Here is a 72,089-nt window from a genome sequence, read left to right as displayed (position 1 = left end):
AAAACTGTCCAACGTGCGGCACGATGTTGCGTCGCGCGCCCCACTCCCCCCTGCGAAACCGCTGCACCACCGATCCGTTCCGACCGTTGCGAGCCGAAACCCAGCTCGTGTGGCTACTAATGGCCCTTTATTGCATCCCGACCACCCAAGGGTAGCTCAGCTGCAACGTTCTCTCCCCCAAAAACCCAGTATTCCCCAAGCGCCCCCGCCCGTGAAGGATTAGCTTTCGGGTAGCGTAAGATAGACGTACCGGGAAATACCAACCGGGAAAGCAATGGGTGAAACAACGAACCTGCCCACGAGCTCCGAAATAGAGCCAAGCCCGCGTTGATCGACTTTTCGGCGAGCCAATGGACCCTGCCATCGGTGTCGGTTAGTGGTATCGTAAAAATTAATTTAATTATCTTCCCAAGCTTACGGCCCAGTGCACCCGTGCCGCCCCTCCGACAGTCCTCCCCCCCCCCCCCCCCCCGTTCATACACAGCTTTCGGTGTCGCCAGTTAATCGAACACAGCACAACACCCGTTGGGTGTAGCCCCCGTCCCCGTTGGGCCGACCGATACGCAGCACCCGAGTCGCAGGGTGACATTAAACCGTATTACCGTGTCAGGCGGCGGCTCGGCACCGTTTCGGAACGGCTTTTTCCTTTGCCCAAGCTCCCGTCCCAAGCCAAAGTACGGCCCAAACTCCCGGCTCCCTTTAATGGTACGCGCCGCCGTTGCGATGAATGTTTACTGCTTTCCAATAAATGAGTTAAAATGGACCATTCTCTCAAACACCACGGACCGCTTGCCGGGGGTCGGGAAAGCGGGAAACGAAGCAATAAGAAGTCAAAGAGCTAACCTTTGGGGCGGTTTGGCTTCGAATTCATAATTTTTTTATCACGTCTACGTCACACCAGGCGGCACGATGATGGAATTGAGGCGTAAAGGGAGATAAAACGAACGCTTCTTCAAAGACTGCGGTTACGGTGAGTTCTTTCTCTCAAGTTTTGAACAGCTTACCCCGTTTCCCTTAACGGTCCAGCTTAAATTTTATACACCTCAAACAAAAAAATACGGTACGCTCTTGTACCATTCAGCCCCATTAAAATGATTGCGGACACATGCAACGGTGCATGCGGTATGCAGGGTATGCAAAGCAGCAAATGAACACGCTAAACAACCAGCCACGCCACGCTTGCTTCAGCTTGGGAAGGGCCGAAAGTGGCGTCTCAAGCAGCATCCTTGAGCGTGTTAACTGGCTTGCGTTATGTGTAGGTTTTGTTCTTTAAACCGTTTCCTTCACACACACACACTTATTACCGGAGCTACCAAAAGATGAAACGTGTTTGCTGCTTTCGTCTCAACCGTGCTGCAATTATGTTAATAAATATGGCAGCATAATGAGCGGTAGCGATTTTAAAACGGCCGCTTCTGAACTTCCCGCTGAAAGCAGCGCTCCTGCATATTCAGCACCTAGGGAGATAATTTTCGCACCTTCACACTTTAAAATTTCATTCCCATTTTGTGTGTGTGCCGGTGCGGGGCTCGACGTTTTTTTTTTCTTGTTTCAACCAACCAACACACTTAACTCCCATCCGGAGGGGTAACATGTGCCCGGTAAGACTCATTGTTGGAGAATTTAAATGTTCGTTAAAACCGCCACATTCAACATCAAATATACACTAGGAGGATATAAATGTAATCAATTTATAATTTATAATTATTATTGATTTTCCAAATATATGCTCAAAAACCACTGCAACTGATACCGATACCGAGCAATCGTCCGGTGAGCAATTCAACCGGAACGGATTTGCTTTGATATTCCAAGCGAATCCAATGCTCGCTGCCTTCGCAACGCTTCCCGAGCCAGGCCGGAAAAACTAATTATCATCGATATTGATTTCCCAGGTAATTGGACCGGCAGGTTGGACCAACGAAGGCTTGGCTTTAAATGTGTTGTCCGGTTTTTGGGCAAACAAGTCAATCGGACACACCACCAGCAGGCATGTATGTACATTGGCATACATTGTACAAATCCTATGCCACCACGCAAACACACACACACGGTTCAGGATCGCAACGCAAACACGCAAGACGAAAGAGAGCAGAAAGTGGGAGAAAATTGATTAGCCCGTGCTGATGGGAATGTGATTAATTAACTTGTCCAACTGTGTTGCCCAGTTTGCGGGTATGCTCGTTTACCTAACCTGTGGCCTGGCAGGCGATCGAATGTTTAAATATTGCTATTTGAATTGCATTATCGATGCATTGAAATTAAGACCACCAGAGTGTGCATGTTCTTTGAATGCATTAAACGTATTCACTGCAGAATCGTTCTATAGCTCGTTTCAATCCAACTTTATTGTAGCTGAATGTAGCTATTTGCTTATTTGCTGCATACTATTAACCACGCTTGTTTATCACATTCTTCTACTTTCTCTTTCCCGCTTTTTCTAACATCATCTACTAGTTAGCAGTCCCAACATCACCTCCAACAATGCCTCGATGCGAAAGGAACAAAACCCCACGCGCGGGTTCCATTCTGTGCAGTAACAAATTTGTTTCGGAAGCGACGGCCACCATGTGGCACCATGGTGTATAGTTTGGAAAAATACGATCATTTCGTGCTGGGCACGTCGCCGGCTAGTTTTTGCGGAAGCTTGTTCATCCACCTCCCATCTCTAACCGACCTACGTAAACGTACCTAATCACGTCCTTGTGGTTGTCGCTTTCGTTTGTGGTCGCTTTCACGCCCCTTTAGTGTTTTCCGGTGGAAGATTGTTTTTCTTTATTTTTTCTACTATTTTTTCCTTTTTTTCTCTCTGGCCTAGAGCACACTACCCCCAAAACGATAGTGAAAGGAGCTTAGTGTTCTCGTGGCTTATATTTACGGGCTCGCCAGCTTGAGCTGGTGGAGGGAAATGAGAACCTGTGAGCACTTCTGGGCTGCCACCAAGTGGCATTAATATTTTACAAAAGCCAATCGATATCATGAGGCATTCTGGACCGTGGTGGAGCAAAAAAAAGGAAGCATAAAAGAAAGAAAATAAAATAAACAGAACAGCACGTTCGTGCAGTCCAGGCGTTTGAACTTTCACTCTCAGCAGTGCGCAGCGGAAGGGAAACAGAAAGCTTCCAGCCTGACAGTTTCGTTTGAATAGTAAACTGACACATTGATTAGGGAAAAAGCTTCAAGATGCAGCTGCCGAATTAATCATCCACCACAGAATGTAAGCAATTTAAGTTATTTTGTATCAAAAAATACAATTTATTGGAGCTTATTTGGTGATCCAAAGTATTTTAAGCATAAACAAAAGCTCTATTTATATCGGTCCTTCTCATACTCGCTAACAGTCAAGTCCTAAACTATGTACCTAATTATATTATGCCACAATGTTATTACTGATGTCATAGAACATTCTCGATAGATTCTAAAAACAGCCATTTCATTGCAAACGATGTACTACCAGTGCAAGCTAAACATTACTGTGACGTTGATGGATATATAATCAGCTGCAAAGTACTGGCTTAATTTTATTTCATTCCTTACCTCGTTAACAGTCACTCTGAATCATATATTTCTGGCAAATCCGGCCGTGAAAGTGTTTCAGTGTTCCAGTGACAGAGAGTACCAGAGAGTCAGAATGGATCAGAATAAATCATAATAATTGAGTGACCGCAACCGAAAAAGCGAACATATTTGGATAAACATTTTGATAGATTGACATGGAAGGATGCCTTTCCGGGGGGTGGACGAGAATGATACGGCGTTCAGCACGGTAACCCTCGGAAAAGCCCAGAAAACCACTTGAAGTATGTGCACGACCGTCGTCGCCTGTTTGGATCGTGTTTAAATAGGGCGAATGTAAACGGAAGACCGATTGACCTAGGAGGCTCGATGATACTGCACTTTACCTTAACACCGACTGCGGTGCATTTGTGGCGTATCTGCACTTTATCCATCGGCATCTCGCTTTACACTATCGTTTGGTGATTTGTTATCTTAGCCTTTCCGTTTCTTTCCTCTGATGTTTGAAGTGCCTGGATGAGGGTAAGGTAGATCTTTGTCCTGCACAAGCTCTTTCGCTTTCGCCGCAAAGGTAAGGTAAGGCTGGTCGATGAGCTCCAGCAGATCCTTGTCAGTCACCGCGGTGAATCGAAGAATGGGGAATAATCGTCAATCAAAGTCGCGTACGTTAAAAACGATAAGGGCGCGGGTGTTGAAAATCACGCCTTCTTCACGTACTTATCGACCGACCGACCACACTCTCTTACCGCTTGATTTGAGCCAATTGTTCCATTTCTTCGGCCACTTCGCGCAAAGCGGATGAGAAACGCGTTGAAACGAGAGCACCCTGTGGTTTCGTTCGGACGGGGCTTGAAACGTTTCACGCACTACCATCCGTTTGGAGGGTTTGGAAGATGTTGGTTGGTATGCCGCTAGAATGGTTGTGCTGTGATTAATGCATTTGTTGTGCCAAGCGTCGAACGTTCAATGGTTCTAGCATTTACGCTGTCTCGTGCTCAACTGTAGAATTCTGTAGCACTATTCAGCTATCCTGTGTAAGCACACGCCACTGGCTTGCTAGCCGGTAGAAAGTTTCGAGAACTTTCAGCCGTCACTCTGCTGCGCTTCAAATTGAACTATAGACATCCCACCGATTTCACCGTTCGAGTTCTCGGGAGTTCCAAAAGCGAGCGTCGAGAGAGCTTCCGCAAATGAAGAATGATGATGCACAATGGTTTCGAAATTATATTTTACGGTCAATCTTTTCCATTTCTTTCTGTCGGTGGCATATAAATTAAAAGCGACATTCAGCTCCTTAGCTTTCTCGTAGGTTAGCTTTAGCTCCTTTTGGCTCCCCACACAACGTCCTAGATCAATCCGGTCGAAACTGTTGACCCCTTTTAGCTTGACGGCGTACTGTTTTATCCCGACCCACGAAGCCCTCGCCTGTGCGGGATGATTTTGCGGTGAAATTTGACCGTCAATTAATCATCATCCCTTTTTACTCGGCTGCTTCTCGGTCGACCATCCTTCTAGTGCATCGCATCAAGAAGCTTTGTGTTTAATGCGCTGGTAATGCTTGGGTTGCCGTTTAAGCGTTCTAGATCGATGGTTAAAGATAGATTGCACCGTTCTTATCTCGAGCGAACAGCACACAGAAGCAACGCTGAAGGCAGCGCGTTCGTTCGACGTCCGGAGGCTCTAAACGTTCCAAGTGCATTGTATCTAGCGCACAACAAAATCCCATCCATTCCGGGACCACATGCTCTCGGTTTGGGGTCATGTTTTGCGTTTGCTCTGTAATTTATAACGATACCTGTGGGGCGGTGAAGTACTCACCAGGTCGTCCCGAGTGAAGGTAGCACAATGGTTGCACTGGCATGGCAGCGAGTGGGTTCTGGGGCTTCCAGCATTTTTTTTTTCTTCTTCTTTCCCCAAACCTCTACAGTCTATGCATTCACTATGCCATCGAGTGAGCCGCATTTTTCGCACCGGGTGGTCCGACCGTCGATTGGATCGTTAGTAGTGTCGAGTATTAAGGGCCAGCGAAATAAAAACAAGAGCAGAGGAGCAGAGGGGAGCGGCGAAAGAATGTCATTTGTATGGGTGGCGTCCCCTTCACCGGGGACTCCTCGTGCTCGTCAGCGGGTCACTTCAAAAGTGACTAATAACACAGAATTAATGATTAATTTTGACACCGCACGATACATTCGTTTGACATCGAGTTAAAGGCTTCCTACACTTTACACCCAAACTGGGCTGACGTCAGTTGGGTCGTTCTTGGGTCGCTGTGGATGGTCAGAAGGGTCAGGGAGCTGTAGTGTTGGATGAGCGGGAGACGGCCTCCATAGGGTGGCGTTCGGGGAGCGACGGCTTCAAATGCACTCGAAGGCACACTGGGCATATTTTGTTAGAGGCAAGGGAGGAAAGCTTTAAAACAGAATGTAATTACATTTATTATATTTTTTGTACTACCATTTCTCGCAGCAATAATACTGGCGAGCCGGGCAGAGGCGTTAACCACAGTCGCTTTACCGCGTGGAGCGTTAAATTAATCACACCGTCGTGGAAATTAAGAGTGCAAAAGAAATAAATGAGCGTAACAGCAGCGTTAAATGGCAGCCGGGCGGCACCGGGCCAGTACGAAACGGCGTAACGCAGCAGCGTTAAGTAGTGGTATTTAGCTAGAATTGTGATAATTGGCACTTTCTGTTTAAATTGCATTAAAATGTTGGAGTAAAAGTATGTGCTTGTGAAGAAGATATTCGTGCGGCGAAATAGTTCAAGGTATTCCGAGTTTGTAGCACCCTACAATCGATTTTTCTTTTGCTTCTAATAATAAACAATATTTTTATATGCTTTTGAAGGCTGCAGAAAATAACTGCACCATCCTTCTTCAATACCAGGAACACTTCGTTTGATTATTGGTTTGCAGCTATTTGTTCAATAATCGGATCTAAATTTATACCATTCCCTGGTAAAGTTTGCCTTTTTCAGTCCTATGTCTCCCGTTAGCCATTCTTCAAAACGCATAACATTCAAATGAAACCAAACCATCGATTGTGGTTGACTGTTACCTTCAAACAGAGCATCAGAAACATTCAGGACAAGGTCATTACAAAGGCTCCCTAGCCATTAGCTTACAGAAGTTCTACCTACTCCTGACTTCTCCCGGCTAACGAGCCCAGGAGCAGTTATTTGTTTGTTTTCTAATAAACCATTCCTTGCCATGACATCCCTGATTTATTGAAAACAATCTACAATCAGGGGTGTAATGGGGCATTCAAATGGGGTCCGTGTTCCTGGTCGAACAAAGTTGGACCTGTGGGTGATGGAAATAATGTAATTGTGGGTATGTTGGTGTGGTAAATGTCCTGTGGTAGCAACGCTCAACAGAACCCACGACACAACAGGTGTGATACCAACAACAAATAAAACCAAGGAATGATGCATCTTTTCAAAACTTATTATTTGAATTTTAAATAAACCAAAGCTCGATGCTATCACGGTAAATCAGTACATCATTAACCCATTAGTCGGTCGGCACGTTGCGAACGGGCTGTCGGTTGACGAATGTTTCAAGTGTCTACAGTTATGCACTAATTGAAATTTGAACAGTCATTACGGCCATCCGGCTCGTACATACCGAATCTACGTCCGGGTGTGATCGAGCTTCACTGATTGCGCAAACAATACACTTCCTTCGTTGCGCTGATCAATCCACCAATTAAGATGCATCCACAGTATCGCCAGTGCGGTCGTAGGTAGGGAGTAGAAAGCAAATGGCACGATGCATAATTGATATGCATTTCAGCATTATATCGACCTCGAGTGGCACTGTTGTTCTGTGGGAAATTGGCCACATTTCGGTGGGCATGTCAACAGCAAACACAACCACACACAACACACGCATTTACCTATACGGACGTTTGAGTGAACACAGGGATTGGTTTGATGCGTTCAGTTCCTGCGGTAACCGCTCCGCCTGCTGCCCCAAAAGTCAGTGTGCGAGTGGAGTGTGTGCGTTGAGTGGTGGCTTCTGGGTATCCCCCCGGGTTGGTACAGCTGACAGGAGTTAACCGCTACAAGAATTGCCTCCCCACTCCTTACCAATCACTCGTACGGGGTTCGAATTCCAAATAATCAAACCTCTGCCTCTGTGGATAGGTTCGACGAATTTCCGGCTTGACCATTGTTGAAGATGAAGAGTTGGTAGGTACTATCGTGCTCAGACCTGTACCGAATTTCGATGCCAAAAGTGCTTCCTTGTACGTTCTCGAGAGGACCGTAGACCGCATGGTAGGCGGAATGGTTTCAAGCCAACCTCAACCAGCTAAGGCGGTGGTTTTGTGTCCTTGCGCGCTGTAAGTGCCACACGATTCCTCTTAACACACACACAAACGTCTTTACAGGGGCTAGCAGTGCGGGTCGATTGAGGTTGAACCAACGACTCGTAGCTACAATCCATGGAAATGACATAATGAACCGAACGTGGGCGGCTGGTGCGTAATACAAGCCCTTGTCAAATAGTCCATCGACCGATTGGGGATGGAATGTGTGTTACTGGGGAAAAAAACTAACCAGGGCGTATCTACATGACGTACGCTAAATTTTGATTACAAAGAATTGTGATTTAAATATTTTATCAAGCTTATTCAGTGCCGCAACTTGAAAATCAATCATATTAGGGCATATTTTATTGACCCATAGCAAAGACAGCAGTAAGTAATTCGTTATTGCGTTCTTATTGTACAGTGTTGTGCCGTCTATCTCCAAAGCAAATGCGCAGGATTGCGACCAGCTCCAAAAAATAAAACATCTTCCCACCATAAAAATAATTTCTTCCACTCGCCGGCACGATAAAACCTCCGCCTGCGGTGTCCACCGCAAAGAGCCATTCGAGATGATGGCTCCACACGGGATGCGGACGTCAGGGATGGACGATAAACATCTTCGCCCCAAAACGCCCCCGACCCGTAGAAAGTCCGCACTATCAAATCATCACGCAACTCATTCTCGTTAATGAGCAATTGACGTTTAAGTGCCAGAAAGGGGCGACGACAAGCGAGCTAAACGCGGGCTCACCATGGCTTATGGGCGGAGTCGATGGCGAGCAACTTGTGCAATTCATCGCATCTTTGGCGTAATTGGACCCACTTGTATGGTCTTGCATTTGATGCTATGATTCCGTGTCTGGACAGTATGTTTTGAAGCCTTCTCGAGCCCATATGGCTACACCAGGAATGCGTTCTAACTGGTTGTGCATGCAAAATTATGTCTAACTAACTAAAGAAATCTGAAGCTGGAGCCCATAAAAACCGCGACTGTACTGTACTTTTATGACCTCACTACAGCGGACAGTGACACATCGTTCCATTTTATGACCCTACTAGAGCCTGAGCTTGAGTTTGAGAAGTTGCCCGAGGGAACTGAGGTGCATGGCGTAGTCGCGCACTACGGATAACCATCATTTGCAAGCCATAGAATCAGCAATGAATTTACGACAACGAACACAAAAACCCACCCCATCCCAGGTCCGTAGTGATTGTCACGTACTGCATCAACCTGGTTTCACATCTGCTTCGGTCATAACCTCCAAACGGGTGCAAGACAGGCTCCCAACAGGACGAGGTGTCCCTCATGCCGAAGCCAATCGCCCTGTGGCCAATATCAAGCAGCCGGTCGTTGAACCGGTGATGCCTCTGGCCGGTTCAGGCTGAATGTAGCTGCAAACAATGGAACCGCTACGAATATGGAGCGTACAACGAACCGCAGCAAACAAACTACTACTACAAAAAAAACTAGACGAATATATGCCTCTGTGATAACTTTTCCGTGTAATGACGCGAGACCTGCCTCCCGAAAACTGAATAATGCCTCCCTGCACCCTACCGGCTGCCTACGGTCGCTGTGTTTGCCCTACATACACTCTGCGGTGATGAAAAAGCTAAGAACAAAAGCTCCCGGTGGAGACAAACGAACGACCAAACAATGGTCATTGTGCTGGAAACATATCCTGTCGACCGCACACACACAAACCCGCACGTCCCGGGCGCTTTTCTTGCGCCCAACCTTGCATGGCTCTTGCTTGTACAGTGCTGGGACAGTTCTGTTTCAGACAAATAATGTCCGGTAGAGCAAATGGCCCCAACTGTTAGGGTACGGAAGGAGGCGGAGGGGTGAAATTTGAAGGTATTGTCCGCTGTTCACCCCAACCACAATCCGTCATTACAGGGCCCACGCACCTCCCGCAACCGTCTTTGGACGGGTCGTTTTAGGACAACTATTGAAATGCGGTAATGCACGATAAAATGGCCGTTGTTAATAATGGCAGGAAGCTTTCCGGCAGGAAGGATAACGTGGTAGCCAGGGCAGGGCAAACAATGGACCGATAGCTAGCACCGATTTTGACACTGCCATTGGCTCAATCGCAAATTCGTTTCCGGTTCATCTGACAAACCAAACGAAATGACGTTTGACACGCACCAGAAAAGCCAAGCCAACGGTTTGAGACCTAATGAAGATGGTTCCAAAAATAGGACTAGATATTTTTAGTTCCCAACAGGATGTTTCTGTCACTGGCGTTCTACGGGAGATATCTTAGCGGATGCTTTTGAAAATGATGAGAATTCCCGCTAAGATTGAGACTGGAATTAACCTTTCGAAACAATGCGCTCAACATCTTCTCCGTTCCGTCAGCAAGGAGCAGAGTGCAATTTGAACGCTAGTCTGCTTGTCGAGTTCGTTTCCCTTTGATATGCAGCCCCGTACAATAGCAAACAGTGACAAAACAACAACATTGCCTAAGGTGATCCGTTCCATCCACCTGCAACCGGGCCACAGACCGGGCAGTCAATGAAGCAATGTTCCCGAGCGATGCTTTGATGGAAGTACACTTTTGACAGACTGATGCACCTTCCGGGCAGGAGCAGAGCAAACCCGTTGACTGTATCATCTCCCCCTCTCCGATGCATTTGTGCAACCCGAACAATGACCTCGCTGGCGAAAACCGCCGCGGGGTGGTGGTATACCGGCGAGAGCACTGAGTACGTTGATTACAATGGTACTAATTTGAAAAAGAAGCTTCATTTGTTTCAGCTCACACGGTGCGAACGTCCTGGGCACTGTGGCCAACGGCATCTTGCTCCTTCTGCGAGCAACACATGCGGAATGTGTGAAAGCCAGGCGAGCAACAGGAGCAACTGTGGTAATATTTGCTTTACCCTCGAACATGATTGTTTGAATGATTTTGAAAGCTGCAGCTGAAGTTGCACATCGCTTAAGTTTATGTTTTTGTTTGAACAGAAAATCATAACGAAATTATTGTAAACCCAACATTTTCTTTGTTATTATTTTGAATAGCAGCTGCAAGGATGAACCAGAGACGTTACGAAGACTACATAAAAGGAAAGGGCAAAAGTTCTACATCTGCAAGACATGTTAGGACGCTAAACCGAACAAACGTTGTGTACTATACTTGACTAATAGTAGTTCTTTCATTACTTCTTCATACCCCTTTTCTTCTGCTCCAGTTATGGCAATCCTTCCACTATACTGTTAGCTCCTCATCCTGAGGGTGAGTCTGTACAAAACCAACTAACTAACCCAAAATTCAGTGAAGTTCCATAGAAAATATAAAATGAAAATATCGATTCTCTCGTTACCAGAATCAACCGTTGTGCACTGAACGTTGCACTGAAATCCTTGTCAAAATACAATTGAATATTTCAGTTAATTTAATTTTACAGTTTTTCTGCCCTACTAGCAACATCGGTGCATTTTTTATCCTCAACATTTAGATCAACGTAAAACTTCCAGTAGAAAGAATTAATGATAACATATCCTTAATTGCTTAAGCCTCTAATGCTATCGTCGTCAGCAGTACAATCATTCGTAACCTGATGGTTTGACATTTACAGTTTAACTTGCAATTAGCATGCCTACATCCAATTAAGTGAGTCTGCAAAAGAGATGCATAATGTATGCTACATGTTGCAGTACAGTGGAAACAGCAATGTAATTTCGCTTGAATGTCTTAGACTTGACTAATGAGGATGACTCTCTGTGACTTTTGCTTTGCTATATCGAGTAATTATCATTAGTTCACAGAGAGACATTTTCGATAGCTATAAAACAACCGGTCCCGTTAACCTTTTCATTTGTTAGAAGATCATTGGATCTTATCAAAGCTATTATGAAGGTTTGCATTCAGACAAACTCCACTCATTCCCAATTTACTTATATGAGCCGGGAACAAGTAATAATACCATCTAATTGATTCAAATGATAAAAGCATCCGAAACCAAGCCCCTAAACCGCGTATTCGATGGAACATCAAATGTAGAACATCATACGCTTCTATAGTTTAAGTCTCTACAACACTGTTGCATCCTGCGTAGAATAATCTGGAACAATTTCGCAATTTGTGGCGTGGCATATATGAGCGGGAAAATGAGCAAAAAATCTTACGCATCGCAACACGTGTGGTGGCATAATGTTCCAACTTCCCCCGTAGCTTCCCGGAGCGCTTACTTCTGCTGGCGAATAAATCATCACTCATTAGCACCAAGTTGGCGCCATTCGTTCGGCACCGGCATCCCGTTCAGGAAACACGCTCTCTAGTGCACATTTCCAGTCGTAGAATAACCGGAATCGCAGAACGGAAAATCGCTTCAGCGTAAATCGTAGCGATTTTGAGCGTGCCGTTGATGGTGGAGCCACATCGTTCTCGTTTTACCTGGCAACCGGCGGGCGTGAGCCGAAACCGATGATCTATTGGGAAGGTGGCAGATGCTTAACGTGGGATTTCGACGGCACAACAAATCAAAGACCGCACACTCGCAAAGGTCTAATTGATTTCTTCCCCGAAGCCACTCGTAAATCAACGCTAGTTTTGTTTGCACGCGCACGCTCACACCGATGCCGACCGCATGCACCGCATGGCAGACGTCCAAATGTTCCATGCTGCCCGCCGGGCCGTTCGCGACCAAGGACTTGGAGCCTGCGGGCCAGCGATTAACATGTCGTCGGATCGTTTGTCGTTTCGCTAGAATCGGATCCCTCGTGGGCAGGCTGGAAATCGGGTTTAATTATGTTTCATCGTGAACACCACATACCTATTTATGATTTGATAGCATGTTTTCGTCAAGCCCCGGGACCGTTTCGCGTGTTTCGCACCGTCCTGTCGGGGATGTGTGGTTGTTGATCGCATCCGGGAGGATTGGTGCACGTCGCCAGGACCTCTTCATAAGGCGGGGTTAATTGGAGTCCTAAGGTGCCGCTTTTATGATAGCCGTTTTCGCTGGTCACAGCCGTCCCACAGACGCTCCTTCGGGCGCTTCCTTCCTCTTTGGAGCACCGATTTGCGATGCCTTGCGGCCCAAAAGCCCTTATGCCGGTGCCGGTGGTGACGCTTCGCCGAACTCAGCAGCATGCCTGTAGGGTTTTGCGTTGTGAGTGAGCGTTTACAATCGCTCCCGCCAGCTCGGGTGTGAGCCGTGGAAGACTGATGATGACTACAACGATGATGACAATGGTGACGAGCACGCAACTTATGACAGGATGCCACGACAAGGGTTGCCAGTGTCCCACTGCGCGTACTTCACTGACGGTGCGCTCCCGAGAGCACAAGCGTATGTCACAGCGAACGTCCGTCCACCCGGTCGACAATTGAGTAAAACAATAGCATTAGAGGGAGATGGGTTTTTGCTGAGGAGAATGGAAAAGTGTGTGAAAGGCAGGACTCATACTCACGTACGCACGCCAGAAATAACAAGAACTTAAACAGGTTCCAGGAGGGTAAAAGGTTGCTGTGTCGCTGTCACTGACAGGTGCTGATGATGGATACTGGTAAAATAATACAGATTTTGTCAGCACGGGACAAATGCGAATTTTTACACGCACCGGGAAAGGTGTGAAAGGTAGTAGGGAGGTCGGTAGTGTGTCACTCAAATGTTTACAACCCCAAGAGAGCAGGGCACAGGAATGCCGTTGCACTCTGGACGCACTTTAGCCTCTTCTTTCGGAGGGCAAAAAAACTCGAGGATGCCGAGACAACAGTGTCATTCCTTACCGAAGTGATCAAATTACGACGCAAACAATACATCGGTAGACACTCCGAGAGGGTTGGTTTAAACTGCTGTTACGTGGCATACCGATGGCAAAAGTATTTTTGTTTCATTTTTTATTCGTGAAAGTAATCAGTCGAATGCGTTCAAAAAGAATATTTGCTAAAACAAGTATAATAATGTGTGTTTAAGCCAAAGAAACGATAGAGTAAACCGTATGATAGATTGTAAAAGAATATACATTTTTTATGTTCAACTTTTTTATTCTTAAACTTCTAAACTTGATATTGCATACACACATTTCATACACAAGCTAAACGACAATGGCATTTGCTCTAAAGATAGCAGCTAGATAAACATTTAATTTTCATTGTTGATTGGTTGTTTTCCTTCCACCAGCACACCAGCACATGTAAGCAGTAAACCGTTTCGTTCCATGTCCCTTCAACCGAGTCACAATGTACACCTTGCGATGAAATAAAATTATGCTATTTATCGCCCATACATACGCACGTGCTCACACGACACGTGACAGCTGGTCATGAGGTGCACCATATTTTACCGCCGGGCTGCTGTTAAACAATACCGACCTTTCCACGGCCGATAGGGTACGGTGCGGTGCCCGGGGTACGTATGTACTTTGTGAGTAAAGTATGTACTTTCCCGTGCGATGGTTTCCCATCGGACGAAGAGCTATTGCCAATCGAACTGACCGTACGTACAACGGTTACGGCCTGTTTGCAGGCAACGGTGTGGTGGCGCAGTGTGATAAGCTAAAATAATGTGTCTATTTGCAGAACAAATAGTCCACAGACCAGTGTGTGTGTGTGTGTGTGGGTGGGTGTGTGGGTGCTTGTTAGTTGTTGGCCGGCTTCTTATGCCGTTGCGGTAGTAGTAAAGCAAGGGGGTGAAGTTTAACTTTTCCACCATTCGGTACTGACTCAGCCAGGGTGCCGGCTTGCCTGCCAATGAAGACGTTACCCTCACTTGGCTTACCGGTGATTGTCCCAGTGTGTGTGTGTGTGTGTGCTTGTGCGTAAGCAACAAAAAATTGATTGCATAACGCCCGGCCTTTGTCTTGTGCTGTGTGCATTTTGTAATAAGAATTAGATGGCAATCTGACAATGGGAGTGACGTAGCTTTGCTGTACATTTCCCGTAGCATACCTCCGTAGCATACCATCGAGCCAGGATACCAGACGTTGGCCTCCAGCCCATACCGGCACATTCCGGTGAGGGGGCGGGAAAGGGGTTGCTCATCAATAAATCAACACCGTTTCGTTTGGATTTGTGCTGATATTGATTCGTGCGAAACAAGCCAAACACACACGAGTTTTAGCACATTCCAAACGGGCGAGAATCTCCATCTAGCCGCATGCTTCTAATCGAAAGATTCCATTATTTGCCTACCAAACCGGGTGGACGGGTGAAATTAAACAATTCCATTACGAACCAAGCAGAGCAGAACGTACCAAGAACATGAAAGTGCGCACAGCACAGCCGCACGAACACTCAGAACTCGCTTGACAGCTGACATCGGCCGGCGACACTTTCTAATCCTGCCGTAGCGGTCGTAAGTGTAAGTGTACTATCGCTCAATTAAATTCCATTTTCTGCTATGGCTTTCTGTGTGTCCGCTCGCCACATACCCTCCCTCATCCTACGGTGTGCGCAGGTGTTGGTACTCAATGGGCGAATTATGATCGCAATTGGATTGGTGAAAATTTAATTATTAATGCCCTCCTGCTGCAACCATCGGGCACGGGGCTGGGCTGACTGGTGTCCGTTCGTTACGTTACGGTGTGGAAATCGATTGAACTGTTGAGCTTTTTGATGGAGCAGGGGTTCGTAGTAGTGGTGGTGATGGTGATGGTGATGATGGTTTTTATTGTGTGAGTTTTGTTCCGTCTGTCTCGTATAGGAAGCACCAGTGTGGTGTACTAGCTAATGACTATCGTGTAGTAGTATCGATTTTACACGCTACAAAAGAGGTCAAACGAGGCATCGATTTTGTGGTCGAGGGTGGAAAATTCAACGTTAGTTTGAGTGTGGTTTTTGAAGCTCTGTTGTACTTTACTGGTAGTTTTTTCCTGCAAATTAATCAAAGTAACATTCAGAGTGTGTGGTAATGAAACGGTTTAGCAATATTTGTGTATATTTTTTACTTAGGCGTCATCCATCAATTACGTAACGCAAAAATTGCAAAGATGACGAGCGGAGCGTGTATACTTTCTCTCACTCCTTCCACTACCCTTTAAGGATGCTGCATCCAATCGAAACGCTGCTAGCGCTAACTAAAATTCAAAGTATTGTCATCCTTGAATTACGTAACGTAAAAATTACTAAATTTTTTATAGGGGTTTCCAAGTCACGTTCGAATGTAAATATTGTTATTCGCCACGAACAAAATGTTATTCTACATCGATCTGATATTTCATTTGTACCATAATAAATTTTTATTCCTGCAGCATGATTTTCAACACTTCATCTGTCAACGGGTCATAAGATCCGGCTTGAAACCCCGTTTAAAAAACGATGGTAGCAGCACGTAAAAGTGTTGAAAATCATGCTGAAGAAATTAAAATTTATTATGATGGAAATGAAACATCAGATCGATGTGGAATAACATTTTGTTCGTGGCGATTAACAATAATAACATTCGAAACTGACTTGAACAACTCAGTATAACGGGTCGTTCTCTTTCAAACCCGATGTTGCGTCCAGCAACAAAGCTCTTTCTTTCGCGAATTTAAAGTTGAAACATCAGTTTTCTTAATTCACTTAATTTCATTAAACTGTATTAAAAATTCACTGAACTTTCTTCTCTTGGCGCGATGGTAGAAAGAGGTCGATTTTCGTCTTCGTGCCCGTTTTAAAACTTCACGCAAACCCGATTGCGGTCATTCCACTTAATTTGCGCAGGTTCATCCGTTGCACGCGAAGCTCCTTCGGGATGAACCATTCCTACTCTCTCTATTTCGCCCGTGTTTGTTTCGCCTGTGCTACCTGTCCCTCTCTCTCACTTCACCACAACGCATCTGTCAAACTAGAACCGCTGTTGGTAAACAACACCCGATAATTTTAAATGGATTGAGATGTTGCCATCCTTGTTGGTAAAATGTGACTTCTTTTTTTTTTTTTTTTTGAATTCGTAAGGCCGAGGCACATTGATCGTACTCGCAAGTGTAATTTCGATTTTCACTAGCGCTTCTAGCGGCGTCTGACCGAAGCATTTTGCCAAACAATTTGGAGGCACTCCAGGAAATACGTTATTTTTCCATGTTTTTCACTTTAACTGAACTGGAAAAGCTTTGTAATTGATAGATAAATATGTTGTGCAAGTAATTCAGCCGTTTTCGCATAAAAAAAACGGTGAAAAAACTAATATATTTTCCGATCCGACACGATCATTCTCCCGACGACCAAAAAAAGCGTCCACCAGCCACCGCCAGATGTGCTAGTGAAAATCAAAATTACACTAGCGAGTACGGGCAATGTCCCCCGGTCTTTAAACATTAAGTTGATACAGGAATTCTCTAGTCAGCTCATCATTGTAAGCTTCGATTTCATTTTGTAAGTTTGAATGGTAAAGATATCTTGAAGATAGTAGTTGCAAAGCAATACGACAAAATAAAATTGCAAAGAAAGCAAAACTAAACCTAAAGTATGTAAAATATCAACACATTTTGCTGGATACATCGTCTAACGGCCATATAATAAAAGAAGTGTAGCGAACCATATCATTTTCACAGAACACACTTTAGATAAAAAATATCTGGCTAATGAACCGATTTAATGCAACTAAGAAAAAAGCTCCAGCTATGAGGAAAAGAGCTACCATCGGAACGATGTAAGACTAAATTCTCTCACCTCCCTTTAAAACCCACCAAAGACGTAAAAGATAATACAGACTGCACACCATCTTACACGGGGAAATAGAAGAAGAAGAACAAAAAAACGCTCCACCGATGCACTGAACAAATGAAAATTATTTTCTCCACGCTTTGGTGAACCCGGGTCTGCCCGAAACGGCCACCAAATTTCGCAGTCCACCGAATTGTGCGGTTTTCGGGTCGGATGGTTATGGCCACAAATGGGCCAAAAGCTTCGGAACCAATTTAAATCAATGAACCGATAACGCTCGGAACCGAGCAGCCCGATGGAATGCACACGTGTGAATGCAGATAGCAAACGAAACGCGGAAATTGGTTTCCTTTCCAAGTGTTGAAGTGCACTGTTACACCTGGGCGATTAAACAAAAAAGCACTGGCAGAGATAATGAGAAAATTTATTACCCTTTAACCCACGGTTTGTAGTAACTTTTTGGAACCAAGCGAAAAGAAACCATGCATTACGACAAGAGATAGGAAGTGAGAGAGAAAGTAATGAAGAGTGGCGATGCTGAAATTGCATTGCATCCATAATTGCTGACGATGGTGCTGATGCAAATTGTTCGATTATCGGGTTTAATATCAGATACGAATTTTCATATCATCACCACCATATTGCACCACCGGTATGAGGGGTTTAAAATAAATCAAATGAAACCCGCATAAAAATGAGCAAGGTTTCCACTGCAACATTTCTATTCTGTTAGTGCTGAGAGAAAAAGATCACTTCAAACACTTTGTTTCTGAAATTGAACCCATATTCTTCACAGAATAAAAAGAAAACCTTAACAAAGTAAACACGTTTTTTGCGATCAAATGCACGCTTGCGTGCAACGCGCGGTGTCCGTTCAATGTAACCGCGCTAGTAACCAATCAAGCCTGTTATTAGTTTGATTGCAGATTTGCAATCGATGCAGCTGTAGCAATCGATTATTATTGCCCCGTTCGGCAAAGTCAACCACAGTTCCGTGGCGCTTCCATCGGCGGCACGGTGTGCCCTGTTTTCTTTCCGCCGCGCGTTTCGTCAGCAACTTCCAACGAAACTAATAACCATTCTCGTTACCCATTTAGCTTGAAATTGATGGTGCTGTGCGCTGGGGCTGAAATGAACATCAATTTTTCGGTGGAATTCGATTCTATTGCTTTTGCACTTTTCACATCGTTTGGAGGCTTTTTTACGTGTGCAATTTATTAACCAGCGATTGATGTATTTTTCATGAAGAAGATCATGCTTTTATTTTATTACACACAGAACAGGCAGCATTAAGGTACATTCGATTCTAACAATCATTCAAAAGATTGCAATATTCATTCCATGAAGGGCAGTGGCATACAATGTCACATGAATTGCATCCTTGGAATCATTTGAACTATTCCATCGCTACCATTACATTGGCACGCCCTTTCCTACCGTCAGTGTTTGAAACATGCATTGTAATATGCTCCGATTGAAGGCCATTCCACCATTGCAGTACGGGTGCTTGCCATTTCTTAATAGTAATTTGCTCAACCGTTAATGCCGGAATCAAGTTCAATCATCCAATCGCTTGACATTTCCACCCATGTGTTTGCCCCGTTGTCCCTGGCACGTCATCTCAATCTCAACCCAAGCACAGCGAACCGAGCGTTACTAGTTACCGCTCGGGCGGACACCTAACCACAACTCCAAAGCATACAAACACTCGGATCGGAACCTCGATCAACGCGTTTACAATGCGTTCTTCCACATCAGCAATTCGTCATAGCGATGGGGTATTGGAATCAAAACCGGGACCGGCATCGAATCATGCCTTACCCTTGGCGATTGAGTTGATCAAGCGGAAAACTGAAGTTGCAGCTTTTGTTAGGATGCACTTTGCTGCAACGAAAGCACGATCTGTCAATCGAGGTAGACTGCTCACCGGATCAGGACAGCTTCCGACAGCAGCACCGTTCGGTCACGTTTTCGGTGAATCAGCAGCGGCAGCGATGGCTGAGGCGCGTCATTGGCCGTGTAGCAGATGGGTGGTGCGGTGGTTCAATCGTCATACCGTCATACGTCAAAGCAATCTGTTGGAATAAGTAACATAATGAAGGAGGTGATATATTGTAGCCTTCAGTTTGCAATGTGTTGAATAGGAGAACGATGTATGGAAACTAACTTAAGCAAACGGAAAGTTAGCTTGCAATGTATTTGTGCATTTAGACGCAAAGTCGTACGATCTAACAACAAGCCTCTGATGGGTTCTTCTTCTATTTCGCGTAGCGTCCTAAAGCGGACATGCCGGCCCATACATACTTTCGAGACTTAATTCGTTACCACGCACAGCCTGATAGTCAATCCTTGCTACGGGGAAACGGTCCATCCTAATTTAGAACCCATGACGGGCATGATATTGAGTCGTACGAGTTGACAATTGAACCACACGATGACTGTTTAATTCTGAAGTCTCGTATAGACTGAGTGCTCACCATTCCTATGACTTACTATGAGTTTCTAGACAGGCAAGACTATTACAATAAAAAAGCTGAAATATAGAATCTGCCATTCAAAAAACATCATTTTATTTATTTTTATACTATCATAACTATGAATAATACATGTAAAGGGGCAAAGAGATACTTGCATGTGTCATTTGTGGTTCGTTCATGGATTCATATCATAACCATTGGCATCATGCAATCAAAAGCTCGATTGAAAGCAAGACACAATAAGTGACGTTAATGTTTTTAATCGTGTAACTGTCTGTCCCACTACACTGTCCCTTACATTTGCCACAGGTGAGGAACCCCTTTTTCTGAGTCCTACCATAACCATAACCGAGTCCTACCATAAACCGCCCCGTATCTGATAAAGACTGATCATTTTCTGAATAACGCCAACAAAAAATTAAAAAAAAAACAAGGCGTCCAGATGCAAAGATACGTACAAATATGGGAAAGCAGTATAAACTGACCGCACGGCCACGGAACGGGTTCCAGAACTTCCAGCACTGTAACCGCGCGTGGTGCTCGTGTCCTTTTTACTCATGTCCTCTCTTTAGATTGTTATTTTTTCCGCGCCCTCCTATATCGGGTTAGTCATGAACTGTCATGAGCCGAATGTTGCGGGGCAGGCCAAACAATGCTCGTTACTGCAACCGGATAACAACAATCCGCCCCCTGCCTGCATCCCCATGCACTGGAGAGAGAGCGACTTAATCCCAGGTTCGCTTCAGTTCGCAATTTGTTTGCTACATTTTTAATTGGACAGTGCTGGGCACATAAGCTGCTTGCCGAGAGCCGGTACCTTGCGGGCGGCTAATTAATCGGCCGGAATGTACGCGCTCGATTGACCACTTATTAGGAGCTGAGCAGCTTTATTCGGGACTGAGTTACTGATACAGCCCCAGCGGCGGTTAGGTAACGATTATCCGCCTTACGAAACGCGGTGCAAGGGTTGACTCATCGGGCGCATTGAAAGGCTGCAAGCCCCTTTGAAGAAAGGATACTGCACAGTACTTTACACAACAAAGCGAACCATTTCTATGCGCCAGGCAAGGATGCTCCGTTACATCTTACAGTAGCGTTACGGGTTGTTAATGCGGCTTTATTCCTCTCGACGAGTGAAATATTTTCGCTTCGCATATTGTTCGCATGCTTCAGCTGGGCTCCTTTGCTGAGGACACTGCCGCAGCACGGCCATTAAAAGAAAGCACTGCCTGGCAGATTTTTCCACCCACTGCTACTCTCACTACCACCCACCACCACTTCATTATGCAACACCCGTAACGGGCGGGCACGCGTAACGTGGAGAATGTAAAATTTTACGACACTCCAAAAACGACACTCAGCCCAGCAACAGCAACAGTACAGAAAGTGTGTGCAAAACAACCGCGTTGTTGTTTGTCGCTGTTTTTTCTCTTTCTTCTTTTTCTTCTTCACCTTCCCCACCATCTGTTTTTGCTTTCACATTTGCTTCCCGTTTTTATTTCGTCATGGTCGGTTTTTACATTCCCTCTGTTTTGTTACTGCTGTTAGCCGCCTTTTGAATATTTCTTATCCGATAAACTTCCCGGGCACGCCGGGGCCTCCCGTCGTCGCACAACTGTATGGATCTTTTATCTTGCGGAAAACGGTTTCTTATGTTGCACGGTCCCACCGTTGAACGGGCATCCCATGCAGTTCGGATGGCCGTTTCGCGACCGCTACAAATTCTAATGTTGTTGTTTATCACGCACGGGGAAAAAACAAGCTGTCTACTTGGTGCTTTGATTTTTTATTCTTCTTCTTCTATCCCTCTTTCTCTCCGCTCTCGCTCTCTCGCTGCATTCGAATCGGGCTTTGGGACGGTTTTGTTTGTGTGCTGCTGGTAGGTGTTTTTCTGCGTTCGTTTACTTGCTTGCCTGTGTTTCTATTGTGGTGAGGATTTCCGTAAGCATATTCATTTTTAAAATCTGTATTATATTTTTCCCGGTGCGCTCGGCAAAACCGCCCAAGCAAATATCAATCCAATCTTTTTGCAATCTCTTCTCCCGGAGCTAGCCGGGCGGCGCGCGTGTTACGGCCGTTTTGAAGAAGGTAACTTTTGCACCGACCTGGCGCCGGTTTGGTGGCAGGCTTTAAGAAATTCATGAAGCGTATTCACACATCGTTTTGGAGCGGTCTGTTGTCGCAGGAAGACGGCAGGGTGGGTTTTTTTTTGCTTTTTCTTGGTATCAGCACTGCATCATGTAAGGATTTGTCCATATTTTTTTATGATTGCTGCTAGTTGGTTTTGATTCAAAACGTATATCCTATCTAATGCACAGGGTTATGTATTAAGATAAGAGAAATTACTTTCGTATTTTATCACAGGATTTTGTTGTTGGATCACCTCTTAATCTAGACGGTAAATGTAAAGAAATGTATTCAAGCTGTGGTCCTTTGCTGTGGACGTGTTTTGAACAGCATTTGCGAATACTGTGTGCACTACACACTGTACATCAACTAGCAAATCAAAGTGCACCGGAGTGGTGATTCAGTCGCTTGTTTTATGTTTTCTCGCCCATTGTTTGCTTGTTCACCTTTTGTCACCGACGCAGCAATTTTCCATCGCGCTGGTGTTTGTGTTGGTGTTCACGCAGCATTAAAGGCGCAGACGTTTTGCGCACTACAGCTGCCTCACTGACCCATTGAGCTGTTGAAGAGCACTTATAAGTGCCACAATCGCTTCAACACATGCACTCATGCACACGCTAGCACGGAGCATATTTTGAAGAAGTAGTGCTTCCAGCCTGTGTTCGTTCCGGCATCGTATCGGATCTTGGGAAGATGAAACGGTACGCATGCTGAGGTGTCGGAATGCGATGAAATCTAAACCCCCTTCCCCCGGAGGTTATGCCTCTTGTATCCCAAGGATCTCCCGGTCCCGGTGCACACAACACAAGCCCGGTGCCACAAAGTTCTAAACAAAGTCAAGGGGTAAAGTTCATGGTGTGAAGTACTCAGGAGTGAACCAACCCGCTGCTGCCTGATAGGCGAAACTATTTCTCACGAGAGAACTATGTAAGAATGGCCCTACCCGGGCAGTATTGCATCGTATGCCGCAATATATAATAAAAGTAAAAATGCCTTTCAAGGAGTATATGAATAAATGCTCTGCAAAGTTGAAATAACACACGGTGCATGCTTTCAGACTGTACAGTGCACTACAGTTGCGTTAGATTCGCTTCCCAAAAATAGTTTAAAAATATGGTATATTAAATTAATAATTTTAATGTCGTACGAATAACTCAACGAGCAAACTTTTCATTGAAATTATTACAAAACAAACGCCTCGTACAACGGTACGGTACGAAAAAGCGAGGCAAAAGCATGACAGGATCTATTTATGTCACCACTACCCCAGGCAACCGGGGCATCGCATCATCACACCGGCCCTCGACGTGGCGCTGAATGTTAATTCAATATTGTAAATGGAGAAAAACGAACCGGAGCGCTCACTCCACCCGCAGGAGAATTTTTCCTTTGATGATTTTTAATTCCCTTTGGGCGATCGGGAACTTCGTACGTACGCGGCATGCTGCTCGGGCATGGAGAGGAACACGGTCACATTCCTGGTGCGCACCCGGGCACTTTCTCAAATTACTTAATTATGATTCTCCTGGCCACGCATCGCCGGGGCGCATCTTTAACAGCTTCGATCCGCTCGGGGTGGCGTTTGTGGATGGGAAAAGCACACACACACACACACTCAGACACACACAAACACATACACAAAATGAACAAAGAAGACACTCGACAACGGTACGTGTCACTCGTGTTAGTTCGTGGAATGAAATTCGATTATGGTGGTGCGAAACGTAAAGCAAACATTACAAAAAACATATTTAAAAAACAACCTGATCCTCGCAACCTGCTTACATTGAAAGGACACGCGGGGGAGAAAAAAAACAGTAAAAATTGGGCTCCTTAAGCGCTTATTTGCATCGTGCCAAAGTAAAACGGCCCTTTTTTCAAATGTTTTTTTGTTCGCAAAAGTCACTTTGCTTGCTGCTGCGTAAACGTAATTATTAGACCCTATCATTCGTAGGCGTCCCAGAACCTTTTTTTTGCTCACATCTCTACACTTCGGAAACTCGCTGAAAACTGCAGTAAATTACAAGCCTAAACCGGGATCAACGATTTATTTTTTCTTTGCTCTCTCACATTAACAACGTTGGAGACAATTTTCCATCGGATATACATCAATTTCCGCTGATTCAACTATTTATTGCAAATTGAATCGAAATACACGAAGCTTCTCCTGTCAATTGCTTCATAGAATACTGCAAGGGCAGTGGAATTGCAAGCTTGTACCATTTTGCTTTGCACGATGCGATGATCAGCAGTGGTGTGTCACAGTGAGCACGTAGCACTGTGACCAGGACACGGTAAAATAGATGCCAATATCAATAATCATGTTTCTGACTAATAAACCACACCAAATGAGAGTGCATTTCTGTGCAGCTTGCAATAGCTAGCCAGCTGCAGGACATAGCTGCATCATCTGCGTCGATGCTGTCGTTGGCAGGCGTACGGCATTACATTGACAATTCCCCGAAGCCTATGACAATAACTCATTCCTGAGATTGTTATCAATTAAACGGCAATGAAATGAAACAAACGCTGTTCGATCGTAACGCCTGTTAGTTGCGCGTCCCTTTCTTGCTCTCCTTTATCATCTATCGTTTGTAGCTCACCTTCAGACATTTTTCTTTTAATCTCAAATCCATGATTTACATACACAATAATGTGTGCAAATGTGTCACGTATCAATAGTACAACTGTGCACATCGCAACAGGAAAGAAAGCTTTAATGATGCAATTTACATTCTTGCACCTTAACTCCGTGTGACCAATGTCATCGGGTATCGATTTTCCATTACCGCAGTGGACTAAACGCACTGGAAGAAGAGAAGTCCCTTGAGGGATTCATTCTTGTAACACTGCGCGTGCCAGCTCCTGTGGGAGTGGATGTTCGCGCGGGTGCAATGTTACGCGTGATGGTAATTAAAATTTATTGCCCACCATTTTGCGATGAGTATGGAATGGTAGTGAGGGTATGGGTCAGGTTTTATGTGTGCTCATTAGAACACACACGCAGTAGGGTTGAGTGCGGGTAAAGGAAACACAATGTAGCTGTTTAAGGTACGAATGGGTTGAAAGATTTCAGCAGATACGTTACGTTACGTGGCATTTGACTCATAATATAGTCCGACAAATAATAAGCTACACATATGCGTCCATAGAAACGTTTCGAGTGCTTGGAAAAGGTAGCAAAATAACCACTTTCAACTAGCACGTTCCCAAAATAAAACACTTTAATCCTCTTACATCCCCGCTTTCCCCATCCATCATGATAACCGCTTACGACTGTTGTTGGCGCTTACGATCATTCATCACGATAGTAGTTCAATCCCTTTTCATTATCCCTTCACTTGGCTGCAAAACCACTGGGATGATTGCCTCCCAATGATTGAACGAAAAATTGGCATAAAAAGCGCTTCATCACTGTGGTAACGGTCTGTTCCGTCGGCACCCCCGACCAAAATCTATTTGCCGAATGATTGTGCAAAAAAGCAACCTACCTTCGTTTCTTCTTGTTCTTTTTTCTGTAAAAGGAAAGGGTGATAAGCACAGCAACTAAAAATAATACATCACAACCATAGACAGTCTATGAAAATGAGTGGCCTTTTGTGAAATGGGGCCGCCTCTAACTAGCCACGAATGGGGGGTCGGTGCGGAAATTTTAAGCATCCGCCATCAACCAAAAAAGCGGCTCAAAAGTAACGTTTATGCTACTACCCCTTTGAAATTCTGGCCACAATTTGTGTAGCAAATGCAATGGTTCCAGCTACCCACACAGGGCCGGCGATAACGATGCTGATAAGGGCTAGATTTAAGACCAACCCGTACCGAGCCAGCCAACCGTTTTGATGAAAGTGGGTGGATGATTGCTTAGCTAACCCCCGCTAAGCCTTTTTTTGTGTTCAGCCCACCCAAAACCTCCCCATTGCCCATCGGGTTAGCCGAAAAGCTAACGGCGAATAATTACTTCATTTCTCACGCCAGCAATGCGCATGCTGTAAGCGTTATAAATTTGAGTTCGTGTCTTTCCTTTTTACGCCTAATGCTGGGCACAGATTTGGTGCGGCTTTTGTCGTCGTTTTGGGGGGTGGAAAACGCGCAAAACAGGAGCACTTTTCTATTGTTTGAAGGGTGTCGGCAATACTCCTTTTTCGGTTGCTTAATGTTTACAGCTAATGTGCATAGCGTTACCACGTAAAGGGGCTGCACAATTTTGAGACGTTAAAAGTGAGTTCGCTTTTTTCAACCATGTTTTTGTTTTGTTTTTATTTTTTCCCTTTGATACTTGCTAGCATTCCTCGAAACACGTCCGTGTAATATATTTCCTTTCCCACATCCTTTACGCATCTTTGGCTACACACACACACACATTCACCTAAGCACATTAATCAGAAGGGAGCGAATCAGCCCGATCGTTAAGTGAACCGCCCGGAAGGAGTTCATTAGAGCAGTTAAGCGCGCCGGTCGGATATCATGCTTCACGCGGCTGCCCCTAGTTTGAACCGATCGTTAATCGATGTGCTTCATCAATTCGCTATTTGGCGAAAAGTTGAGATTTATGAGACACCCTCTCACAGCGCAAGCCCGTTGGTTGTGTGTTGTTCACCTTTACTAACGGGAGCACAAAACACAAAAAAGGGAACGAACGAATGTGCGGTGATCCTGCGTGGAAGTCATGCTTTTTCCACGCGCTTTCACGTGATCCGTGGTTTATTTTCCGTGTGCGGTGTGGGACGCATACACAAATCTGAAAACAATAACGATATATTATGGGTTTCACGGTACGTGATTCACGAGTGCGCCACGGTAGCGGCAATGAGATGGCTGCAAGATTTGTGGGCTATAATTCAACCCATTACATTGCCAAAGGATAAGTGGGTAATGTGGGGTGCTATGGGAAAGGGGGGAACTCTCTCCCTTCGCCGTGAAAAAAGGTTCATGGGCTTTGGTTGATGAGAGGAAAGTAAATATTACTCTCATTATCATCCACTTACACTGCATTAGGGTAAAAATTGGCTTCAAAAAATAGCAAAATTGTATTATCAAAAAACTTAAAATAAAAATAAAACACCTCCATGAAGGAACATAATCGCCTTCTTTCAACACACTGTCTAGCTCCTTCGCACTAAAGGATCATTGAAAAGCGCTCAAACCTCCCACCGCACGGGAAATTGCCACTTCGATGCGATTCGGTTATGCAAATGCTCTTCGATAATCGATTGCAAGGTCAATTTCTCCGGGCGCTTGGATGATTTGGCAAACGCCCTTTAAAATGAAATTACGCTCCACGATCGAATAATGCCTTATTTTCTAACACAATTGTGGCTGCCATTTTTTTTTTCTTCTTCCTTTGCTATGTATCTTGCACGCCAAATTCGAAAACCTAATACACAGTGGGAAGAGCTTTTCAACCATCGCGCAGCAGACTGGAGCAGTGGCACCGGGCCCCCATCAAGCTGTCATAAACCGTCACGGCAATGTCGCGAACAGTGACACCCCGGAATCTACCCTCAAAAGCACATTTGCATGTCGTCGGGTTGTAATGATAAACACAAAAAAAGACAAAACCCAAGAACGCTATCCGCAGTCTCTTGATAGCACCCTCCTTTTCCACACGTGAACGCGAACGGTGGCGCGAAAGGCGCTGTTTGTGTTGCGATATTACACAGTCACAGTCGCCTCAGCCGTGCCGGCAGGGTGTGTGGCGCTGTGTCGCAACCATCGCTAATAAATGCTAACAACGGCACGTAATCATTCTTTGCGATAACGATCTCATATTTCTTCGGCCCATTTGCGTGTGTCTCCGGCCGACCGACAGCCAGCCCACCTGGCATCCCGGGCGGGAAGGATTTGTCGCGAGTCCCCGGGCACCAGAGGTCCCCGAGCACCCGGCAGCCCGTTTCCGGGGGCCGTGTGACGCTTCGCTGTCATTTATATGCTGAAGGCAAATTGAGAAAAATAACACTCACTTAAAACCCACCATCCAACAGCCCTCACTACATCCGCCAGCCTGTCCGTTCGCGCTTGCCGCGGTGCAAATTCACTAACGACGGTGCGACGCTGAGGTGAGGATTGAACCGTAAATTCACCCACAATCCTCTCCACAGGATGCATAGGTTTGGGCTTGGACTGGAGGCACCTCCATGCAGGTGTACTTACCCGCAAGGTATTGTACAATGGGACGCCCCGGAGCTGAGACAGACGGTATCGTTGCACGGGGAAGGGGAACTGTGCATCAGACCAGCACCATTACCACTCCATTGGACTCTTGCGGGGCTCTGGCTTTGGCATCGGAAATGAATGGAATGAAACACAGTGCAATGAATGAAACATGCATTTCGGAAAATGTGGCAAAACGTTGCGGTGCATTCATAGAAAAGTACTTTGTTGCTGGCTGTATTTGTGTCAGTCATTCGAACTGAACGGAGTTTTGTCCAAGCTCAATTCGTGGAACATGCATTAACATGCTGCTGTATTGTGCTATACTACTTCCGTAAAACATAGCCTCTATCAAAACAAGGTATTTCAGCTGGATACTTACATCATTTTCATGTCCAAGAACAAGTGTGTGAAAGTATTTAAACATTCCTCAACCATAAGCAAACATGTGGAATCCAACGGAAATCCTGATGCATATCTGAACATTATTCTCAACGCTACTAAACAATGAATGTCTGCATCGAGTTTGAATTAAATTAATTAATCAAAGTTCATTCTTAATGTTGTGAAAATCCAAGTATTTTTCGTTCTCTCCAAACATGTTTCTCCATCACACTGTATTGTCTTATTGACACTCTATCATCATTGAGTCCAACGAAGTACAAAACATAAAGCACTCACTGCAACACTGACTTCTTACACACTGTACATTTCCCTATGTTTTCCCCCTCCCCGAGCTAATCAAACACTCGACACACTCGAGCACTTGCATTTCGATAATTCCGACTTCAACGAGCCCCACCAATCCCCCCCCCCCCCATCAGCCACCCGTTCACCCTCCCACCGGGTGTAACGATCCCATAAAAATGCCATTACGTGCAAACGAGCCTAACTTCCCCGGCCCGCTCCCCAAGTGCCGCATTACGAGCTGGCTGCGACTTCTTATCCTGATTTTTGAACAAGGGTTTCTTCCAGTTTCCCACGCGTCCGGCGTCTCCTTCGCCCCAATGTACTGTGGGAAAATCGTGCCTCCGTACGGTGTTTTGGCATCGACTTAATAACCTTCATCGGTGAAATTTTGCCTCCACCATTCCGGTCACGTGATGATGATCGATTTTTATTAGCACACGTATCATCAGTTTCATGCTCCTTCCGGGGCCGGCCGAGGTACGCGCGCACCGTCGCGCACCGGAATTATGTCCTAAATTTAGCGCCAATGAAAGGAAATGAAGGACACGCGTCGGCTCGAGGGAAAGTACTTTTACTTGTTATTGGCACAAATTATGCTGACTAGGGCCGCAATGCTGGAAGCGTGAACCGCGTGCGCGTATAAAGCAGTTGGTTGCCAGGTTTGCTTGGCGTTGGGAGTAGAGCCGTAGACTGGCCGACAGACAAGCAACAAGTTCGGGTATGTATTGTGATTGTGGAAGGTCGCATGTTTCTCTTCCTTCGGGGTGTATGGTGTATTGGTGTATGGGTCACTTTGTTTAATTAAAACGTATTTGCTAATGGAATAAATGTATCGAATATTAGTTACAGCTTGATGGAGCTACCATTCAAAGGCTCTTTGGATTTTATCAGTACATTTAATTCATTAATGTGTTGCTTGACTACAGCTGACTTACAGGTTGCGACGATGCGTTTAATTCAAAGAAGCTATACATGTTTCTTATGAGCAAGAAGAGTTTTTATCTTCCCGCATCTCTTACATCAAGGTAAGGTTGATTACTCAGAACTGGATTAATGGAAGTAAACACTGCCTTTAGCAAGTACTTCTGCAAGGCTAAAGCATTATCGCTTCTCTCCTGACCTTTAACAGCAATGAAAAAGGCTTTCCTTCACGAGGCTAAATCAAAATTGCACATTGTTCCTCCAATAGAAGAAGAGCAGTAGCAATATTCTAAAGGCCGGGCTACATTGATCATACTCTCTGGTGTAATTTTGATTTTCACTAGCGCACCTGGCGGCGGCTGACCGAAGCATTTTTCAAAAGAATTTGAAGCCGCTTCAGAAAATATGTAATTTTTCTATGATTTTAACCTAATTTGGACAAGAAAAGTTTTGTAAAAGGTAGATGCACATGTCCTGTACGCATTGCATCCATTTTCATGGCAAAAAACGATGAAAAAACACCTTAAATTTGAGATCCGGCACGACCATTCCCTCGACGACCCAAAAAAGCTTCCTCCAGCCGCCGCCAGATGCGCTAGTGAAAATTGAAATTACAGCAGAGAGTACGATCAATGTAGCCCGGCCTTAACATGTAGGGTTACACAAGATAAGTAATTCGATGTTGCATAATACCATTAAGGCCGGGCTACATTGATCGTACTCTCTGGCGTAATTTTGATTTTCACTAGCGCACCTGGCGGCGGCTGACCGAAGCATTTTTCCAAACAATTTGGAGCCGCTTCAGAAAATATGTAATTTTTCCATGTTTTTAACTTAATTTGGACCAGAAAAGTTTTGTAAAAGGTAGATGCACATGTCTTGCACGCATTGCATCCATTTTTATGGCAAAAAACGATGGAAAAACTACTTAATTTTGAGATCCGGCACGACCATTCCCCCGACGACCAAAAAAAGCTTCCACCAGCCGCCGCCAGACGCGCTAGTGAAAATCGAAATTACACTACGGAGTACGATCAATGTAGCCCGGCCTTTAGAGAAGCTGAATCTATGCATTGCTAAATTCAGTGCACAATTAATTCCGTTAAAAGAAATAGCATAATTGATCGTCATCGTCGCTCCTCAGGTGCAAGCCTTCGCAGGTTTGTAATACATATTGCGTAGTCACTTACCTGATTAGTAAATCCACCCAATGATGTCCCGCTTCTTCTACCTAAGCACATTCTGGAAATACAACACAGGGGTTAAGATTATGTGTTGGTAAAATTGTAAAAGAAACAGATCTTTTCGTAATAAGGTTTCCTCACGTGTATCGTGTAGGAGCAATGCTGTTGTGCGAATAATCCATGAATCCAGAAGATAGAAAACGTCCAAACATGATCAATGTAGCTGGAAGTGCTCACATCCCCGTAAAAAAAGAAACAACTCCTAAACCTGCTTCAAAATTAAATAACGTACCGCTGCAAACAATTTGCACGTGACACCAAAATCCAATAAAAAGTTACCCTTAAGCTTACCTTTTTTTATTGTGCTTCTACCAAGTACTTTTTGTGCGTGCTCTTTGACTCTCCCTCTATCTCTCTCCCTCCCTCTGACGCTCTGTTGTCTCATTTTTATTAACCTAAACTCTTCGTACCATCGCTTTTCCCGGACTTATCCAGTGGGCAGCTTTTATCAAACCGACCGGTCTGATTGAGCTATACGAAGTTCTTCTGCGATCCTTCTGTTACCAGTTGGATGTGCTTTATTGTACTTTTGCTCGTTTCGTGTGCAGTTTCTTATGCAGTTCTCTTACATGTATGTGCGTGTTTTGGTGTGTGTGTTTGTTGCACTGATTTGATGGACAGGATTAGGTTACAGCGAACTGTCGCCTTTGTTTTTATCCATTGTTGTGGAGCATTCTGGTTCTGGTTTCGTTCGTGTGTTGTTTTCGTCCTTTGATGCTTTCCAGCACTTGTTTGTTCTTTTAACCCCATTTTTTTTTGCCGTGCTACTGATCGCCTGCAGGGAGTAGGAAACGTACGAAGATTTCGAGGTTTTCGCCGGCAAAGAACTAGCATTCCCAAGTACTCTCCGGGACGTGCAGATCTAATCCGTCTTCATTTTGGACCGGGGCACAAGGGTAATACTTGCGCTTGGCATGCGTTCCCGAATGCTGTTTGTGGTGCACAAACAGGAGACTGCCTCGGTGACCATTATGTCAAAACCCCATTCCACGCGCATGCTGCTGGCACGTCTTATACCCAGCAGGGCAGGATAATGTTACGGAATCCGTAACCGGTGTAAGCACTGTATTTCTACTGCACCACGTTGTCAACAATGCGGACACGGGCGGGCGACACGGTCTGCAGTAAGGAACCCCCCCCCCCCTGTACCAATCCCGCAAGGGGGATTCTGTTTGCTGACGCCTGATTGATATAATCTCGGCACACGGGGCACAAGGGTTGCTGCTGAGCTTCGTTTCGTCTTCGTTTTGCGACCGGATGCTGTTAGTTAACTTTTCACTACCATTGCAATGGAGCATATGTATCCTCTCAGGCCGGCACAAACCGACACCGATGCACACTAAATCGGCGGCAGAACGAACTGGTGCTGACCATTGACAGAAGACTGTTGACAGAAAGGAGAGAGCAGTAAGACAGCGCAGTTTCGGTGCTTTAGTCACGGCTGTGTGTCGAACGAGCACGGCCAGTTTAATTGAATTGAACTTTCACACCCCCAGTTTGAGTGCTGAAGGGGTAATAGTGTACGTATTGGATTGTTTTCGAAGTGCACATTTGGTGAAGATTGAATTTACGACACACTGTGCCCTTTTAGCCCTATCGAGTGTGTTGAGCTGTCAATCGGTAGCGGTTGGTTTGTTGGGTGCTTGTGCTAGCAAGAATTGCAATTGCAAATGGCGTTTGCTGCCATAAAAAAACAAAACGTTGTCCATTGTTGTTGAAATAAAGTTCTGTTCAGCATGATGTCAGAATAATGCGTAATGATGCTTTGCGTAACAACAATAATCCTTAAACCGAACCGGTCGATCACTTAAAGGACGTTGGCAAATTGACTTCTACCGACTCGCTTTGTCCCAATGCAGTAATGGGCAAATAAAATACAGCCCGAGTGACCCTAGCCGGTAGCATTTGAATGTCGTAAACATTTACGACGATTTTTGATGCTGCAAAATCCCTAAAAGTATTATTGTATCACGTCAACGATTTAAACCAATTCACTGGCCCCTATTTGCATAACAACCATCTATTTTGTAGGGCTTTTATTGATACTATAAATAATGTTAGATCACTTCACGTAAACGGGATTTGAACTTGAGTCGGTATTTGTTTTGCACCAAATGGTGATGTTTGCTATGGAAACGAGTTTCCAATAAATCAAAACGACGACACGATTTCTGTAAACTATAAAATGTATTTTATATCGATATTTATTTCACACAACGTAATACCAAGCTTGATACGTATGTAAAACATGTATTAAAATTCGTTTCAAATTTCCATTGCAAAGTTGCGATTCAGGTCCATTTTCTGTAGACTGATTTGTACAGCCATTGAGACGCTCATGATCAGTCAGACCGTATCGCTGTACGGTGTACTCATGTAACGATTGCCATATTTTCACTTAGTCGATCCTAAACCAAACAAAAAAACAACAATCTGTCCTGGGAAATCAGTCCATCTCGAGCATAGAGTGCTTTTGCATTGAACGTACGTGAACAGTTTACCTTTTTTTCATCTTCCTCTTCTTAAAATTCCATTCATATACTTTGTCCGCATTTCGCTTGCCGCTTGCTAGAGAGGAAGTAAACAAGCATTCAGACACATACACACAAAAAAGGAATAAATTTTTCACCTCCTTGCCACCGCCCAAAACCTCACCCCTGAGCCTTTTTCCCGAGCAGGGAAGTCCATTGCAGGCGATAGCCGTAAGGGGTTTTATATTTCGCTCGCTCTCCTGTTTACGCCGCGCTGTCTCTGACAGCTCGCATTCAGAATCGAACATTACCGGCCCAAAGTGTAGCGTAAATTGCTTTTACCACAGTTTTCTCTCCACCAGTCGACCAAAAGGGCCGTTGAGCTTGGAGAGGGGGGAAGGGGAGTGTGTGCCACGGGCAAATTGCCTGCAAACGTGTTTCCTTTTGGGAAATCCGCCGCACCAACGGCAAATCGAGTGGACCATTAAAAGCTCGCACACGTTCCGCGCAATTCAACCTACCTAACGATGCAGTGCAGTGTGTGCCCGTTTGCGATGTGTGTTCAGAATCGACTTTTGATCTTTTTATTTCCCCCCGCTCCCCACCGGACGGTTTCCCATTCCAGGGTACTGATGCTATCCCCAAGGATATCGTCGTCGCAGAACGCTGCACCAAGTGCGGAACGGTTTTGTGTTTCGCTAGAAATAGCCCTTACATTGACCAAAGCATTAGCGGTATGCTGTTGCGCATATGGCTAACACCCCTTTCTCGCCGGGAGTTCTTGATCGCTCATAAAATCGTACCCACGGCAGCGATGGGGTGAAATTACTGGCTGCCATCGATCCTGCTGGCGCAACCGAGTACGCTGGGAAGCGAGAATACATCACGGCGCGGTGGTGTGCGCGGTTTTATGATTAACTTTGGGGAAATCTATCCCTGCTGCCCTCCGGTGTAGTATCTCGGTGGACTGGCCGATGCGCACACTGCGCGGTATGACATCTCCGGCCGACCACGCCGACCGTATCATCCGGCAGCGGCTTACATCACACTCAGCATTTGTGGGCCGGAAGTATACGTTCGCTTTGCGTTTGGGAGCGTCAATTTATCCCGGTCAGCCATCCCGACCCCCCCTTTCCCACCACCTCTCCCCGGATGTGTAAAATTATGCAAACTTATTTAACCCGACCCGGCCCTGAATAATTAACGCCAATTTAAGAGTGGACACACATACCCACACACACGCGGTAATGGAAACCGAAACAAGCTAACAAACAAATATACAAACATTCGGCATTTGAAGGAACGGGCTGTTGGGACGGTTTAGGAGCCGCGAAACGTGCGCCATGCTGTCGTGGGAAAATGTGCTGCCCCTCCATCGGCATCGGCAGGGCAGTTGAGGATGAGAAGCAAAACGCCCCAAATGCACGGTAACATGAGTGTTCGAGTGTTCGGAGCAGCGGGTGCGCTTTAAATGTAAAAGTGAGCGCAAACAATTAAGCCAACCGGCGACTAAATTAATTGGACATTATTTATCATGCCGCGGCTGAAGTGGGCGTCAGTGTGTATGAGTATGTGTAGATATGTATGTTTGCTTACTTGCCGAGCTACCTACCCAGGGCCTACCTAGGGCTGACGAAATGGATTGATGTTTGACCTTTTTGTTTGGTTTTAAAATTAATTACATGCGGTAAGATGTATTTGAAAATTACGAAACATGTTAAGCACAGATTAAATGTAACAAAAACTGGTTTAAATTTATAAAAAAAAAGCAGACAGAAACTCAATTAAAGAATCGAGCATATGAACAAAACCATGAATGGGGTCCTTTCCGTTTTAAGTTGGTAGGTGGAAATTTCAGCCTGTCTGCTGTTTGCATTGTATAGCAGTTTTCGAGCTGCTCTCTAAGTGGGTATAACATACAGATGGGTTTATCCCAAGGTGTATGAATCTGGAAGGCTGTTTTTTATCGCTTCGTCAAGCCTCCAGAGAGCTTGTTTGAACAACAAATTTCACCCATCCTGTCAAAAAGTGACGTTCAAATTTTGTTATAAAAAGACCACCTGGACTACATACACTTTGATTCTAGATTCCATCACTAGTACTATTTAATGCACCTTGGGATAAATGTAAACACCACCTTGTTTTGCCATCTTTCGAGCAGGTACTCGAATCTAATTCTAGCTTTGAGGCTAGAATAATCTAGTCTGAAAATAGCAGGCTAGTTTTATGTGCGGTTTTGTATGGAGTGTTTACATGATTTCAGCCTCCAGCTGCCAAACTCCATACAAAAAGCTGACTATAATCGTGAAGGACCCCATTAATTGATAAACACTGAGTTTCGTTTACCAAAGCTGCAAAACAAAGCAGTGAATAAAAGTGTAACACATGCAATTTGAAGTACAAGTATCAATAGATCATCGACGTGTCCGGTCACAGGATAGACTGCTTACCATTGCACCAATCGAGTCCACACATACTGATTTGCTTTAAGCATCCTCTCAACCCTTCTCTTCTCACCACCAGACACCCGGCGAAGAAGCAACACTCTTCGGTGCGTAGTGCGTAATTGAAAACATAAACATCGTCTCCCAGGCCGAGTTAATCGGCAGGCTAATTTGGCAGGATAATGTGCGTCCGTTTTGCGCGACCAATTACGCCTACGTCGCGCCTGCAGACCGCAACCGGCAACTGTTGTTTATTAGTCATTATGCAATCAGTGTCGCTTGGTATTGCGCACGTGTGTGTGTATGTGTGTGTGTGTGAAGAAAATTAGATTGTTTGCTCCGCTTTGACTGATATTGGTGAAATCAAACTATGGCTGAGGATGTAAGTGCATATTTGTGATTTATGATACAAAGACATGTGTGAATTATTTCTGAGTCAATTCCGTAGTATTTGAATGATTAATAACCTTTGTACTTGTTGTTGTTACTTTCCTTTTCAACCTTTCCTTTCAGTTCTTTCCTTGCATAAACTCTTATTTTGCTGTATTTTTTATTTATTCATATTATTTAATTCTCAGACATTTTTCTGTCCTCCTTTTGGTATGCTTTAGTCCAGGGGTCTCCAAACTACGGCCCGCGGGCCGCATGCGGCCCTCAAGAGCCTGTCATCCGGCCAGAGATAGCTTTTAAAAGGTTAAAATAAACAGCTTATATGTTACTAATTCATCAAAATTCAATTTTTTACTTTTGAAATACGAAAATTAAGATTCAATAAAAGAAACTTGATAAATTTAATAGATATTTTCTAATTAAAATGAGATTTGAAATTTCACCTATAGTAAAGGTAGCATCAAAATGGCCCTCAGCAACGTTAATTGTGGAGCAATGCGGCCCGCGAACTTAAAAGTTTGGAGACCCCTGCTTTAGTCGATAAGTTGTTGAGATGGTTAAGATTTTAGTTCTATATCTTAAGCCAAAAGAAACGATTACGAAATAGCAAAAAAAACACTCCTAGCTTCAGGAAGACTCCTATCCTTTTTCGGTAATACGGCTATCTGCAATGAAGTAAAGTAGTGCAATAGTTATCAATCGCGCAACATTCGGCAAACCGTTTATATCCCTCCAATTCTGCAGCACGAGCAGCAATGGTGCATAATTTCTTCAGGGAAATTTAAACATTTTCTCAACTCTCCTCCGCAGCATTGCCCTTCAGAGACACTTGAGTTTTTTTCTTCGCTTTCCTTCTCCATCTCTAGGCCAAATATAATTCATTCTTCCCCCCCATAACCGTTACTTCACTCGGCACTCGGCACTGTCTCATTTCAATGTTCGGCAACTGATGGTGGCATTCGTTCCAGGGAAGGATAAGTTTCTGCCCAAAAAGGTACAATAGATATTCACCAAAATTTATTGGCCACCGCATGATTTACTATCCGTCCGTCCCGTCGTGCGCTCGTGCGCTAGTGTTATTAGAAAGAAACAAAGGAGAGCGAGGAGCAAACTATGAGTGCGAAAAAGGGAAGTGTGGTGAAGAGTGGGAGAAGGGCTCGCTGTTGCCCGAAACGCAGAACCTGTACCATCTTGCCCGAGTACCGGAGGTTTCTTTTCAGTAACGATCGTGAAGAGAAAAAATTGTGACGGCTGTGGCTCGGTTGCGCAAAATTGATGCGTTCGGTGCAGCCGGGCAACGGGCATTTCTTCGCCACTGTGTCCTTCCTAGAAACGCAGTTGAATTCATTAGTTTTTGAAATGGCTGCACATTTGCATAATTGAATAACTTGTAGCGCTATCGGGTGTGGGCGATAGTATCGCACACGCTATTGCTCGGGCAAGACACTTGGGTACAACAAAATTGCAAGTGATTCATCACAAACTAACGGTTGGACAATTCAGTACCGAAGTTCCGGCTAACATGTGGCTTGATTTGTTCTATGAATTCCAGCGAAAGCTGTATATATTATTAATTGTGTTTTGTTTATGATAAATACGAGTTTATAAAATGTAAAAAAAATGTTTACTGCTTTTGAAATAAATACAATGTAAAAATACATCTATACTAATGCGTAAAATTGCCAATCATTAGCTAGCTATAAATCTTTTCGATGTACCTTCATTTCAAATTGATGATGTACACCTACGGTAATGATGTACACCTGAAAATTTAATGGCTTCATGGGTACGTAATCATCTCCCCAAATAAGTAGCAATAATAGCTCTCCAATCGCAAGAAACATCAAAGGAAAACGTGGAAAAATATAAATAAAATTTGACACAATCAATGTGTGATTTTTTGTCCTTTTATTCCTCCAAAAACCCCCCGTTGTACCAAACACGCAGCAAAACACTTGCAAACCGTTCCAACGTGTTGGGGAGTGTAGCCGTCGCTAATTCCAATTCGGGACACGCAGTTAATTGAGCGTGTAATTGATTTTTCTTTATCGAGCTGAAAATTTCTGAAACGCCAACCCACCCCGCGCAAACTTGCGTGGAACGTAATCACAACGAAGCCGTTCCACATCTACTTACCACCCTTTTTCGCAATGCCTCGCGGGATGACACGTTTTTCGATAACAATCCTTTTTCTCTCTCGGTACACACAGCACACACGATGTGACACATTCCGTTTGGCCTTGATCGAGCGGGGTAAAAGTTGCTCCATCTTGGCACCTTGGCGTGGCCTTGCAGCAGCGTGTGTTGAGTATCGTACAGCTCCGAGCAGCACCGTGGATGAAGGAAATTGATTGGATTAATTAATCGTTGATATCATGCCACCAACGTCCGGAGCACGTGGGCACTGTTGCGATCGGGCGAGTGTGTGTCTTCTAACTGTGCAAAAATCAATAATTAACTTCTGAAACCTTGACACAATGATGGAATGTCGAGTATCGTTTAGCCAGTTGCATCTTTATCAAGGTTGTGTAGTGGGAGAAAAATCAACAAAAAAACACACACTCCTTTTACCATCCAAAGCACACATAGAAGTCGTTTATTTTCTTGTTACACCATTTCGTTACATCATTTCGTCTGACATGCACATTGAGAAAGGGAAAAAACGTTTGGAAAAAAGCGCACAATTACTACTACTAGTAGCCCTAAAAGCGACACCTTCCCTTCAGCAGCTGGAACCGGGCAGGCTCCATCCACATTCTGGTGCGGCCGCACGGTAAGTTCGTTGTGTTGTGAAACAGTTGGCTAATTTACAAGTGGCCCTAGCCTTCCGAAACGCGCTTCCGAAAGCAAGTACAGTGCCGTGGCACCACACTAAAGCGTACGTGTGTAGCCCCGACCTAACGCTAATGCTAAAAGATGCGACCGAAAGTGGGAGATAGAGATATCAGTTCCTTACACTTGCCCTATCTAGCGCTCCCTGCTCCATCGCGAGCAGATATTTTACGGTTAGCGAAGGTCGCTTCGCTGATTAATACTGACAGCTTCATCTCGCCGTGGCAGCCGGGCTACCTCCTTCATTGCGGACCCGATTCCTGAGCGCTTTCGGAAACCTTTCGCCGTGCACAAGGCGCTGTAGCGTTGGCTTGGGACTTTACTCGGCTTCATCCATTTGCTGCTCCATTCCGCAGCAGTTCGCTTCAGATTGGGGCTCAGGAGCAAAGGAATGCGATTCGCAGCAGATCTGGCAGCCAAAGGTGGAGCTGTGGAGAAACAGAGCAGAGTAATATCGACCAAAGGTTTAAAAATGGTTTATCTCACGTTGATAAAGAAGTTGATAAGGGAGGGGGAGCAGGGGGGAAGCTGTCATTCATCCACATGTGAACAGTGCGCTCTACCGGGAACAAGGAATAAGGGCATGCCGGAAATATGGCATCGAGATCAACGAACCGGCTTCCGTAGCCGATCTCTTTTTTTTCTTCTTTTGCTCTCTGGACGCTTCCGAGGAGAAGGAAAACTCTGCGGAAACATAATTTCCGCCCATGGATGCCTGCTCCAGACAGGTGACAGTTTTCGTCAACAGTATGTGATCTTGAGTGTTGTTTTTTTTTTCTTCGTTTCTGCTGTTCCTATTGACTCACGTTGTGATGTTAGGTGCGCAGAGTTACGAATAAATCCTGCTAGCTCTCTTTTTCATTTCAACTTATGCATCAACAAACGCTTTTGTCGTTCATAATGAAATTAAACAATTTAAAATTTAAAAGCCGTTAAACAAGCCGTTTATTGTCCATTAATATTGCTACCCATTTCGTCCCTTGACAAGCGATTGAAAGCACATCTGCGCTTAGCTTACCCATTCGCCCTGCTCACAAGCACCAGCCCTAACCACTGTCAAACGCTTATCAGCATTCTCGATCATTCCTAATCTCATACCCCAAAATCCCATCCCATCAGCATCTGCCCTCCACCGTACGCGTAGCGCGTTTCACATTGGTTTACGTTCTGTTTAGCATACCGATAGCCCATCCCAGCCCAATTTCCGTTCGTTTTGTCAGTGCGGAATCAAATGACAGCATCGCAGTGATGTGGTAAACGATATAGAATTTAAATTAACGAAATCCACACACACACACACAGAGGAAAACAAAAATCCCCCAAACCGAACGTTAAACAGCGGTTCGACGTTTGGTAAATTATTCAAAATCAACATTAATCTACATATTGACGTACGTCGCTGCCAAGGACGAACCTGTCGAATGCACACGATGGTACCGGGTAAACGGAATGGGATAAACATCATTCAACCCTCCCGAGTACCGTGGGTACGCCTTCCATTCGATACATCTTCTCGTTCGGAAGACGTTGTTGTTTTCCCCTTGTTGTGGAAGCAGTGGAAAACAAAGTCCGACCGTACGAAAGACTTTCGGCAGATCACCGTGTATCGATAAGCGAGATCTAAATTTGTGATTTGCTCGGAATAAATGGCTCCTCAGTACCAACCATCCGTTATGTGCAGATTACGCTGCAGAACACATTGCCATGGAGCGAGATTTGATGAATCGTGACGAAAGGCTGTGCTTCAGCATCACTGCCCCAAAAATGATTCACTCTGCCTCCTCTGCGCTACAGCCAAGCCCGTGTTTTATTCACTCTGCTCGAGCAATGCAACACTGCTGGTGCTTCCTTTACATCGTACTTAATTTATTTGCATATTCGCGAACGTTCGCCTCCCCCATCCTTCTCCCGCCACCGTTAAAGAAGCACAAACAAACAGACAGACATAAAATAAACACACACGCGCGCGCTCGCAGGACGTTTGTCGTACTACGGGCAGAGCGCGTGCAACGATCAAAGTGCCTGCCAGTGCCAGCGGGAACTGCCGCTGTCTCGGTTGACATTTAAGGCCAAAAACATAAACTCAAACCCTCCACGTAAACACGATACAGCCAAAACAGGATGTCAAACATCCTCACAAATTGTGCGTGCTAGTGCTGCTAGGGCATTCTGCTGATCTTTCGCCCACTGGTACAGGGTGCGCTGTTTTCTTCGCAAACCAGCCCTGAGCATAAGCTCCTTGCTTCTACACGCACGTGTGTGAGTGTGTGTATGTGTGGTGATTTAAGGAGAATTCATTAAAACCGATGCGTCGTTCCAGTTCCAACTTCTCGTGCGCTGGGGAGAAGGATTCGATTGAACAGAAGCCCATATTGTATGATGGTAAGATTTCTCGGGAAGTGGTAAATTGAACTCGCAGGTTCCAACAATTCGTTAGGTGGAAAGTTGACATGAACGTGAAATTTCGGGCAAATCCCAACGATTTGTTAAGAGCTAACGTTTATAGAAATCGGTTCGTATACATATTTACAGCTTGTTTCGTTTGAAGCGGCAAATTATTTAAATGGTAAAACTTAACGATGCATTCACCTGATAGCGATTGGTCCACAACATATCGTTATAACATTCTTGTAACGAACCTTCAACCCGGGAAATGTTGGTGCAATTTTGGGCTGCAATGAAAACCATAGTAGCTCAACAGATTTGATATATTTCTGTCAAATGCATGTTTTCAGCTGCCATACTGCACATCATTTCGCAAAATCTCAACTCAATTTGGAATGACATTGAAACGTAAAAACAACTTTCAACGACTATCTCCTTCAAACAGCAATCGCAATTACTCTGAATGACGATTTACGCAGAAAGCGCATCGGTTTACAAGCTTTTAATCACCATTTCGCGGCTAATAAAGGGTTCGCACAAAGTTTGCACGCTGCAGCGGTACGCTTCCCTGTTAGTTCCCAGTTCCGGATACAAAGCCATGCTTGTTTTAATAATAATTTTGTGTAACTTTTAACAAACCTCGTTATCCGACGCTAAAGTTTTAATCAGCCAATTATTACGATCATGAGCACGGTGCAGTTGCTGAACTGATTTTTAACTGTTCACATCTACTGGGAACCCCGTTTTTAAAGCTCATATTTTGAAATTACAGGGTGCCCGAGATTGAAGGTGATAGTTTGGAGCAGACAATCCCCGAATGTGTACGAAACTGGTCACTCTTCTATTCGCACTAACAGGGACGGACAAATTTGGTTTTCGGTCAATGGTCAGATCCCATCCGAGCTGCCTTTGCTGTGTCCCCAGGGATACTCGGTCCGGGCGCAAGTGAAAGAAATCATCCATCACCCAGTTTAATTAGCAAATGCACAACGTGATATGGACTTTTGTATAATTTCTTTGCCTTTCCTGCCTTTGCCACACACACACACACTCGCAGAAAAGTGTGCCAAATTCCGGAAAAGGATGGTGACGTGTTTGTGTGTGTATCTGACTGTTTGTTTAATTAGCCAATGGCAACATACCATAGGGTTGCTTAGCAGGAGCAAAGGACTACGAATGAAACGGACACGAGGAATGATGTGAGCACTAATTTGAAATACGATCCTGGTTGCTCGGTTGGTCGTACCACATCTCTGTTGTGTTAGGTGAAAAGTAAATACGCAAACAATATCACGTGGGAGAGCAGAACAGTGGATAAGGCTGTGTAACCTTACCATACTAGAAATATACAAGACAGCTAAAGCTAACTTACTCTAGAGTGTTTAGCATTTTGGCATACCAATTCAATGTGCATAACATACCAAAATGATACACCATCGTTCTATCGATTGCGTCGATCTCGCAGTCATCTAGGAAGGGGAACGCCGTTCACATTCCCCGCAGAACGTAAAAACAAACGCACTCACTGTGGTGCCCTATCCGGCCAACGAGGCCTATGCCGTGCCAACACGTCGTAAGATTTTACTGCTAATGATAACTTTACTTCCGTCTTGCAGACTGTCTTGCGGGAAATGCTGCTCATATTTTTCCTCTAAATTGTAACGATAATGCTCTCCTTGCCCTCTCGTAAACCATTCTAAACTTCAGCCGGTGTTTTCCTACCGGGTCCGGTGGACATTGTTGCGTCCCCTTATCGCACAATGCGGCACAATGCCAGATTTTTACAGTGGCTTTAAGTGCTGAAAACATTACATTATTTAACATTACACCATGAGGATGGTGCTATTACTTCAAGTTGATGTTTCCCTGTCACTAAGATTAATGCTGCCGGTTTGTTTGTCGAGCTAAGGTCAAGAATGATGTACTTTTCATCTAGATGCCACCAAAGCTAGTGATTGAAATACACTAGTGTTTCGCAATTGCACAATATACTTCGTTTAATTTAGCTTATACATATGTGCGTAAAACATATAAACGGGAAATAACAAAGCTGGATATATGCAATCTATATGATAATTTGAGCTGCACCCCGATGATAGTGTTATGAAGATGAGTTTTTTTTAACCATTCACAAAGTAAATAGTATCCAAAACAAGCAAAAAAAACTCTGCATTCGTTAACTGTGGAAAGTGAAATGATACAAATGGGAAAACAAGTCTTTCCACCCATGCCTTTGCCGCAAAGAATTCAATTAAAAAAGTATATAAAAAAACAACCACCTCAACTCTCCATCTGTTTCGCTTTTCCGCCTGTGCCTGTGTAGTGCATTGCGGTGATTGCAGCCGGTACTACGTGGCTGCAACGTTACACGTCACATTCTTCCCTTGTCTGTATTTCATTTAAAATAACTAACAAATATTCATGACAGTATGGTAGTGACAGTGCACCAAAAAACAAAAAAAAACAAATTCTTCACATTTGTCAACCGCTGGTCGTATCCTTTTATCATCCTGACCATACAGTCTCGTATGTTTAAAGCACTCGCCAAGAAACGGTTATGCTGATGGTCGGTTTTCCTTCTCCCTTCCAGTGCTACCCAACACTTACCGGATTGTTGCACTGTTGTGTTGTTGCCATGGCGTGAGGAAAACTGTAATTGGAAGCTTCGGTTGATGTGAGGCAATATTTACAAAACACAAAGGGGAAGCAACAACAAAAAAATCACGCACACATTGTTTCCACTGCTTTGTAAAAGCACAGCTGCTATAGCGTTTGGTGCTGCCCACCGTGTAAGGTGATGTGCAGCCCGTCGGACAGGGATGATGCGTTTCAAAAAAACGCACCATAAACTGAAGCTGACAGGAGAGAATCTGATCCGCTGCGGAAAGTGGCATTTCCTGGTTCCGGGTTGTTTTCTCTCTCTCTCTCTTTCTCTCTCTCTCTCTCGCTCTCTCTCTCTCTCTCTCTCTCTCTCTCTTTCGCTTAAAGGCTCCCTAGAAGTGGAAAAAGTGGATATGCTTCGTGAATATTCCACTGTCTGGTGGAGTTTTCGTCACAAAATTGCACCATATTTATTATTAATATGCAAATGAGCTGGTAATACTGGCTAGCTTTTTTGTTATTTTTTATTGTTTACCTTATTCTGTAGGTTGGTTGTGTAAGGTGGGTATTTTTTTTTATTTGAACTCTCTCATTTCTCTAGATGGCTACAACCCTTTCAAGACATTCACTTTGCAAATTTAAAAAAAAAAACAAATTTTGTCTATAAATCCGAAATAATTCACTTCAATAATGATAATGAGTGAACTATTCTATATCCATCAACCTACTTTAACTCAACCTCTCCATACTTTTCGATCAATTGAGATAATTCGGGCGCAAAAGTAGCCTCCACAAAAAAGAAACACATCCCCAACAACAAAAGCAACCGCCCACCGGCGGCCTGATGTCCTTTCGGCACGCGATCGTCCACTCGATATTCGAAACAATGTTAAGGCAACATGGAAAAAAGAAAGCTGGCGCACTAGAACCACATCCCATCCCAACCATGGATCTGATTTACATACCCTGGCACGAAGTAATTGCAAGTAATTTACATAGCAACGCTGCTGGATGCGAGAGCTTCCGGTGGCAACGTTGGCCCTCCTTGGCACACATAAATTGAGCACACTGGACAGTTGGCGGTTCGATTTACTGCCCATTCACACGTGGCATTTTATCTTCCTCACTGTAATGTAACGGATGAGATGGGTGGGTGTCACTTTGTGTGTTGAGATTGCATTACCAGCAAGAGCTCTTGAACCGAGAAGACTTTAAACAAAACGGACCACAATATGCACTGCTGAGTGCATGAAGCCTCAGTTTTGTTTGTTGTGGGCATGCAGTCAGAGTTGTGTTCCTCTTAAAATAACAATAAAAAAGTAATTACAGAACGATCGAACACTCTTGCTAAGGATCTGCATGATGCTTAAATAAATCATTTCCATTCAACTTGTTCCTTTTCTTGAACGAAAGCTGGGTCGTTCGTTTCTGTGCACAGCAGCGTGTCATAAGTGTACTGCTCTCGTTTTCTCTCACACAAACAATGAATGGAAAATTCTTGTCACACAGCACGGGACCAAAACAATGAAAGTGCTGCCGCTTTTCAACGCCATCAGCAAGAGGGAGAGCAAGTGAGCAAACGAGCTGATCAGAATCGCTTCCCCATACATGGTGGAACAATTTCCCAGCTGTCAGCCCATTGTTTTTTTTCTTCACTTTCTTTAGAAGTACAAGACGCACTCAAAGACGCACCCCGGGCTAGGAAAAGGAGGCCTTCTTTTGTAGCGCCCAGTTCCAGCATCCATTTTAAATGGCTGTCTCGGCCAAACGTTCACTTGGGCCGGTGAATGCTGTGGCTGCCGGAACAAATTTGCCACACTCTGCCCTTCGTTCCGTTGGGAACACCCGGCCGGAAGACAGACACAGCGCACCACGACTCTAACCTCGAGAGGGAAGCAAGCGCCTAAGACCTAAGAATCGAGCGGGAAAACTAAGAACAAAGATCCTTATCGTTGCCGGTTGTTCCATTCATTATTTTCCCGTTTCAGAAAGGTTGAGATAAAAACCGGATGACTTTTGTAGATGTACGTATGTGTATGTGTACCATTCAGAGGGCGGCCTGGTAAGCTACGGAAGGGAAGAGAGCAGTTCCTGGTGCCAGTGACACTTCACTCCAACCCGCCCCAATCCGAATGTCCGAGTCACAGGATCTCAACACCTCCAGGGTAGACTTTAAAAGTTCTGAGCCCTGTAATCAAGCCAAACATTTCCAGTCGCTCACCTAGCCATGCTTTCCGGTGCCGGGTGTTTCCAATAGCGTCACCATAGTGTACACACACACACTCACACAAGAGCACGACCCCTTTCCCAGCCTTTCCAGCTACAAACCCCGCCAGCCACACAAACAACCTTCCGTGTTTTGTTCTTTTTCGTGCTTAATTTAAAATTTCCTCACCAAACAAACCAGCCGGTACACATACACACACACACCGAGATAGAAAGGATCACCCTTGTACCTTGCGCTCCAAAAGGCCAGGCATGGGGAGTCCTTGTTTTACTTCTTCCCGAGTGTATGTGTGTATTAATGCCTGCCGCTGTCATTAGGAATTCTATGAAGGAACACTCCACCACTTGCTCTACAATCTCTTCCCACTTACGGCACACGGTGGAGAGCCTTTCAATGCCTCCAAAGCCAAACACAAAGCTAACCCTGTTCCAGCCGCTGGGACCCACCCTCTCGGTAAGGCAGGCAAGCAAAAGTGGAAGGATAATGAGAATACTTTGCCCGGTTAAACTCACGGTTCTGGCCCGGAACGGAAGCAAGAACGAGAGAGAGAGAGAGAGAGCGTCGGATACGCCCGCTGAATGGGGTCTGAAATCCTCAAGAGGCTTCTATGATGGATTGTGAATATGGGGCGTTTGGCGTAATTTTGGTCACCGCACCAGTCTGGCTGTGGTACGGTGGATTGGCGGAACCGAGGACGTAACACTCCTCTTGAGCGCATTACTTTGCACACCGACCGGCAGCTAGGCAGTTGGCGGGAAGGATTTATTCGTTTCGTATCAAATTCGTCGAGCGGGAATCAGCACCTCCGTTCGGTCCCTCGCTACACCGGCTGCTCCGGGAGTGTCATAATGCGTCACCGCACGTGTTGTGAAGTGGTCTTGCCACAGTTCAGCGAAAGGATTTCAACCTTTGCGCGGTTGTCAAGCCACTTTATTAGCGTAAGCGCTAGAAATGCGAACGATCAATCTTTATCATAGCATTGTTCCACGAAAAACAGCTGCCCGGCTGCACGGTAGCACGCTTTATTATCTGCTTATCTGGAGTGGACGGTTCTAGATGGAGCTAGACCATGAGCTGGCGCGTACACGCTTTTGTTACGTCTTTATTAGGCGGGCTGAGGTTGAGATGTTTGGCGCCGCCAAGTGACTCCCAGCAGGGATCGCAGGGAATGCTGAATCACTGCACTGAACCACACTTGGCCCGGGCACTGGTCGTCCTTGCTGTAAACAAAACTGACTAGACCATTACTAGGAAGATTTCCATTTGCCTTCGCACGGAGGCGGAGACACACACACACACACACGGTAGTTGCCCACCAACCAGGTGCCAGCAGTCAACCATCAGACGCATCAATCATTCGCTTTTCATTCGGTGTATTGATGGGACGCAAACGCCAAACATCGAACGCGCTTGGGCTATGGACGTGGGTTGCTGGAGCCGTGAAAAACACCCTCGCTAGAAGTGTGCAGGCACCCACCGGTATCACAAGCCCCTGTCAAGCCTCGAATCAATTGCGTTTTGAAGGGCATTATCGCAAAACCCAAAACCCGCCAAACGGTGGGCCGTATCACGCCATTGATGTGTAACCTCTCCACGTCGAGGAGTATATTTTCCGCATGCCATGAGGCTTACAGAGAGCTACACGTTCCTTTACACCGGCTGGAAAGATACCCTAGACTAGTGAATAACTTTCCAGCTCAGTGTGTAGGTATGTGATGACGGATCAGAACCAAAGCACGACGAGATCACGAGAACATGTTCTCGGTAGGATAACTTTTCTAACATCCATCCTACTCAAACGAACACGAGTATGAAGTATTGGAGGCTTACAGATGATTTGCTTACCCGCTGCACTGCAATTGGAGTGGTGGGTTGGGAAGTTTTGTGGCAAGTTCCTTGAGTCGTGTCGTGAGTATACATTCGTGTGAGCTAGTTAATGACTGGTTAGAATTTGAAACTTATAACGTTGATTATCCCGATATTCTTAGAAAATGTTAAGCTCAGCTTTGTTTCACTCTTTGGAAGAAAACTCATTAAATTGTGCTCATTTGAATAAGTTTTAACATAGTTACCAGATTAGTTAACAACAGAAATGAAAATCATCGATTACTCCGAGCAGAACTCTCCTGAAAGAGTGATTGTTTTTTTTTTCAAGATTGAAATCATCAAATTTTTAATGACCAACGTAAGACTATCAAAATCTTCAATTTCAATCAGGTTCGAAGGACCAGTGCTAACGACTCCGCAACGCCTCAGCAATGCATGAACAAACTCTACTTGACACAATCCTTACCTGGATCTAACAGTAGTAATTTATTACAATAACTGCTCTATACTTAACTTAATTGCAACATGACCTTCTAGCGATATTTCATTTCTTAATTTAAGTTCTAAGATGCTTTAACACCGAGTTTCCACTGATTGAAGGACAATTAAATTCGCTTGCTCCCAAACAACCCCAGCATGATATCTGCCACAGACTTCCAAACTACTGCTGCCTGTCGCACCGTCCCCTGTCTGCCGCTCCGCGACACTCATAGTGTCAATTATTTATCACCCAAAAGCAAAAGCAACGTCAAAAATTCATCTAAAAGCTCACCAAATTAAATACAATGACATCACCAAATTGAGACAAACAGCCTCTCCCATGCAGCCAGCCAGTATGGGGCCACCATCACTAGCAGGCTGGTGTAAAAGACAGGAGCCTCCGTTTGCGTCCCATGTAATCCTTCCCAGCGGAACGCATCCATCCTTCGGACGCACCCGCGCTGAATGATTGATGAAAATTCGGTTGTAATTCATTTTCACCTTCCAACACACACACACAAACAGGCATAGATGTTTCGGAACTTGTAAGCACAACCTGAACCGGTGCGCATCTCCATCCTCGATCGCTCGAGCGACGACGCCAGATGAGATTGATAATCACGCAAAGCTTTTCGAAATTGAGAAATCTATTATTCATCGCACTCGACACCGGGAAACTTCTTCCACGCCTTTCCCTACCTCCTACCTCCCCCCCCCCCCCCCATCTCTCACGCTCTCTCTCCACCAATCTGGGCAGGATGTGTGCGAATCCAAATGTTGTTGATTCCGGTTTCCCGTACCGTTACGGGCATTGGCTTTGATTGTTCCTGGTGTGTGTGTGCGTATGCTGATCGTGTGCGGTACCGGAACAGCAAGCTAGACTTGGGTCAAATATTTGCAGCCGGAGCTTTTGGGCATCTTCTTCCACTTGCTTACCCCCCCACCCTCCCTGGCGAATCCAATATCTGCTAATAAATTATTTGCTGTTTTGATGCGAGATCAAAACTCCCCTCCCCGAGGTGAGAGAATGCGGTGGATGACGGCCGAACCTTTGCCAAATAAGCCAGCGCACAAAGCAAGTGTGCTCCGCTTGGGGCGCCGATGGGTGACGGGCCTTTTTCTGTCGAATGTCCTGCGACGGTATTGAAGGTTTATTTTTAACCTGCATCAAAAAGAAACCCCACCCTATCGATCCGTTTGCTCAGCCGTCTGTCTGATGTGTCTTTTTTTTTGGGGTGGCAATTGGCTATTTTCTTTTCCACTTTCGAGCTTGCCCTACTCTGTCAACATTTGCTCAATTGACGGCAATGCAAAATAGGGCGCATAACATTGTGCGATAAACGTAATGCACACACACAAAAACAGTGAAAGTTGTTCTTCTTAGTATCCCGAAGATTCACCCGCGGCGTCCTAGTCGCTAGTCGGAGTCGTCCCGTTTGTTCTTATGGTAGGGCTTTGAAGAACCTTCCCCAATATCTTCCCCAATTTTTTTGTGTTTTTTTTTTTACTTTTTTCCCAAACTTGTTTTAATGACCTTCTGGCATTGATGAGCTTTGGGGGAGTTCATTATGCGAAATCAATAAAAATCGAACCTTGTTCGGGCAGCAGGGAGAGCGAAACACGAGAATAAACAGATTCTGTCCGTCCGATTATCAGTCGTTCCCTTTTGTCGGTTGTACGGTAACGCTGTGGACGCGATGGAAGGGTAATTTGTTGACACGTCTCAACCATCTGCCGGTTGCGGGCTGCCACCGCAGTCGGTTTGTAAGCTGAGGAAATTAAGAAACCATAGACAACCCTTTTTCCCAGTGTTTTTTCTTCTTCTTCTTCTTCTCTGCCCTTTTACACCCCGTGATTGCTCTTTATTGACCGTTTCATTAGAAGTTAGAAGACTTTCTCTCATCGTTACGGAACACTTCGGGTGAAGTTGATTCTTTCTAAGACGACTGGAGTGATATGGTTCGGGGAAAGGTACGTTGGGTTGCCCGTAAACCGTCTTTTCGCCCGCTTGATAATAGGGGAAGCGGGTATGTTTTTGGACTGCCCCTTACAACAACTTTAATTCTATACACACAATATACGTAACACGCAATCAACAAACGGACAGGTCCGGTAGAACGCGATACATTAAAAAAAGAAGGTTCCTCTAACCTCAACCTCACCATGCTGTTTTGTGTTTCTAAAAAGGGGAAAGCTAAGCAACCTCACCTTAACCTACTTTTGCCTAATAATGCTATTAGCTGCCCGTATTTTATAATTGCGCTAAATTCTATGCTGTCCGGAAAAGCCAGCAACTTAAACCGCAGTTTACCTCCGGCCCACTCCAACACCGGTTGCTGGACCGCTTACCGGGAAATTGCTTCCTATTTACGTGACATTACGTTTTTTGTTGTTGTTTTGCTGTAACTGCTATGGATAACACTTTTTATGGGCACATTTTGAGACCTTGTCCCCATGCATTCATCCATCCATCCAGCCTTATTCCAACAACGAGGCTACGTATGTGTGCTTGTACCAGCAACCAGATTAGGATGGGAAGGATGTGAAGCGAATGTGGGTCGTAATTTAAACTGAGAACTGTGATTGTGTGACAGTTTAGCGTGCGTGGTCCCGGGCCCTGGGTCGCAAAACTCAGCAAATGGTACCCACGAGGGCACTGGGCGGCTGCTGCAGCACGGCAGTGTGATTATTTTTATGTGTTTATTATTATTATGAGTATGCTAATAGCTCACTGCAGTGGAAATTATGTTGGTTACAAGACCAACAACAACGAAAACACCGGCCCAAAAAGTTGTGCCGCACGCTTCAATGTATGTTTAACTATCTTTGGCAAACACTATAATTTAATTAGTAGCTTTAATTTTCCCTAATTGTAAAACCACATGCTTCACTTACCGGTTAGCTGGCAAGCTTGTGTCGCTCGTTGTCGTTGCATTCGGTCGTTGGTTACGGTATTCTTCCTGCTGTTTTGCACCTTACGTCACCTTCGCTGACTAGAATTAAACCGGACCCGATCAGTGTTGCTGGAGTTGGCACGACTTTTAAAATGAAAAGATATTTCTAAACTCAGTAACCATGCTAATGACGGAACAAAGAACCAAACCGGCGGAAGCGTTCGCTGCCACCGAACGCTTCCGCCCTGCTTTTTTTGTGTTAGTTCGTCACGCAGATCACATCGCTCTCGGGACACTCCCTGACCGAGGCGAGGTACGCGCGCTCTCTGCTACAATACGGCACACTACTGACTAACTGCACGCTGCCCAAGTTCGCTGGCGTAGCAGTAGCATGGCTCGGTTACGTCCCCGGGAGTAACCGGCGGCGGACAAACGCATCGCCCGGCATCATCAGCCGAGCGTCGTTTGCTCTTCGCGCTTGAGCTGTACTAAAAACTATCGTTCGGCTACTATGCTGCACTTTGCTGGAAAATGGTCGCTCTCGCCCTTGATTTTCCCACCCTTAATCCTAGCGCTTCGGGTTTCATTTTGTTCTCTCTCCCTTTCGTACTCTCACGCATTAGTAAAACGTAAATAAAAACGAGAGAGAGAGCAGAAGACACGAGAAAAAGAGAGCACGAGCCCGAAGAGCTGTGCAGAGTGAAATGTGGGAGAGAGTTTGTTTTGATAACCGACACATTTCGCCAACATCATCGCCAAACGGCCTCGTTCACGATGTTTCGTTGCGAGGCTTTAATATTTATTTCAGTCACGCAACGGTTCTAAAGATGGGCAAAAGGACCTAATGAAAGCTTTCTGCCAACGGTGCCGCGTTTTTGGCAGCGGTTGTAGAGGTATCTCTTGATTGAAGATTGTGTTTTGTTGGCAGACGAGCTGGGTGGGGTGGGCAAGCACAAACTTTGCGTAAAAAGCTTCTTTGTAACAAAGCAAAAATGCCTCAAGAGCTGTTTTAAAAAAGGATAAAAAATCCGTGCTCATAAACTGTTCTGGAAGATACTAAATTTGTTTGAGTTTTAGGTAATTAGTTCACGCACAAGCTATTTACATCAAGACTACTAGCCAGCTACTACCTGGACAAAGGTACGCAAACATTCGCCAGCAAAAAGCTGTAGTTTACGGTCCCAGGTACACTTTCAGTCACATTGGGAATTCCTATTGAATTTGTCCAAAAAAGGTGCTGCAGAGTCCACTCCCATCATAAACAGATTTCCGTCATTTCCCAAAATTATGAGAACCTCTGAAAAACCCTGCAGTGTTTCTTCTTTATACAAGAGGATAATTCTTCCAAATCTGCCCGACTACACCACGTTTGTATCTTCCTTTTAATTATGTCTACCTAATCTCTGCTATCTTCATAAGTATGACAGTTTTGATATTCTCTGAAAATTTCACTAAAATCCATACGATAACTATTTCTATTAACTATACAATATCCAGGGATTTTGAATTCTCAAAATGTTTATTTAAAATGCCTTCAAACATTTCAAAATTTCTTGTGCACTCAAAGAAACTGCCATTTTGCGTAGCTATAATCAAATTAACAATCTTTCACAACCACATCGCTACACAAATAACACACATTCCAATTGTGTATGCAAGCTGAAGCACATAAATCGAGGATTTGCCTTGATTAAACCGGACGGAATTAATCGCACGTCTAAAGGTGCGTTGATTGGTCGTCGAACGTTTACAAATTCTTTCTGCTGATTACATGCTACCAATTCGACCGGAATTGCCCGCGGAACGAGGTCATTGGACGATATTGTTTGTCTTCACGGTTCGCTTCATTAGTATGAAAATCCGTCCGCAAACGTTTCCATTGCTTATGCTCGAACGAATGTGTAAATGTGTATGGGAGAAACCGCTACCGGAAGGATTTCAAATTGTCTGTATTATTCAGATCCACGGTCCACTCATTACTCAATCCGGAGGAGGTGTTGCTTTGTTTGTAACTCTACATCACATTCATGCTGCTGCTAATCGATCATACTGGAACGATGGCATACCCATACCCAATCGATTGGACCGCATTGAACGCATGGAGAGCAACTTATAACAACATTGAATCCCTGCCCGGCGGTACGATAATCATGATTACCCCTGTCCCACTGGTACGGCAGCCCTGGCACCGCAATGCAATCTTCCGCAATGAGCTTTTATTTTTGGCTCGATGACAAATATGCTTTCGCCCTCCCCAAAATCATCGCCACGAATGAGATGAATATTGTCCCGCAGAACCGACCGGGGCGCTGTAATCATTCAAATCCGCGAAAACGCCGCAATGCACAACCAGTGTACGCGCGCGCCCAGACTCCGGAAGCAGCTTTACCAAAAACCTTCCACGACGGAACGCCAGGGCCAGGCCAGGACTGCAGGCAAAGCACAATTCAAAATTGTGTCCAAATTACGACAACGGCCTGCCGTGTCCGCCAAGCCAAGCTGCCGAGCACTGGGAAGGGGGATTATTTGCGAGTAAATCGTCATACACGTGTGTGCACGCCCCACTACTGGGGCTGAGCGTTGTGGGGGACGTCGTGGGAAAGCGTTCAAATTGTTTCTCCGCCCACTGATTGCATCCTTCCGATCGATGTCGCCCCCAAGAGGCAAAACCATTATACGCAGACGAGATGAGATATGGATCCTGGTTTTGCCTGGTATCGAGCTGATAAGCCATTGCCCATTGCTTCCCGGTGTGTGTGCGAGGGTGAATTGGATTGCCGGCAGCGATTTATTGCAAAACCGAAATGCAAAAAGCTGCCAAACCGTCCCGTCATCCGCGAGCGGAAGGTTGACAGTGGAATTGACTTGTCTGGAGGCGGAAAATGGGCACACACACACTCCAGACCAAACTATTTATCCGCACGCGACGCATTTAGCATGGTCAATCGAAATCGGTGGTCTCAGAGTGAAGCATTAGCAGAGAATGGCAATAACAAAACAAAAAACAGCAATCCCAACTTATCATGTGCTGGCATTGCATGGGATCGTAGCTATGAAAGCTTGTAACTGATTGCCTGAAAAGGGTGGGAAGCGTCATTCGAAAATGGTTTTCCTCGATCTGCGTGATTCTCTATGAAATGGGGATGCTCGTGTTGAAGGCAATCCCATTATTTATACCCACCGCCGAGAGTGTTAGGTTAAGCTGCAACCTAAACGAGCAAATATGAAACAGGAAAACGACGGCTCAGATCATGGTTTTTGAACACGAATCGAATTGAATTGTTTATGCATTATTTTGTTTGGGGTTTCCACGACAGTTACAGCCTAACATATGACTGCAATAAAACGGTTTTTAAAGCAGTCGAAGCAGTAAACAATAGAGTTTTGTTGTGTGGTTGAAGCGATCAATTTGCAACAATCCTACACATAAATCATTAAATATTGTTTCTTTGAATACATCCTTTTAGTCCAAGTCTCGTCTAGTCAACTCCCCGGACCATTTCCGAACCAAAATGCTTGAACGCATCATTTGCCCCATCCCGCACTTACCGAGCTTTAAATGCCTATCAGTGCAATAAATAATTTTTGTCCGATGGGACCGGGAGAAATTAATTCACCCTAATGAGATCGGGGGCCCAAAATTTCATTTATCAACAGTTCTGACACAACAGGCACATTGAGAGGCGCTGTCTTGCCATCGGTTAAGTTCATTTTCCCACGCCAAAAGACGAGACAACCCTACGCCCGATGCAAACGAATCGTCGGGTAGGGTCGCGATCGTGTTAGCACAAGCAGCCTGTCGTTTGGTGCGGCCTGGCCACGGGAACGTTACAGAATTCATCCACATCGGCACGATGCCGCGACGACGATGAGCGCAAAAATCTAATCAACGTCGCTCATCACTTATCCATTTTTTGGGAAACGCTTACGCATTTTTTTGTGTGTTCTACTGTGTTGCTTTCTCCGCCGGTTTCTTCAACTGCTGCTCCCTCACAGCTCGACTTGTTGCTAACCCACCGTCCCCATTTTGCAAAGGGGTGTTTTGTTGAATGATTCATTTATTTTATTTACTACACCTTCTGCTACTGTTCGTCCCTCGCCATCACACGCTCGCACACCCTCCAACTCCAAAGTCAAAGTGTTCTGTCACATTTTGCTAATCAAACAAGCGCTCCCCGGAGGAGTCTGTGCTGTCGGGTGGCAAACACGGAGAGAATGGAGCCGGTGCATGGAAGGTGCTGGAGGAGTAATCATCTTAAAAACAGCGCATCTTCATGCCATCCCAGCACGGGCAGCATCGCGGCTGTCATCGTGCTGAGTGGTAATCAATCATAAGAAGACAACATGCTTTAGTCAAGTCGTCAAAACACTCGCGTGGCCCTTGGCAGAGCAAGCCTTTCGCCCTTCCAGCGGTGATCCGACGGAAAGCAGCCGCCAACACCACCCCTAACAGCAGTTGATAGTGCGCTTTAGCTGTGCTTAATGCCTCTCACTGTCTCTTTCTCTCTCTCTCAGTCTCTTGTGCGTGATGCTCAAGTAGTCAGCTGCAAGTTTACAGTGTATCGTTTTATGACTTTGATAATCAAACACAGAACCCGCCCCACGGCACGGTCTGGTAGGAAGGATGAAATGTTAATACAATATTCAGGGGCAGCATCGCTTCATGCTGCATGCCAACCCACCCAGCCGCACGGTGTCAATCACGACTGCTCGAAAGGATGATTCCCGAAAAAAGCTCCCAAAACCCAACCCTTGTTGTAAAGTTTATTCATCACCAAAACATCGCCGTTCGCACAAGGATTGGGAGCGTCAGGGACGATTATGATGATACCAGCACCAACACTACTACCACCACCACCACCAGGACCACCAGTAGCAGCTTCGGATACCGATGGGTGCTGGGTTGCCGCTGTAATCATCTTAAGAGTTTATGCAAGCCTTTCAAATCGCAAGCTCATTTAATTTTCATCCGTTCTCATCGACGTACGGCCAGTCTCTTGGACAGGGATTTTGTATGTGTGTGTGTGTGTGTGTCGCTGTTTATTTGCAGTCGCCTGCTCATCGTCAAATTTAATTGGATCGTTATTGAAAGCGATACCGAGCGTAAGGAGCTGGAACCGGCTAGCAGATGGAATACATTAACGTCGATGTGAAACGCTTGCAGGTCACTGCGGTATTTACTACAGGACGATGAAGCTGGGCGGTACTACGCGTGGCGTGGAAATGATGGTTGCATTCCAACTCGGTGACAAGTGAATGGCTGATGAGCTGTTTGTTCGAGCCGGGATTGGAGGTTCTTTGCACTTAAACGACCACGGCTCGCACCGGTTGCACCTTACCAGGCGGATCATAATTGGCGGTAGACGAGACAGCTCGCCTCGTCGATGGACTAGCTGGAGGGCATTTAATGGATGCCGATTTGTCTCGATATTATGTTCCGTCTATGATATGGTACAAATGGGCGATAAGATATTCAAAACCGGAAGAGAACAAAGGGACGATCTTGGCCTTATGATGGTCCTTAGAATGGCCTTATGATGTCGCCTCCGAACTTACTTGATCAACTTACCTGATAATAAGTCCTTATGATCAATTTACTTGATAATAAGTTCTTGTTAGAATTATTGAATGTATGGAAGGTTGTAGTGTGAAAAAGATTATATTATGCAAAGTCTATCAGAAAACCCAAGAGAATCAAAGTGAAGTAAAATCCCTCCACTAGCATTTGGACCATATTTAAATGCAAAAAAAAGTCAAATCACGGTATTGTTTGCTCAAACAAGCTTTCTGGAGGCTAGACGAATACACAAAACACTCTTAAAATCTTCAGTCAGAAACAGAAGCGATAAAAATCAGCCTTCTAAATTCGTTCACCTTGGGATAAGCCCACCTGTATATTATACTCACTTAGATAGCTTCTCGAAAACTGCTATACAATGCAAACAGCTGACAGGCTGAAATTTCAGCCTATGAACTTAAAACGCAAAGGGAAACCACTAATCAAAATATTATATGCGTTAAGCACAGAGCTTTTACGCTTTTTTTAAGAATGTAATGATTGAATTATTTTGAACCTACACTCACATACATTTCAACTTAAATAAGTGTGAAGAGTATGTTGCCATAGGTTTTCATGCAGATAAACATAAGAACAGCACACCGAAAGTGCATTAAAAAAGCGAACCAAAAAAAGCATATCTGAAGGTAAAGTTGTATAGAAACCTCCTTTTTTTGTTTGGTTGCCTGACCATGTATTACCCTCACTTTTCGCCAACAGATAGTTTTTCCCCTCCTTCTCCAGCTGTTTGAATAATACCAACGCAGCAGAAAACAGGGACCCCATTTAGGGAAATGCTAAATTTGCCTTTATTTCTCTATTTCTTCACCGCACGCGGGTTTACACCCGTTGTGTCTGCGAACGGAACGTAGACTGCACCGGTGCCGGTGAAATGTTTAATTGGCCGTGCTCGAGCATCGAAGCAACAGTTTAAAAGCCCATTTCAGTCTCTTCCTCTCTCCATGCCCCAAACCCTGCCACTGTCACTGGTAGAGTGATGCTAACATTCTCGCCCACGAATAATCACGGCCCTTTTCCCTCCGTGTAGATTGTGCCTTTTTTCGTTATTCTTTGTTTGTGGGTGTGTGTGTGCGTGTGTGTGTGTGTGGGTAAGTTTTTTCCCCCTCTGTTTCGCATTCTACTTAGCATACCCTTCTCACGCAACTATGTACAATACGGCCAATGTAACAAAAAGTAAGTAGAAACTGTGGCGATAAAAAATAAACTCGGGGTTGCAAACAAACGTAACAAAAAAAATTAATGGAGAACCCAGCCCATCCCCACAGTAAGTGTGAGTAGTTTATGTGCGGACGCGTTTGTTGTAACTGAACGTGCATGTCACAGCGGTACGTGAACTGCATAAGGCACCGGTTGAAAGCTTCACCTCGTGCAGCCCTTTCTCTTCAACTCCCTTCATTTCTTCCTCCAGCACGACTATCAGACCTTGGAGTCGGTCGGAGGGCTGATGATGGTGGTGCATGAGTGGGCTAAAAACATGCACTTACAAACGGCACGAACAGCACGCGGCATCAGCTGAGTGTTTGTGATGATTCTCCCTTCGCAAAGCTGCGGGACTCACATCCTTTGAAAACGGGTACAAAAAAACAGTGAACTAGCAGTGAAAACTGAATTGTGCTGGTATTTTAATTGCTAATAGAACATGCGAGGCAATGTCCTCCACAGTAAATGATTAATTGGATCGTGTTCGAATTGAAACAAAAGTGGTTATGCATGCGTGTGTGTGTGTGTGTAAGTGGGTTAGTTGCATTTGCATTTCACCTCGATCGATAATTTAAAGTGCGCAGTCGGGGCCGATGAAATCAGTTTGCTATTCTAAGTTAAACTCAGCTAGTTTCTTAAACCTTCTTTTTTTTTAGTTTTCGCCAACCCCACGGCACTACAACGCTGTAGTTACCGAACATGGTAACAAACTGAACCACTGCTGTAAACTTGTCGTATTTTAACAATCCACAACAATCCTACATTGTCGCCTTGCTTACGTTGCACGGTGCACAAGGAAGTAGGAATGCAAATGCCATGTTACTTACGTTAGTTTTCAAGGAATAGTAACTTTTCCTTCAAACTGTAACCCATCTACCATTGTGTGAGGTACAGAACAAATGAAACTTGCTGCATGAAGTTTGTTTTTCTTTTCTTTTTGTTTTTGCTTGACATTTTAGTAAAAAATTCAACAAAGTTGTATCGTGCATTGTAATGTGCCATATTATGCAGAGCTTTTAACGAGTTTCACTCATTTACAAAGAAACTTTTACCCATGGGTGTATCTGATTTTACTCTACTTCTTTAAACATTTTTAGCACTCAGTAAAGTAACAGTTCGGAGTTGTTTATGAGATTTTAGTACATCAAATTTCACCTAAACGTTAGTTTGGCTTTCCTAAACTTGTCCCATTATGGAGTAATCATAACGGTTTCTGAAATAGTTTTCAATTTATCATTCTCCCTTTCCCCTAACAACGAAAGCCACTGATCGATAGTTGCACTGCAAAACTCTCCGTTCTCGTTACCTGAAACACTCGCCCGTTTCCTTTATTTTACGCAATCCAGCCAACAGCTGCCCTTTTGTTGGTAGTCTCCGGCCAGAATCAAGTGTCAGGCAGAAGTTAATCAAACGTAAATCCTCGCAAGAAGTAGTTACAGCAAGGGAGTAAGATTCTAGGACCATCGTTACCAACCAGTAAAGCTACCCCGGGACAATGAAACGGACCATAGGCCACACAAACACCGAAAGGGTTACGAAACACTTTCCTACGCAATTTCCTGTTGGATGGCGAGGGGTATGGAAGGTGTACGAGGAACAAGTGCCCAGTTGTGTTCGCTTTCCCATTTCCCTGCTGTTCCTATGGCCGTTGTTTCACTTTACGGTTCCGGGACGATGCTGCTCTCCGATGATAACCAATTCCCCAGCAAACCAGTTGACACTTCAACTCAGTCTAACCCGTTGCCCAACACAACGACGAGTCCATCGTTTGGCTGGTATAGGGAGTCTCCCCCCGGGGGGTGTTCCCAAAAGCGAGCATGATTGATAAACAGGAAACTTTCGATGAGGCAAAATGGATTCTTCGGATAGGCTCGTACCATCGGGTGGTTCCCCCACTTTTTTCTAAATTGACAATATTCCATCCCTAAACGCTGAGGTCAACCATCTGTCCGTAGCCGTCCGTAGTCGGAAGAGCCTGGCTTCAGATGTGTAACTAAATTGTGTTTTGCCCGAAGATAGACGCCCTGGTACGGGAAGGATCGATTTGCCGAGCGATAATCGACTTCCGACACACCTGATGGAAGCAAACAAAATTTTCCCTCGAAAAGGTAAATTACCTACAAAGGACATGGTTTTCCAATTTGTTGGACGGCAAGTGCACATAATCGTAACATATTGCAACAGATATTGCCCTTTCCGTGGAACACAGCGGTGACAGTAGATGAGAGGAAATAAATTATGAAATCTATATCTCGATTTGATTCACAGTTGGGTGGAAAATGGAGTTTCAATTCCAGTTGTACATTCAATGCAACGTTTCTTACGCAAATGATTGGCTTTAGCTAGGCTACGGCCAAATATGACGCATCAAAATAAGGTCACCGAAGTGTCTTTTGTTTGTATTTAATTCCCTACAGCACAAAAAGAAGCAAGAAGCGAAACCGTGCCACGAGCAATGCAAATGCTACAATAAATTAACCGCACGCTAATAAATCTTTCATCCATCATTACCGGCTGTTACATTACCGGGGCTTTTTTTCTTCTCTCTTTACGCTGCCGCACCGCCGGCGCGCAGGACACGGGACATTACATGGCTTTCGTGGGGTGATATTTCACCTATAAATAAATTAATATTCAATCTGATATCGGATTTTCGGTGCTCGAGCTTGGAACCGGGGCACGACAAGGATGGAGAAAAAATGTACAATAACACAGTCTTCGCTCCAGGCGCCACGAATGTCCACTGTGGGACGAGTTTTTACACGGTGCGGTGTCTGTTTGTTTATCACCTCAGTCGGCTCACACTCCCCACACCTCTCGTTGAGTGGTGTAAAAATGAATGAAAAATGAATGATTAATTGATTCCTTTCCAATACTCTCCCGGGTGCAAGGGAAAGCTTACAGTGTTTGCGGATGCTCGCCGCTCGTACACGTAATGCAGAAGGATGGTGGGACTTCCTGCAGGGACACAATCCCTCGGTGTGAGCGTGGGGCAACTCCTACCCTACCACCCCTACCCCCCTTCTCCTCGCCCCATTATGGGAGGGGTAAAATATGCATGCAAATATTTGCATTCTGGGTCAGTTGGTGAGAATGTTTCGCGTGCGGTTCATCTTCCACCGATAGCAGGTTTTATCACCCGTATTCCCGTCTTGATGTTCTCTGTGCCCGGGTTTCTGCTGCTCTCTCTGTCTGTGTATGTGGGATAAAACGTTTTGCCTACAGGTGACAGACAGATAATTTGCACTCGGGCAAAGTTTTGCACAAACCGGGACGAACAGCATCAGCACCGTACCGGCATGTGGCCACAGTGCAGGGGTTGGGGCAGTAAAACCATTCTTTCCACGCTGTGTTCATTTCGTTTGGCAGCACTTTGCAGCCATGCAGCCGAACAGGGACATGTTTGTGCAGTAACACCATCAAACGCGTCGAAACTTTGATCCCTTGAGTGGGATTTTACGAATGCAGCAAAGCGGCCCACAATGGAAAAGCAAACGAAGTGTGATATTAACCCTAGCGGTGGACTGGTAATGTAAAAGCTTTGCGAATCGAAAACAACTGATCTTTTGTTCATTCGTTTGAGATTAATCATTGTATTGAATTATTAAGCTCTTTGTAGAAAACATTGTACCTTCAACACACCTCGACGCTCAATCTATATTAATAACTTATTTTCATAACATTTCAATAGAGAGCTTTTCCTTCCATTAAAAGGCAAATTATTAAATGAAAAATAATGGATCGATCTTAACAATCAATTAATGGCTTCAGTGCTCTGAAAATAAAGTTCATTTTACTTTAAAGGCCTGTGTACATGTTACTAGTTTAACGAAAAAAAACGTAGCAATAAAAACATGAAAGTTCTACAGTGCAGCTTACAGGGTTTCCCACGATTTATTGGTCAGTTCCCATGATTTTTTGGTGCGTTCCCACGATTTTTTGGTTGTATCCCATAGATTTTTGGTTCGATCCTATAATTTATTGGTATTTTCCGATTGGATATCAATACAATTAGACCAAAAAATTCTGGGAAACGACCAAAAAATCGTGGGAACGCACCAAAAAAATATGGGAATCCACCAAAAATTGATGGGAACCAACCAATATATCGTGGGAAACCCTGTAATTATGAAAGCTTTAATGTTGCTTTAATACTTATGCTTTCCCTTTTTTAATACCTTTAACGCTCATCGCGATGGATAGGGATTTTTTTGATGCCCTAATAATAATTAAGCAATTGCTTCACATGATGGTAATTGCTTTTGAAGCTATCCTTTACTTTCGCTCCCTCCACAGCGTTCGTCCAGTAAGTGTACATGCACCGAAACCCAAAACCAGAACCACCACAGCGCACCCACTCAAGAGGGTTGTCCAATTAATGTCGCTCGATGTATGCGATGTGTCAAGTGAGTAACCATTAATCACTGAGCGCCACCCAAACTTTACTTTGGCAAATCGACGTGTGTTGCAGCATCTGTGTGTGGTTTTGTGTGTGTGCGTGCGTTGCACTAAGTAGACATGAACAGTGAAGTGACAGCGGTGAAGTACAATCGCACTTGACCGAAGAGCGGCAGCGACAGTTCAAGAGTCATTGAAACACAAGATGAACGTTACATTACTTCGGCAACTTCGAGCAGATGCATCGCTTGTTCGATCGTTTAAGCACGTGGACGTATAATACCTTGTCGTGGATTTTTTATTATATGTCACATTTCAAATGAAAAGTCATTAATAAGTGATTCTTGGAAAACTATATGTATTATTCCTTTGTTGTTTAGCTGCAAGCCACGGACAATGCATCTCATGGTATGTAATTTCTGCATAATGCAGTCAATTCAACTCAAAAGTCAGCAAAAAAAATCATTCGCATTAAACCTACAAGCCACGCGTTCACACAATCACCGTGATTCAATAACCGAATCTCAAACCAACCGACCATTTGAATCCATTTCCAGCTTCAAAAGGTAAAACGCGGTACGATGCCACAACGCCGGGGGAAAATCATTCACCACAGTGTTCTTCCTCAGCGGCGCAACCGCACCCATGGATACACCCACCAGCGTAATTGTTGCTAAATGAAAACAATAAAAACTTTCATTTCCAACTGTGACCGCCGGTTGGTGAATTGCAAAGTACAGAAACGAAAGCAGGAATAAAGGAAACCAAGAAAAACGAACATATTTAAACACCAAGCCCATCCCAACTGCCGGTGATTAAAAATCAATGCAATAATGCGTTTTGAAGCGATGCATTGGTAAGGGATTTCTCGCATTTAAAACGATGCAAATGACTCTTTTTTTTTGCTCTCCAGCAGCCAGCGGTCCTTTTCCCCGCTGGTGGAGGAGGAAATGCGAGAAAAAGTGTACCGCCGATTGGCTAATTAACGTTATTAAAATCACACCACCGTAAGGCGTATTACCACAGATCAGGGCAATTAAATGGATGGAAAATATGCTGTGGAAAGCTTACGCCACCGTACTTTATTCGCTTCGTTGAGCTGATTTACCGAGATTTTTGTGTTTTATTCTGGGTAAAGTATTTTAACGGCACATTTTCAATGCACTCCATCCAGCCGAAACAAGTAATTATTCATCGTGTGTCAAACAATTCTGTGACATTTCGGCAAGCCCACCGTTTGTAAGTGTTTCAAGTACGGGCCATTCTTTTTCACCTGCCTCACTGTTTGGGTGAACACTAAAGTATGTTGGTAATGTTTTCCAGCAGATGGCGCCATACTTCAAACGCTGACAAGATCACTGTTGCTAAAATGGGGTTGCTAAGCTATTTTGTGGTATAAACTAACAAAAGTGTCTAGAAAATGACGCATTGTCATGCGAGAAGGTACACGGCTAGCGCATACATCACTTTTATTCCGCTCCTTTGACGGTTTATCACTGTCGTCAGTAAATTCGTCATTTCTGTTTGGCTAGATGATGTAGATGTTCGCGTTTTTTTCTCTCTATTCCCTGCTTCATTTTAGTACTTTCGGATTCCATCGCAAAACAGAATGGAAGTCGCAAACTAGCTTCAAAACGACCGCTGCTTTATGATACTTTCTTAACACATTCCTTCAGACAGAAGGAAGAAGCATGCTCGCGGAATGGTTTAAACCGTCGTGTAGTCCGTCTTGTATTTCCCTCGTAAGAGGATTGCTTTTTTTTGCCCCATCTTATTCCCGCAAATAACTGTAATTTGTCCAGTAGCATTATCATGGGATGGCCTGTTGACTGAACGTTGCTCGACGCTGGCTAAATGCAGAGAAATGCCACAAGCACAAGATATAAAATTGTTCATAAAAAACCAGGCACTGTTTGGTACTAACAAAAACCGCAAGAATAATATCTTGCCTCTGTAGGTCAACTTACTTAAAGCTTGTATGTGTGGGTGCTTGTGTAAGTGAGGTTGTACTAGTAGAGGTTAGGATTCTTTCTAACAGCAATTTTACGACAACTGCAGTGGGAATGGGGGAAAAGTTCAACGTTGTCTTTTCAGCTTTTTGATAAAAGGATAGAGTTTTTCTCAAACTTTCTGATGAAAAAAATGCAGAAAATTATAAATGTTAATCATTGTAGCATTTATTAAAATGAACTACTCCAGTTATGTATAAGCAAAAACATATCAGGATTCTTTATGTCGCCCATTTCTTAACTCCATTTTGAGGCAACTGCTCAGCTAGAATCAGCTAGAATTTGCATTAAACCCGTAGCAATGGTATATTTGACAATGATCAAGCCACCGCTCCTTGAACCTTGAACACATTGTCCGTGCGATGCGTGCTATGGTCACATCCCATGGCCAACGTACGAATTCTGACGGTTGACCACCGAAAATGTACATCTGGTGCTTCACTTTTCGTTGATCACATTGTGGACCTCTAATCTTGTATACTCCAGTTGTCCTACTGAATGTCAACTCAACAGAGCTACCAATATCAATACTTCCACCAGAACTACCAGTATCAGTTTGAAGCAAATCTTTCAAAACATGACGTAAAATGCACCACACTAAGAATTACCTCCACTAACTCTTCGCTTCTCCAGGCTATGCCTCATGTGGTTTATTTACTCATCAAGTACATTTACCACGAGAGCAAACAAGCAGAAACCAACATGTTCATAAATGAGGAATAAAAATCATGCATAATACAAACAGCTGGCCGATGCTTCCAGTTGCAGTTCCAGTCAGCATGATACGCTCCCAGCCAAGTAAACAAACTTACCTTCAATCTGTGGTAGTATCATTTTCGCAACGGCGTTGGCAGAAAACAGAACCAAGCAAGTGGTTTCCCTTCCCCATGAAAGCGCATTTGCAATGATTGCAGAATAAACAGATTTCGCTTTCCACATTCTGCTCGTAAACTTCTTGCGAGCTGAATTGGATTTACTTCCATCCTAGCCTTGGGATGACTTTTCAGGAGCATCTGACACGTTCAAGTGTGTTCAGCACACGGCGTTCATTTGATGGCCGGTCACCTGCATTATACCTTTACGGTGGGCACTGGTGTACTGGGATGGATGCCATCCTGCTGGTATGCACTTTTTGCCAGTTTGTTTTCTTACCAATAGCGATGGTTTAAGGCATGACCTCTTTTTGACTCGGAAAAATAGCCTGCATGCTCATACAAGCTGGCCATTTTGCTGTTTGAATATTTTGCTTTTGTCCTCTGTTTTCTTATTGTACTGGCACAAAATATTACTTCATTCAATGGAAATGCAACGTTTTTGATATAAAGGACTATGGTACAATCATATCAATAGTACAACAATACAATACCATTTAAATCGTGCATTAGAACAGAGTTGTTTCTCAATGAAAATATTTAAGTTTTTTAATGTCATGCACAGAATGCATACAATATCTATTCATCATAGATTGTGTATTTGGACAGTAGCTCTCCACTGTAATCTGTTCTAATGATATATTGTTACAAGCGATAAACGCTACTGCAGTTGTTGCATTAACCTTTGGTTGAATAAATCCCATTTTCATAATAATGGAGCAAAAACTAGTAAACAGTGTGTTTAAAAGTACATCATGCGTAAACTGCACCTTCAATTAGCATCAATTTGTAGCGATTAAAACCATTCTGCGTACCGGAACGTGTACAGAAAAACGCCCATATTGAATTTGAACGTTAACACTCTTTCATGCCACGGCATTCATTCATTCATGCTGCTGATAATGCCATTGTTTATAATATTATTCAATAGTACTGATATGAAAAAATCAGATACAATTTTTTGTTATGCGGTACTCTATGAATGTTTAATGAGGATTGGAAATCAATTTAAACAACAGTTTTTTTTATATTGAAAAAAAACGATAATTTATAGTCATCATCAATAGATGCAATAAACGAATCACTCTTATGCACTATACAACGAAATCACCGTTTTTATTGGATTATGAGAGATCCAGCTTAGTATGTTGTCTACTCAAAACTCTACTGTTCAATAGATCCAAATCATCTTACTATCGAAATATGGTTCAAATCTAACGATTACATACGTTTTCTTTGCCTATAAACAAATGTCGTGTTTACTGTGGCAGTTTCATGACGCTGCGCACCCTACGGCTGTCCATTAAACAATGCTAAGCAGCTAAACGACCGCCAACAAGCGTCCAGCCCTTATAGTGAACCATTTGCAAGATATAAGGCCACTAGTAAACCGATAACAACAGCCAAGTACATGCGGTACATTTTGCTCCCAAGCCCTAGGGCCTGCCCACGGATCGAACACAATAAGTTACCTTCTGCTTTCGAATAAGTCGTTCACAAAGCCCCGTCAAATGAGGGTACCAATCCGATTAGTACCCTTGTGTCGTGTCTTGGTACCAGAGAGGGCAAAGGTAATGATCGGCGAAGGCTTACATGCACCCCCACTTCCGCTCCTAGCGGACGGTCGGGAATGCAACAGGGAACGTCACCCGTGCCGAACCATTCGATGGACATCATCCAACATTTTCGCGCGTACAAACCTGCTTCTGTTAAAGCGATTAACTTCTCGTGGTTAATCTTTTGAATGGACACGTTCTTAAAACAACAACATTAGTACTGTTTACTTTGTAGTATTGAACTAAAAAAAAGTACTAGTTGCAAAGCTTATATTGTCAGGCTACTAAGTACTAATCAAGAACAATGTACGAAGCAGCGGGACACGCCACAATGCACCTTTCACTTGAAAAACAAAACTTTTAGTGCCAATTTGGCTGCAATTAAGACCGGTTCCCCATTGCAGATATTTGACATCCTATGGAGCAATATTGTTAGTACACCCGGACGAAAAACAACCGAAGAAAGGTACGACAAAGAAAGTGAAGCATTTCGTATGATGGCAGCGCTGTAACAAGCTTCCCGTCACGCAATCACAAATCATAAACTAATCAGACATTCAAAGCAAAGCCCTTTACTTGAGAAACTCGTGCCGTAATGCAAACAAAAGTCAAATCAGGCAAATGCTGAAGTACACCAGTGCAAAATGTGGTTCGATGAGGGTTTTTTTTTTGTTGCTGCAAAACACGTGGCCTGTGTGTAAATATGAAATTCACATTAAAAGAGCAGCCTGTTTTTTCACATCGATACACATTTTTACTAACCCTCTAGCGGAAAAGCTCAAAAGCGTAAGAATGAGAAGCATGTGCGATGATTGCTGTTCAGGGGTGAGTTCAGAGTTTACTACTTATATGTATAAAATATGCACAATAAAACAAAAGCAAAGTTTCTTTTCATTTTCCAGTAAAGCAAACTAAATAAAAAATTGTTTTTCTATTAGGCCATGAATAGCTCACAGTCGCTGGTTTGCGTGGGAAAAGGTAAATACATAACGATTCCAACATGAAACCAGGGGAAGCAAACAACATTTTCTTCATGTCACAAAAATGCTGAATGTGCCTCACACATCAACTCAAAATTCCCATCACACAAAAGATCCTTTTTGACCGAAAAACCCGATATTTTGCGAAACAAAACCTCCCAAGGGAAGCGATTACAATCGTTTCGAACGAGTTGACTTCAGCTTGTGTTCTCGTTTGCATCAGCTAAATTCATCGCTCGGGGTGGGTGATGCTCCACACTACACTCAGGATCACTTCTTCCGGGTGAAAATCTTACGACAGCGCTCGTCGAACTATTTCGTATCATTTGGTACGCCTCGTGCGAGACGAATCCCAGATGGTTTGAAAGTTTTTCGACAGATGGTACCGGTTCGTTTTGAGTCGCTGCATTTCACCAGGAACAGCCGCCTAAAGGGTACTACTTGATTCCCTTTATGTGCAGTGGATTGTGAGTGCATTAAGCTCATACCTTGGATTGGCCGTCATTTTGTGCACTCAACCGTAGACAGTCTCCTGGGTAAGGTAATTCGAAAACCTTTCAAACGCTAGCCACTTTACGTATCCATCTAAAACATAACCTTACAACGCGGCGAGACCAATTGAAATACATTTTACTCATGGATGATAAATGGAAGATTCAAAATAAGAAAATAAGTCCAAAGTACCGTGAAAACATCAAACAATTTTACAGACCCATGTTTAAAATTATCTGTGTTGTAAATTTAAGTGCAAAAAAGCATATGCTACAAAAGCCAGAAACACGACGCCAAACGAAAGGAAACTCTCAACAAGACATTTGAATCAGTGCAGTGGAGCGCTGTGTAGAAAACAAATTCGGAGAACAAATTTAGGAACGAACGTATTTTTTCCCAGTATTTCGCTTAGGTCACAAGACAACCGATACCGTTTTGCCGATTATTTTTAGTCACCAATCGACGTAACGCTTTGGGAAAGGTGACGATTTTAACACCGACAACAAGGAGCGCTAAAACGGGAACATTCATAATAGATATCATTTATATTTAGACGCAATCATCGTTCACACTCTGGAAGGGATTTTATGCAGGTAATGTTTTAAAATTAGAGCATTTCGGAAAATTAAATATAATTAAAAAGGCTTTTCAAAAAAGCTTCACGTAAATTTTTAATGTATCCTCAGTGAATTAAGTAATGAATTTGTTTCCATGCTGTCTCTATTATGACACAGCCACACGATACAACAACCTAGCGTTGACAAGAGAGTAAGGATAATGTGTGTTATTTTCCATGTTTGTTGAGGAAAAGTGTGCCTCAAATGCAATCGTTGGACGCACTCAGTGTCCCATTTGATTACAAACTAGCCTTCGGGGAAGGATAATCTGTTGCTGAAGGTATGTACAGACACAGTGCACCACTCGATGGAAAGATGGAATCTAGCAATTCACTAAAGAAAAACTAATGCTGTTCCTGCACTGCTTCCATCATCTCCATCACCACCTTCCACCCGTGCTCGTACACTGGTTCCGACACCTGCCATTGGCTGCGCAATGTTGGGCGCAAAAAGATCCTAGGTCCTATTTTTCTTCGTCTGCAAAAGCAAACAGCTTCCATGGCATCACGGGCGTATGCCTTTTGGCAGCCTTTAACGGTTACCGATGCTGAATGCACTCTCTGGGGCATGCATTGCCAGTCGGGTGGACGGCAGCTTTTCCTGCTGAAGGTATTCCGTGTTGTCTATGGCTGGCTGACTACCGTCGTGATATTATCTCCTGGCCGCCTTTGATATGACACTACCGGTCTTTTCCGAGAATTCTTTGCTTTGTGTTGATTATCAAGCTTGGATAGCAAGGGGATTTACCTCGAGCCGACGTCTAGTAAATCCACCAGCTGGGATAAGCCGGGCTTTTTCGATGAGAGAAGGAGTAGCTTTAGCTTTAGCATTGAAGCAAGGTAAAGGGGTTGTATTGCTCGCATAAACAATACGTTTGATGCCACAAGAAATTTCTTCGGCGTGGAGCAGCTATTAATTCTGATGAAATTTAATAAATCTAAATGAAACGAGCATATTGCTGTTGATAAAATACATAACCTTCTACTACAAACGATTCTACAAAAAGCAAATTGATGATGAATTAATGTATGCTAATAAATGACATTTCCTCATGGAGAACCATTTTTTATTATAGCTTAAATGTTCTGTTTAGCTGCACTGCAGTCGCAACAAAAAACATCGTCCGCATGGTTCAAAATGCCATTTTCAATTGAACATATACCACAAAACAATAGCATCACACACACACACGCCACAAAAAGAACGATCTCCATCAAACGACAATCAACCATCAAAACCAACGCAAACGCCATCTGAATATTGCATTAAGTCCGCATACGCTCGCTGCCTCAGCTTGCCGCACTGGAATGCAAATTTGCATGTTAGTCGCATGCTCTATATAGCATGGCGAAACAGAGAGCGAGAGAGAGAGGGGGGGAAAATCATCCCTCGTTCGCTACATGAAAGCTTCAATGTTTGACACGCCACAACACACCAGACAACACAATTCGCGATTTGTGCCCGTTCCCGTAAACGGTTGCCGCTGATCCGAAGCGTCCGGATTTGGCCATAAATTAAATTTTATTGACCACAATCCGCACGTCGCGCTCAATGAGCCGTGCGCTAACAGATTTTTGCCATCCCAACCGACCCGCCAAGGCCTCGGAACCGGGCGGCGGGCAGAAATTTCGTAAATCAAATTTGTCTAAGCACCATAAAACACAAAATGCGTGGCGTCGCCCCATCCATCACGATGGACGAAAGAAGGCACAGTTTGGGGTGGGGGTCGTCGATAGCGAATTGAAACCCGATTGGATGGGGGGGGGGGGGGGGTTGAAGCGGCGCACCGATGCCGGAATGCACAGCAATATATCCATTTGCCGTGATTCCCGGCGTAATCGTGTTTAAAATTTCCCTCTCGCAACCAAACCAAAGCTCTCGCGAGGGACATGAATCACACCAAATCACCACACCCATTATGTTTATTGCCCCATCATGCACGTGCATGCCGCAGCCGCTCACATGGCAGCACCGGCACCAGCCACTGCCGCGGAAATCCTCCGAGCCACATTCCCAAAGTCCCACAGCTATCAAAATCAGATTTATTTCCTTATTATGATTCCAGCATTTCTTCGCGCGCACGAAGGAAAAATAAGAAATGCGTCGCGGCCGTTTTGTGCACCACCGCGACCGGGACCAAGTAATTCGTGCGAAACAAAGATGGGGATGAAAAATTGATCCACTGCCAGTGTGGTGCTTCTGCGAAGGTTGGTGTTAAATTTTGCTCACCCTGCCAGTAAAGCACTAATGGTTCAAAATTTAGTGTAATATTTCTTTAAAGCTCTCATCTCTGGTTGAGAGCCCGGGCCCGGGACAACTGCACGGGAGAGCAAAGATCCCTATCCAACACAAATCCCTCAGATTTTCTGGCGTACCATTCGGCGTCCCAAGGCATTATCATCCCGGGTGCTTGAATTTTTCCCTTCTGCTCCAATGCTAAGCAACACACACACACACATAAAGCGCATTGCTGGGCTTTGCCTGGCAAATAAGGCACCGCGTCATCGTTCCGAAAATATGTCCTCCTGCGCGCGGCATTCAAGCATTCCCGTTGCGAAAGAAGACCCCGTTCCCATTTACTACGCCCCAGCCTCTTCATCTGCATAGCTCAGTCTTGCAGCACGTCGCAAGACAATGAAAATTTATGTGCAAATTCACCACCACCACCACCCTTCTAGTGCACCCACCAGCAAAACGGTATGTATGTATGAGCGCATTTCCGCCCCAACCGCTGCCACGACGCAGCTCGCAGGAACATGGCACCGGGAAAGGAGAGAAAATGTCCTACAACATGGAAAGGGC

The 72,089-nt window shown here is 44.5% G+C and overlaps 1 long non-coding RNA gene across 1 annotated transcript; it reads right to left on the bottom strand.

Moving 5' to 3' along the window:
* Nucleotides 1-38,904: 38,904 nt before the first annotated feature.
* LOC133391546 (uncharacterized) lies at nucleotides 38,905-52,062 on the bottom strand. Its single transcript, XR_009765040.1, has 2 exons — nucleotides 51,587-52,062; nucleotides 38,905-39,599 (listed from the first exon to the last, which is right to left on the bottom strand). It is a non-coding gene; the product is annotated as an uncharacterized LOC133391546 (long non-coding RNA).
* Between the last annotated feature and the right edge of the window lie 20,027 nt (nucleotides 52,063-72,089).

The sequence above is a fragment of the Anopheles gambiae genome, chromosome 2 (assembly GCF_943734735.2).
Source record: "Anopheles gambiae chromosome 2, idAnoGambNW_F1_1, whole genome shotgun sequence".
NCBI classification, from domain to species: Eukaryota; Metazoa; Arthropoda; class Insecta; order Diptera; family Culicidae; genus Anopheles; species Anopheles gambiae.
This window is presented reverse-complemented; position numbering and strand designations above follow the sequence as displayed.